General features: G+C 43.0%; 3 protein-coding genes across 3 annotated transcripts; 2 read left to right on the plus strand and 1 right to left on the minus strand.

The window, feature by feature from the left end:
• Nucleotides 1-5,216: 5,216 nt before the first annotated feature.
• On the plus strand, nucleotides 5,217-6,208 carry LOC145389583 (zinc finger MYM-type protein 1-like; the record flags this gene model as incomplete). The annotated part of the gene is made up of 1 exon (XM_080264838.1): nucleotides 5,217-6,208. A coding segment is annotated over one exon (992 nt), but the record flags the coding sequence as incomplete, so codon positions are not given.
• A 309-nt stretch (nucleotides 6,209-6,517) lies between these two features.
• LOC145389580 (zinc finger MYM-type protein 1-like) lies at nucleotides 6,518-7,510 on the plus strand. Its single transcript, XM_080264836.1, has one exon. The coding sequence runs from the start codon at nucleotides 6,518-6,520 to the stop codon at nucleotides 7,508-7,510; it is 993 nt and encodes a 330-aa protein (XP_080120962.1).
• A 10,652-nt stretch (nucleotides 7,511-18,162) lies between these two features.
• LOC145389582 (small ribosomal subunit protein uS10m-like) lies at nucleotides 18,163-36,367 on the minus strand. The gene is made up of 4 exons (XM_080264837.1): nucleotides 36,206-36,367; nucleotides 25,933-26,072; nucleotides 23,674-23,872; nucleotides 18,163-18,292 (listed from the first exon to the last, which is right to left on the minus strand). The coding sequence occupies exons 1-4, from the start codon at nucleotides 36,365-36,367 to the stop codon at nucleotides 18,236-18,238; spliced, it is 558 nt and encodes a 185-aa protein (XP_080120963.1). The 3' UTR covers nucleotides 18,163-18,235.
• Between the last annotated feature and the right edge of the window lie 35,722 nt (nucleotides 36,368-72,089).

A 72,089-nucleotide genomic window follows, 5' to 3' on the forward strand; every position in this document is an offset into this window, starting at 1 on the left:
ACAGAAGAAAAAAAATAAGAGAGGAAATGGAGGATAGACAACTTATTATTATTATTATTATTTTTTTCATGGCACCTTCAGAGTTCCACCACAGAGCAACGTTGTTTCAATATGTTTATACAGGCTCCAACATGCTTAATGTGTTGGCCTTTGTCACTTTATGGTTCTCCGTATAGCTTGATTTCTAACAGCCTCTGTTCTGTCGCATATCCCTGGGGTCACAATGTGTAACTACATCCCCACGTTTCTTTTCTCTCTCTCTCTCTCTCTCTTTTTTTTTTTTTTAATTCATCTCTCACCTCTTTACTGTGTGGTAATGTATGTGTTCAATATCTCTCTATCATTTTATGTATTTATCTAAATGTACCAATATGTGCATGTAAATATGGTTGTATATGAATACATATGAATAAATGTCGCTCTGTGTATGTGAATTTCAATGTGACTATACATATCAAAACATGACTATATGTATGTGTACATAAATGTGCCTGTATCTGTATGTATAGGTAAATGTGCCTATATGTGTATAAGTGTAGTGCGTGAATTTTGGCTGTACGTGCACGTGCATGCAAATGTGCACGTATATGGACCTGTATGTGCATGTGTACATGCATATGCCTGCATGTGTATGTAACAATAATGACCTAACAGAAATGTGCATGCATATACGAGGTCTATTCAGAGGGGTATCATAACCTTAGACATGACAAGCTTAGAGCAAATCCCCTGTATAATACAGTTAGGTAAATTAGATAGAGTACAATACACACACACACATACAATCATCAGGTGGCTACTTACTTTGATAGTGGAAGCAGTTGACTGAGAAGTGGATGACCGTCAAAACAGGTATTTTCAACAACAGGAGATTCCATGACCATGCAGCTTCCATCAAAAGGCAGATTCAATGTCAGAACCTGAAGAATATATTATAAATTAACACTCTTTTCATCCAAGACCCTTGCAGTTAATTCACTGACTTCCTCAGAGTGATAACTTTATCTTTAGTTAGTATCATGTGATTTTATTCAACCCAAGCAAGGCCTCAAGTATGTTGGGAGTTGGGACTTATCAATCACACTTACTCCAGTTTGAAATGCCTATTCTAAGCTGAGAATAAAATGGTTAGAAGATGTTAAGAATAAAATTAAAAAGACACTGGCAGGAATAAACTAAGCGAGATAAAGTGAACAGAAACATGTGATGGTAACACGATTAAAATCACCTTTGGGTAATCAGTCCGATCACCTGGCACTATCGTGCATAAATTAAGTCTATCATGCTGATAGGGGAAAAAAAAAATTCCTGTAAGCTGAATATAACTGCTCTTTTTACAAGGAATAATGCTGCAGAGGGATGCCTTCATATGGTGTGGAACATGTATAGTTGAACAGCTCCCCTCCTGGGTCTACAAACACCCCTAATCCCCTCCCTATCCACCAAAGTGATGGTAAAATACACAAGCAATTTCAATCTTCAGTCCACCAGGTTCACACACATACACACGTTTTCGTTTTTAAAGGGTCCAACATGCTTGCATGTGTCGGCCTTGGTCACCTAATGGCGGCTCTCCACGCTGTACGATCCATTGCAGCCTCCCTGTTCAGTCCCTTAACCCTAAGGTCACACTTAATGACCTCGTCCCATGTCTTTCTCGGTCTACCCCTCCTAACCCCACCCCCAATATTAACACTTCTCACCTTCCTCACCCAATTATCGTCCCCCATCCTCTTCACATGTCCAAACCATCTCAGTCTACCTCTCCTCATCACAACACCTTAATACCTCCAGTCCCATCCTACCTCTCAACTCTTCCATTGTAAACCAAGCCCCTCCAGGCCTTGGAGGCAGGGACGCATTGCACATCCACCTAATCATTGTCATTTCTGTACGTCTGAGCCTGCGAATATCTTCCTCCTTCACTGCCATACAGCATTACACTCCTAACACATGCTGCATACAAAGACCCCTTAGCACATAGGGAGAGCCCTCTCAATGTCAGGAGAGGCAAGAGCTCCCTGAACTTCTTCCAACCACTTCTCACCCTAGCCACCAGAGCTACCTCCATCACACAACATGTCTCCCAAATAACAAAACTCTTCCACACACTCAAGAGATTCACCAGCAAGTTCAATCCTTTCACGTCTGACAATCTCCACCTGCTCACCCCGGCACGCCGTACAAATAAAATCAGCATTATCTCGTAGTCTACCTCTGATACCACTACATCTCTTATGCACCCATTTATCACACACACTGCACAAGATGGAATTGCTTCCCACGCCCTTGTGGCAAACTGCACATGGCCACTCTCCCTCGTCTTTGACAGTACCGCCACCAACCCTAGATATCATCACTTTTGTTTTATCTGCATTTACCCTTAAACCCTTTTGCCCCATACCATCTCTCCACTTCCTAAACCTTTCCTCCGCCTCCTTTCATTCTCTGCAATCAAAACCAAATCATCAGCATACAACAACTCCCACGGAGTCCGTTTCTAAAGTCACGTGAAATGGCTTCAAGTACCATGATAAACAACATGGGACTCAAGACTGACCCCTGATGCACACCAACATTCACAGAAAACTCATCACTCAAATCTCCATTCACTCTCACCTGGGTGTGAGCACCCACATACATGGCCATAACCACCCTAACCAGCCACTCCTCCAAGCCAAGCTTTCTCATTGCCCACTTCACCACCTCTGTAGGGACTCTGTCAAAGGCCTTTTCCAAATCAATAAAAACAAAAATAAAAGATCCCTTCTCCTACCAATACATTTTTCCTGAAGCTGTCAAACAATGAATATGGCATCAGTGGTCCCCCTACCTGGCATAAACCCAAACTGCATCTCATCAATATTCACTCTTTCTCTAATCATACCTTCTAAAACTCTCTCCATTACCTTCATTATCTGATCTAAAAGCTTTATACCTCTGTAATTTCCTCATTCCAGGGCATCACCCTTCCCTTTATACACATTTACAATTACACTCTTCAGCCAATCATCTGGGACAACACACTCATAAATAATCCTATTTATCAGGTCAGTGACTAAACTCACCCCTGTATCGCCTGAGGCCCTTCAACATTTCGGCAGTCAACCCAGACACACCTGCTGCCTTCCCCACCTTCATCCTGCCTATTGCCTCACTCACAGTAGCAGCATCAATCAAAGGCCAAGGGCCAGACACTGGATCTGCTGGCTCCAAACCTTCTCTGTCCCAGTCAAACTCCTTCATTCAACAACCGGTTATAATGCTCTCTCCATGCATCTTTAATATCCTCACTGTTCAGCAGTACCCTTACTTCATCATTCTTCACACACTGCTCACCTATAATATCCCGATTATCCCTCTTCACCTGACCTGCCACCCTAAATATCATATTTTTCCTTTCCCCATGATTTAGGTTATCAATTAAAAGTCTCTGTGACTCAGACTTTGCCCTGTACCTGGTATACCTCTCTTCTAGCCCTATGCTTGGCAGCCAAAAATTCCTCTTTGCTACCAACCTTCTTCCATTCCCGGAAAAGCCTTCTTTTCTCCTTAACTGAAGCTTCTACACCCTCGTCCCACCACCAAGTTACTTTATGTCTTGGTGGTCCTCTTGCCCAACCGCATGTTACATCAGTAACTCTCAAGAGATTGTTCTTGAGGGCTCTGTACTGTTCATTAACGCCTCTGTCTATAGCTCCCTGTTCAGCCACCACTCTCCTCAACTTGCTATAGAAGGCATCCCTTACTACTTGGTTTTTCAGCTTCCATATTTTCCTCCTAGGTACATAAGTCCCCTTTTTCATCAATCGTTCCTTAAGCACCATATCACAAATCAGTAGTTTGTGCTGCTGCACACACTCCTCACTTCCTCTAACTTTAACATCCCTCACTAACCTCCTATCGGCCCTCCTAACCAGAAAATAATCTATCTGACTGCTATTTCCCCCAGACTCATATGTAATTAACCTACTGTCTCTTTTCCTGAAATACGTGTCGCACACAATCATGTCCGTTGCCTCCCCAAACTCGAGCATCCTTTCCCCTTCTGCATTCCTTATACCATATGCACATCCCTCTTGCACTCCTTCATAACCTTGTGCTCAGTGGCGGCGCCAAGGGGGGGCTTGCAATAATGAGCCAAGCCCCCCCAATATTGCCAGATTCCAAAGGCGAATTTAGGCAGGACGTCCCTTATTTGAACTTTCAATTTTGTATTACTATTTACAAATAATACACAAAAGTTGACGAAACGAAGTGTTATAAGTTTAGGAAAAGATTCAAGACAATAGATTAAATCGTGATTATTATTTTTAGCTGTTAGCATTTAGCAGATTCTGAATTATAGTAATTTCACGGAAATTACGGAAAATTTATCAGTTGACTCAACTTCTAAGGAAAACTTCCAGCCTAGTTCTAATACTAAGGGTAACTTATGTTATAATATATTCTGTGAAATTCTTGTAATTCAGATGGTTAGTTTACATATCCTATAATGAAAATGATAAGTGAAAGTAAAATACAGCATTATTTTATTAAACTACATTAGCCATTCTTTTAGTGTATTACGACTGTACGATTATTATCTCGTCTTCAGAAATATAATTGAATGTCGATTATGTCATAATTCGAGGCAGGAAGTTAATAAATTTGAATATATTTGATTAAAATGAAGTAAAGGATTCACACTGCTATAGGGCCTACATGGTCCTAGGCTCCTAGCCTAGCCCAGCATTCACGAATCGAGTGCACGATGAGCCATTCCTGTTCGATTCCCGTCAGCTACCAGACCAGTCTACCACGCGACATGGTCGTGTGTAGATCTCCGAGTCTGTTGGCTGTTAATTGCTTAGTGCAGTAGACACTGAATTACTGAGCAGCTGAGCTTATTAGTTGTGGTTTTCGTCTTGCACTGATTTACAGGTATGGTGTAAGTTGATTTTTTTCTACTTACAAATGTATATAGGCTACTATAAGATTATAAGAAGCTGTGGAAGGAAGAATAAAATAGTGTGAAAATATCTGGTCTGTTGTAATGCTAATATGCAGTTTTATGCTTCTGTGATCTGTGTGCTTGTTTATGCTGTTTTCCCTGTTTATGAAAGTAACTGATGGTGGTTTATCATATTTGATCACATAGGCCGAGTTGATCATGGAACGCTACCTGTTACCCAAGATTCCCAAGAAGAGGCCGTGAGATGATGATCCTCCTACAGACACACCTGCTGTTAATGAGGACCTGGACAGTGGTGATCGTGATTGTGAGTCTGCAGCCTTACTAGGTGAGGCTAGTGCAGAACCCCAGCCACAAGAGGGCACTTCTCACACCCATGGTGAGAAACTACTACCTGGACCCAAGGACCTGAGCCAGCTTCCAGATAGTGGTCCCACCTGTCCAGACTTGAAGAGATACCCAGCCACAGAATACAGTGGCCAGTCAAGGTCATTCAACAAGAACTGGCGTGATCATCATTCGTGGCTGGAGTACTCCACGACCCTAGATGCTGCATTCTGCTTTGCATGTCGTCATTTCGGTCATGTACACTTAAGCAAATGTGAGAAGTCCTTCACCCATGACGGCTTTCGGAACTGGAAGAAGGCAACCTCATCTCTGAAGTCTCATGTTAATTCAGCAGGACACAAGTTTTCTATGCAAGCTTGGACAGAGTTTAAGATGCAGAAAGCAACAGGTTCTAGGATCCTACATGCTTTTACTACCAACCATGAAAAAACTGTAAAGGAAAACAGACATTACATTAGAGCAGTAATAGACGTACTGCTCTACACAGCCTGCCAAAATGTTGCCCAAAGAGGTCACAAGGAAGACACTGATTCTGGCAACAAAGGTAACTTCCTGGAACTGCTGGACCTGATTTCCAGGTATGATGACATTGTCAAAAAGAAACTGAGTGGTGGTCCTGGCAATGCTAAATATACGCACCACGATATCCAAAATGAACTGCTCGCCATCATAGCTTCAATAATCAGAGAGGACATCAGCAACGAGGTCCTAAGAGCAGAGCATTTTGCCCTAATGGTGGATGAGACCAAGGATGTCAGCAAACAAGAACAGCTGTCCATTGTGGTGAGGTATCTCCACAAACAGAGCCTTCATGAGGTGTTCCTTGACTTCCACAGCAGCCGAGGGTCTGGATGCAGACTCATTGCTCAACAAGATCTTGGAGACCCTGGCCAAATGTGGTACTGACCACAACGCCTGCATTGGCCAGTGCTACGATGGAGCTGCAGTCATGTCAGGGCACATCAGTGGTATACAGGAGAGGTTTAGGAGAAAGGTACCACAGGCTGTGTATGTCCACTGTTATGCTCACAGGCTCAACCTTGTGCTCGTTGATTGTGTACACAATATCCAGGCTGCAGCAGAGTTTTTTGTGGCTATACAGAGCTTGTACAAGTTCTTCTCTACGTCAGTAGTACATGAAGAATTTATAAAGGTGCAAAAAGAATTAAATCCCACAAGGCAGCACATAGAGTTGAAGCAACTGTCTGACACAAGATGGACCTCCCAACATGCTGCTTGTCTGGCAGTGAAAAGAACCCTACCTGCCATAGTGACAACCTTGAAACGTCTCATGGAGGAGACAATGCACACAGAGCCACTGAGGCAAAGGGCCTGTGCATCCTGCTAGATCAGCAATTTGTGACAATTCTGATGGCCATGGAAAAAGTGTTACTGATGACCAAACAACTGTCAAACCACCTCCAGTCACATGACCTTCAGCTGGCCTCTGCAGAGGACTTGATGCAGTCTGTCATGTCTGGACTGACAGAAATGAGGACTGAAGCTGCCTGGAAGGAGTTAGAGGAGGCTGCTGAGGATTTGTGCAAGGTAGTTGGGATACGCACTGAGACTGAGCGTCCAGGTAGACAACGATCTGCTCCCAGACACCTGGATGAATTCATCATAACATCCAGTACAGGTCAGAGGGATGGAGCTATACCAGATGCCAGGAGAAGGACCTTCTATGCCATCATAGATAGAATGCTCAATGAGCTGAGCAGGCGATTTTCATCTGATGCCTGTAATGTTCTGATGGGTGCTGCTGCCTTGAATCCTAAGCACATTACATTTCTGGACAAAAAAGCGCTGTCAGGAATGGCAGCCAGTTATGGAGTGGCAGAGGGTGATCTTGCAGTGGAGGTCCACCAATTGACAAGACTAATAGCTAGGAAGAGAGACAATGGCCTGGAAGTGTCCACACCACTTGAGCTCGCAGCCATGCTGGAGTCAAACAAGGACACCTTTATAGATCTGTATAAACTTGTATGCATTGCAGTGACCCTCCCTGTCACCTCAGCTGCCTGTGAGAGGAGCTTCTCATGTCTGAAACTCCTCAAGACATACTTGAGGAACAGCAGTGGCAACAACCGCACCAGCAACCTTGCTGTAATATCAATTAATTCTAGGAGGGCCAAACAGCTGAACATTGATGCCATTATAGACACATTTGCTGCCAATCACCAGAACAGGCGCATAGTTTTAAAGTAACGTGACAGTCGTTACACCTTGATTTAAAAATTCTTCTGATTCTTCAGATTGTATTAACTTCATAACATAGAATTTTTTCTGTCATGTTAACTGCTTGCTTACACATGATGTCTAAATTAATTGAGTTAAACTTCAATCTTATGGAATAAACTGGAAATAATAAATGTTATTATGTTGCGTATACATTAATCTGAATTTCCTTGCTAGTTTTATGTATTTCATTTGGCAGAATTTTTGATGAGATAAGAAATGTTATACATTAACACCGCAGTTTCAAAGAGTACAGGTGTCTAAAATGAACCTCAGTACATTCGGATATTATGAATATGTACATATCAATTTTCCATCAACACTTCAGTTTGATGACATTTTGTGAAGCCCCCACATTTTACCCCAGCCCCTCCTCAGCCCCCCAATGAAAATTTCCTGGCGCCGCCACTGCTTGTGCTGCTTCACCTACATGACCATTAAGGTCCCCTCCCACAACCACTATCTCATCATCCTGCATACCACCCACTACATGCATTAAATCATCCCAAAATCTATCTTTCTCTGCTTCATCCAATCCTGGCTGTGAAGCATATGCCGATATAATCACAGCTATCCTTCTACCGAACAGAATTTTCACTACCAATATCCTATCGCTTGCTCTCATAACATTCATAACATATTCCACCCATTTCTCCGCAACCATCACACCAACACCTCCATATCCGTCTGTCCCCCCTTGCCAAAACAACTTATAGCAACAGTCCTTCCCAACAATCTTTCTGGCTAATTAAAAAAAAAAAAGAAAGAAACTGGACCACCAAATTCATGTCCAGATGGGCCTAGAGCCAAAACATAACAATGCAGACACATTCAGACACTTACTAGAGAATGAAGGCAGAAGGTGCAGTTTTGTTCCACTTTTTATTCTCACTTCCTCTTCTCCTCTATGACAAAGTCCATGAATGACAGTCCAAACAGCTCCTGAAAAAATCATTTCAGTTATAGAACCTTAAGCTGAATAAAAATATCTGATGGCAGCAAGAACATCATCATCTAGAGATAATGAGTTGAAGTCCAGATGACTCACACCATAGGAAAAGCTTCCTTAATTGCTTTTTTTTTTTCTCTCTGGAAGACAGCAGGAGGTGAAAGGAGAGGGACTGGGTGGAGTTAAACTGGGGAGGATATGAGGTGAGAGGAGGTGTAATGGGAGTGGAGGGAAAAGGTGCAGTCAGACTGGGGAGGGAGATGTCACAATATAAAGAGATTTCACAAAATAAAAAGATGCCACAATGAAGTGAGATGTTACAAAAATGAGAAGGGTCACACAAAGGTTTAGAAGACTCCCTATCATCTTCTTACCATTATATTTCTCTGTCATGTGATTTGATGCATGTGATTTGATAACCACATTAACTGAGTTATCAGGTAAAAATACAATTCATTATCTGATAACTTATTCTGGACTTATAAATACACAGTACAGCAATGCTGTCTTTATAAATGTCACACATATCCTGTCTTTTCAGTGTCAGAGTTTATAATGTTCAGTAACTCTGACTTCATCATCCAAGGATACTTTCCATCATAATACTGTATTGTAAGCAATATGCAGAAACCATAACATAGCTGGTTCTCAAATACATCAATTATAAGTTACTATGTACAGAAGTAGAGAAGCAAGCCTTACATTCAGTATTAACACATTCCTGCACCCGGCCTGAGGTGATTCTAATCCTCCATCTCGCACCAGTGTTTTACTAATGAGCGTACCTCACTTTTTTTTTTTTTTTTAACAGATAATGGATGTAAAAATTACTGGTGGAATAAGTCACGACGCTGGGAATTTTAACCTTACTGCCCCACCCTGCATACATTTTTTTCTTTTTTAACACCTTTCTAAAGCTCTGATTTTAAGCTGAATGCAAAGCAAGGAAAACTCACTTCTCTGGGAAGAAAGTATGGATGAGGAAAAAGAAACCTAAAGTAAATGAAGATAAACATAACTGTAAAGACACAGAATGCAGAGAAAAAAATTACCATGCCATCCTGATCTTCTTTTGAAAGGAATCCAGACATGGAGGTGATATGTGAAAGGGGAAGGAGTGGAAACGGATTGTTCCAGTCAATCAAATGTGCTGGTCATGGAAGTGTGGGAATTTGTACGGAAAGGGGAAGGGGCTTGGAAATATCTTATTCAGCACAGTATTATTCTTTGTAATAAAACAAAAGTACTGACTGCCTAATAACCTTTGTACAGTTCTCCTAGGCAGTGGAGGGGTGGCAAGCTTTGCAAATTTGTGGAGGATAAATCTTACTGAGGGGCTGGGTTGATGGGCAGTAAACACAGCAGGGAACAATGCCAGACAAAATCTTGGCTGCTGGCTTTATACTACCATTCTAAAACTGCTTTTGAGCCATTTTTCAAACTAATGTTTTTTGGGTGTGATATCACTGTTGCAAAAGTGGGGGTGAAAAAGTAAGATGCAGAGATGACATCATAGGTACAGGGAAGTGTATAACAATGCTTTTATCATTGTGAAAGTCTTGACCCTTCATCTGCTCATCCATAATAATTTCTTGAACATTCTGAAATTTATGACTGATAAATATATTGTTCTCTAAAGAAATATATATATATATATATATATATATATATATATACCCCAAAGTTAGTTAACTCTATTACTACTAGGGGTTTCCAAGCAACAAAAATCTGGCATTAACCAGAATCAAATAACTACTGTAGATGTGGAAGGACTTGGGTTATTCGGTATGGTATCCTTAGTGATATACAGTAATGTCAGGATACTCTTGTGCCAGAGAAAACTTAAGCAATGAATCACCTTCCCTCCCTCTTGACAGGTTACAGTGCCTATAACCCTAATGCACTGCAGTTTGTATATTTCAATATTCCTTGTACTAGATCAGGTTTGGTTCACATTTAATTCAATAGTCAATATCTTATCAAAATCTACTGACATACAAAAAATTCATACAATTGGCAACATTTTGATTTACTCACCCACTGGACATAGCCGTTTTATTAACTTCCTAACATCTTTTCTGTATACAATTCATGAACTTATGTACAGATTCTCAAGCAGTACATTACAGTACTGTATACGGTTGGCAAATGCACCTCAGAGCTGCAGTGTTTAAAGGTCTATCTATCTATCTATCTATAGCCCAACGCCCTAATCCCGCAAAGGGTGGCCGCAGACAAAACGCCTCCAAGTCACTCTGTCACCCACCATTTGACTCCCCTCCCCCCAACTCACCCCCCCCTCCCTCATATACCTCTCAACTCCATCCCTCCACCTTATCCTCGGTCTACCCCTCCCTCTCCCTCCCTCCACCTCACCTACATACACCCTCTTAGTCAGTCTTTCATTTAAAGGTAAAATTGCTAATTTTTTGCCAACCTTTATGGTAAGAACATTATTTTTTTGGTGTAGAGTCTCAAGACTGCTAGGAAATATTTATATTTTTGAGTGATGTAGATGGATTAGTCTGTGCTGACTTGCACTGTTATACAGTGTCTGTGCAGCAGAGATTGTACCAGTAAAGAAAATTATAGTACTGTAGAAGGGACATTCTTAGTTTCTAGATAATGTCAAGAGACTGTATTGTGTATGGAAGTGTGTATGAGTACTCACACAAAAAAGCAAAGCAACATTCCAGTGGTAAACACTAGAGCAATTTATGTTCCAAATGTAAATCATATTCTGTTCAATATTTTCCTTTCATATATTGTTCTAAACATTGTAACACAGACTTGTTTGGCTGTGAGTGTGTGTAGCCTATGCAGTGGCCATCCCTTGACAGTATACCACTATTAATTTTTAGTCTCCCTGAGCACAGGAATTAACACTCCTCAGATACCTTACACAGATTAACAGTAATGAAGGAAGAGGTGTTTGGTTCCAAGTGATAAGTTTGCCATGCTGAAGGAGACGAGACATTTAAAGACTGTAAGTGGTAGGGAGAACCCGTACTAATGGAAGCTTGTCTGTTAATATCGTTACCACAAGACAAAATGTAATGTTTCAACACCACAGCTGTGAAAAACCTTGGTAATATCTCATTTACAATAATTAGTGTTCAGTGGGTGAGGGGAAGTTTGGCGTACAAAGTAACCTGTACAGTATACCTGATACTGTAACAAAGCTGTTACAGTTATTAGGCAACTTATATACCATAAACTCTCCATTCACAAGGTCAGTAGTCAGATTCAACATTTTGATGTCTACCTGATCAATCAAACTCAGTGTGTGTGTGCGTGCATGCATGCATGTCTCTGTCTTTCGCTCTCTGTCTGTCTCACTTTAAATGTCTGAAGTGAGTCGTCTAGGCCTGGGTCCCTACACTCTGACTGGGGCAATAAAGGATTAGATGATGGATGGATGAGTATACAATCTCTCTTTCAACCAAGATGAATGATTTAAGTAGGTACCACTGAGTTACATACCTCAGTTATTACTGCATGTTAGTCCCAGATCTTTCTAATCAAACACAGCAGCCAAAATCAGAGTTTATGGTCTGTTACCAATGTGCAGTTACACCACTTTGTACTAGGCATATAAGAGGCAAACTTCCCCTTTTAGAGCTGTGAGCAAGAAGATAATTATAAGCCTGTATATAAGACAGATATTTGTGCAGAAACTTCAAGTAGATTTTACCATCAAGTATCAAGAAAATTGTCTGACTTAATGATTGTGATGGAAATGTACAAAATTGTCCAGTATGTCTGTAGGTTATAGGAAAGCTTTTAGTGTCTGCCGTGCTTTTACAAACATGTGACAGTGCTCTAATCACGACAGAATTTTAATGTACAGTGTGTGGTTACTTGTAGTAGTTTATATTTCCTCTCTGTTTTAAGTCCCTACAATCACCAAACCAATGTTAACAGTAACCTTCCTAGTAATCTCAATTCCGTGCTGTATTTCTGTCATTTTGGAGATTTCATAATGCCTCTTTCTCAGCAAAATATTTTGCCTATTACATCTTATTTTCCTCTTGTAAGATGCTGTTATTGTGAATGCCTAATGCCAATCTGTCTGGCTGAGCAGACCCACTGACCACAGGTAAGCAACTGGTTCTATGGATCCGTCCTACAGGTACGGTATAGTACATACACTGTACAGAGAACTGGTACCCCTTATTGGTAAAAAGTGTTTCACCGGGATAGGACCAGGGTTGTTCTCAGGGCAAGGTGCAGGAAGCATGAGGAGGTTTGGCTCCTGAGTGGACAACTCAGCTGCTCCACCCAGGGTCACAATGCCACCACATGCAGGCTCCTCTTCAGCACCTGCTTTTGTAAATTACTGATGCAAACTAAGGCCATACTTGAAATAAAGAAATATTAAGGAGAAAGATAAGGTGTAATATGCATACCTTAATTGCAGAGAAAAATGTACTGTATTATGAAATCTCCAGAGCCATTCAAAATATGGCCCTTAGTGTAATGGTTATGTGTAATGATTTGTACAATATCCTGACCATTACCCCTGTACTGCACCAATACACCCACAACATTTGGGTTATGGAGGCACTTGTATCACACCTATCAACAGCCTTACCCTTCTCTACATACACACTTTTATACATCTTGGCAGTTCACATCACTACACATGCACACACACAAATGCTCATCACAACCATACACAATAGACCTGGCTCACTTACTTGTACATCCCCCTACCTTTACATAATACATCCCTCACTTCCTGGTACCTTTGTCGTAAATTGTTTCTGAAGCCCTATCCACTCGGTTATTGTCGGGTGTCAGTAACTGAACATAATGAGCCCATAATTAGCTAGTGAGCAATCATAACGAGTCCACACTAGAACATCTCGCTCATCCGCACATAACTTAGTGACAACAAAATTACTCTCTTGTGGCTCTATAAACAACAGGATGCTGTTGTGGGGTTCAAATAAATATGTCAATAAAAAATAAATCAATAAAAATCCCAATATCAAGAATGACACTGAGGTTGAAGTACGTCACCAATATGGAATGGAAGAAAAAGCAATTGGACCGGAGATGTGGAATTAGTGAGCTGATTATGCACTGTATGTAGGTGAGGTGGAGGGAGGGAGAGGGAGAGGTAGACCGAGGATGAGGTGGAGGGATGGAGTTGAGAGGTATATGAGGGAGGGGGGGGTGAGTTGGGAGCAGGGCAGTGAAATGGCAGGGGACAGGGCGACTTGGAGGCGATTTGTTTGTGGCCACCCCAAACGGGATTGAGGCGTCTGGCAATAGATAGATAGATAGATAGATTAAAAAATAATAATAATAATATAATAAATCAATCAAGTGAGGTGGTAGGGCTACAGAGGTACATAGTATCTGGTACAAACACATAAATACACAAACCTATACAAGCCATATCTACATCACAACTTTTAACTCCCTCACTCCAATAATATTCATATTTTATTGTTGCTACCGTACTTTCAGAGGTTTGAATTAAGTTTGGCTGAGACTTTTCACACTGGATGGGTTAAGTGGGGCTTGCAATAACCTTTTCAATATGAGAGGCCTTTCTTAATATGAATTTGGAAGTAGCAAGACTAATTTTAACTAACTGATCATCACTGAGTTGTCTTTATCTGTGGCAGTGCGTATGCACCTCTAGATCCTACTAGATATTTTGAACTTTTCTACAAGTTAGCTAGTCAGATCACCAAATATTTTCATGACTCAGAGGCAAATATCTCTTGCCTCTTTCAGGTTTAGAATTTTGTAGAATCAACTGCATTTTTTTTTCTTTAATAGGTAAATTTTGCACTGTTCAACCAAAGTGAAAATTCAAACTGTCACTTTACCTAGTTCCAGACTGTGTTATTAGGGTAAAATATTTAAATTTTCTGTTGTGTGTTTTGTCTGATGTGAATGTACTCAGTGCAAAGAAGACTACAGGTGTTGCTAAAAATAAGGCTTGTGGAATTTAAAGAATGGCATGCCAGTGTTTATAAGATTTAGAGCATACTGTGAGTTAACTGTACTCAACCATATTAATTTTAGGTCAAACAAAATGAATAACAGGACATGCTGCAGGTTGTACACGAGTGACTACATCATTACTGTAAAGAAATTCAAAAGAGTTACCAGTACTGCACCGTGACTAATCCCTTCAGCCTAACAACTGCTCTGATATTTGACTTTTACTAACCTCCAGACCATTATATTTAATACAGAAGATGTGATAGGAAGCGTTATGAGGAAAACACTGAGGTGGTTTGGCCATGTGGAGAGGATGGAGGGTGAAAGACTGACGAAGAGAGTGTATGTGAGTGAGGTGGAGGGGGGAAGAGGGAGGGGGAGGCCGAGGATGACATGGAGGGATGGGGTGGAGAGGTATATGAGAGAGGGGGGTGTGAGTTGGGAGCAGGGGAGTGAAATGGCGGGGGACAGGGCGACTTGGAGGCGATTTGTTTGTGGCCACCCCAAATGGGATTGAGGCGTCTGGCAATAGATAGATAGATAGATAGATAGATATTTTTAAAACTTGGGGGGGTTCAATATCAGACAAATTACCTTCTTCTCAGCTAAAGATCCGCCCTATACTGAATAAAATTATCTGGTGGTGGTGTGCTTAGAATACCAAATGCTATCACGTTGAAGGGGTTAACTGATGAGAACCCACTTTACTGACTGGCAAAAGTATGCAGACCCAAGAGCCATTCTTTCTGCACACCCTCTACACACACTTTAGCTGGAGGGTAATAAAGGACAAGACCCTATACCTAATGCATACTTATCTAAAGTTAACACCACCAATGCAGATGGCTGTTATTTTACTCTTACTATCTCCAAGTGATTTTATTTAGCTCAGGAATGATGTTTCAACCTGGGGACACAGATATAGCCTACAATAACCCTATATGACTAAGGTTCTTAAGCTAAATGAAACTGTTCAGCAGCCACAATAATAAAACGTACATTGTTCCGCCCTACCTCACCACATCCTAGGGTTGGAAAAGAGGTTTAGATGATGATGAGGATGAATTATTTAACCGAGTCCAACTGTGAAGTGTTTGGCAGCTCCTGGATATGTAAACAATCTCACACACTACTTAAGCAACAGAAAATTAATGAATATACCCCAAGCCATTTGTAACTCAGTGTACACCTTGCTCATACGTTACTCCTGAGAGGCGTAGTGTTGGTGCTGATACTGTCAATACCTGCAATGTATGGTGAGCAACTGTGCTGGTGTGTGTACGGTAGTGTATGGAAGGAGCGTACTTGGAATACCCTGATATAGTATTAATGATACTCCTGTAATATAAAAAAAATACTGGTGAAGCACTTAGAAATAACTGAGTATAAAACCAAACACAACATACTTAGTTTCTACTCAACTAGGTCAAATTTTTATAACTTATATTGTACTTATTTCTGCTTCCACATGTTTTTTCCTGACTGTAAGTCTGTGTGTGCCAAAGACAAAATGCATAATAAAGGTCATTGTGACTACATGACTCTTTCTTATCCTATTTTTTTACAGGTAATGAGAGCACTATTTTACAGCATAACACTGGTTTATATTTCATACCTACATACATTACTGTACACCATTAATATCAATATTCATCATGATATTTTATGTACTAACTCCAAAATACAGCAGCCATACAACCTCCAGCATGGCTCACACAAATACCTGTCCTCTACCTGGGTGTCAACATCTACTTGGTTTTTCATTCATCCATCCTACAAAACTTCTACTGGTGTCATTCATCACGCATCTGGAATACTGTTCAATAGATCAGCATAAAATAATGGCTATACATTCAGTCATGCCCTTTCTTATAATATCTCACTCTTCAAATTCTTCCATCTCCACAGAGTATATATATTGTGTGTCTGAATTTTCATATTTTTCAGTGTTATGCACTATATACTGTCTTCAGTATTAATATTAAGAAATGGGGACAGACACAGCAGTGCGTCCCTGCGTCCAAGGCCTGGAGGGGCTGGGTTTACAATGGAAGAGTTGAGAGGTAGGATGGGACTGGAGTGTATTAGTGTTGTGATGAGGAGAGGTAGATTGAGGTGGTTTGGACATGTGGAGAGGATGGGAGATGATAATTGGGTGAGGAAGGTGAGAAGTGTTAATATTGGGGGTGGGGTTATGAGGGGTAGACCGAGAATGACATGGGACGAGGTCATTAAGTGTGACCTTAGGGTTAAGGGACTGAACAGGGAGGCTGCAATGGATCGTGCAGCGTGGAGAGCCGCCATTAGGTGACCAAGGCCGACACATGCAAGCATGTTGGAGCCTTTAAAAACGAAACGAAACGAAACGATACTGTAAGTGCTTGAAAATAACATACAACACGTTCCAGAAAACTCATGTTACTGGCATAAATGTTAATGACATGATGCTGAAATACATGTAAAAAACATTAACTGGTTCTGCCACTCCTGATTTTGACCTTATATATTTTTCTCTTTTAACTTCCAATGCTTTTATTTTTCTGGATGAAACGGAGATTTGCTAGCAAATCACCTAAATAAGGGCTTTGAATAATACGACACTTCTTACACCAATCAGCTGATGGTGAATTTCACCCTTAGGAAGTCTGACTCATTGAATTCAGACCAGTATTTTTGTAAGTTCAACTCACCTCAATATGGGTTTGTAATTATACCTGGTATCTAACAGATCTAACCCCATTATGCTGTAAGTGCAAGTTTGGCGCTTCAAAGTGTCAAGTTTTAGCTCTGTTCTGCATTATGTATCCTTCAATTCCAATGATGCACTGGCACTTCCCATGAAATCTCCATTATTCAAGTGATACCTAATACTATCTGAGAAAATGGGAAGAGATTTTAAGTTGCTGACATCCGCAGAAAAATTACTGTTGAAGTTGTTATTTGCAGAAGCCTACTGGATATTAAAATAATGTTTGCCACAGAGAGGTATGCAAACACAGAATCCATCCATCCATCATCCAATCCTACATTGCTCCATGAGGAGCGCAGGAGCCAGGGGCTAGGCAGAAAAGTTCTGGTAATCTGAAAATTTGTACTTATCAAGAAGTCATGATGGAAATGGCAAAGATGAAAAACATCACTGTTTAAAACAGCATTATTTTTCACGTCATTTGCTTAGTTCATATGATGCACGTTTTTATACTGGCATAGAGTACTTTATGTGTGTTCAACTTTTGTGATTCTCTTTTTCAGTGACAAATAAAAGGTACCATATCCAGTCTTTCCTTTACATGCAAATCCCCACATCCACTGCGAGGCTGGACTGCACTGAATTAGGTCTGGCTTACGGAAAACAAGTCTACAGTATTCATTACATGCCAATTCTCCCACCAGTTCTGAGGTTGGGCTATGTGGAATTTGTTTTGACTAGTGGGAAACAAATCTGTAGTGTCCTTCATTGACTTTCATGCTGCCTGATGTAAGCCAAGTCGAATGGGGCCCAGTAAATCTCACAACCACCTACACACACCTCTGCTCATAAATGCTCAAAAGCCTTTACTGCTTTTGCTGAGTACCTGTACTTCAGCACAAATTACATTATGTAATCTTGTACAATACAATCTACTAAATCCACAAAACTGTCTGAACATAGTGGTTACCAGTTAGGCAAAAGGGCAATGGCCAAAGTTGAAAACATGACAGGATGAAGGACTAAAACAACAACAACTATATATACATTAGTAACTTACTGATGAAGCAGTGATGATGCAGGCGTCTGATGATCAAACCGACACTTCTGATGATGGTTTGACATGTTGGGGAAGCTTCTGGAGTTCATGCTGTGGATGATACACTCATTAGCAAAGCAAAAACTATTCAATATTAGGCAATGTCAGCAATAAAAATAAATTACTTGACTGCAATCCAATACACTGATGTTAGTAACAAACCATACAAAGTATGGCTGTATGCACAAGTTAGAGTAAGCACTTCACTCATGCATTAGAAATCTATCTATTTCTATTTTTCTATTGCCAGACACCATAATCCCGTAAAGGGTGGCCATTTGACACTGAGTTAGTTGTTTTACAGGGAGGGGCACCAACCCTCCACCAACCCACTTGTTGACACGTAGGGAGCACGTATGGTTTGGTTATATGGTTACCACCCAGCGTTGTAAATGGTTTCTTGGCTTACAGGAAACCATTTGGCTTGTCACTCAATGTAAAGCCACCTGTAAAGGAAAGAAAAGGCATAAGAAGTGACAGGAAAGATAGGAGAAATAGGAAGAGAGGAGGGCAGGCACAGAAAAAGAATGATAAAAGCTAAGGAAGTAGGCAGCACTACATCAAGTGAGTGGATGATGGTCGCAGAGAATATTCATCACCATTACCATCATCATAATCTGTGACACTTGCTCCCTACTGCAAACCCTCCACTGACAAGGATAACCAGGAGAAATGTCTCCAGTCTACACTGTTGTCTCACATACCCCTCTCCTCTCTCTCTCTCTTACACCCCTCTTCCTTTTCCTTCTTCCCTCACCAATGGACTGCTTCATTCTCTTCTTCCCTAGCAGATATGGTTGGCCTTTTCCTATATTAGCCATCTCTTAATCAGGACAACTTTGGTACTTTATTCCAGCAAATGCCAAACATTATTCAGCCGAGAGAGAGTACATAACCATAAAATTAATACTGGTACCCTCTCACAGTTGACAACTCTTGTATTCTATTCTAGCTAATGTTATATGCTTTTATTCACCTGAATGGGAGTCACAGGAGGGTGATGGAGTTAATGTCTATCTATCTATCTATTGCCAGACGCCTCAATCCCGTTTGGGGTGGCCACAAACAAATCGCCTCCAAGTCGCCCTGTCCCCCGCCATTTCACTCCCCTGCTCCCCACTCACACCCCCCTCTCTCATATACCTCTCCACCCCATCTCTCCATCTCATCCTCAGCCTCCCCCTCCCTCTTTCCCCCTCCACCTCACTCACATACACTCTCTTCGTCAGTCTAAAAACAAACCATCAAGGAAGTAACAAAGAAGTTCACTTAAACATATAGATGCAGCTCTTCTTCTACACATAACTATACTACCTACTACACACCATGTCCCAGAAGCTATTCAAAATCCTAGAAAAGGGACCTGTGTACTGTAAAGAGTACCTAGTCACTCTACAAGGTAAAAATGTGAAAAATCTAAAAAAGAGTTCACAGAAGGCCAAGAAAGCATTCATTACAATTAAAGGGTTAAGGCCAGGGCATCCATCAAGCAGCCTAAGGGCAAAATGTGGCCTACCTCAGATTATCAAATCAATTGGTAACAAGTAAATCATTAAGATACCTTACTGACTCCCCACAACCTCTTTCTCTTCACATTGTTGCAGCTCTATCCTCCTACTACTGCTTTTCACTGATCGCTGCTTTTCTGAAATGTCTACTATAACCTTCCCCAAGTACAATGGGTGTGAAGTATTCATCTATCAATGCACTGTCACCTTTTTCTGTCCAGTTCTTCAACAAAGGAAGTAATCTATATTCTCAAGCTTTCATGTAAGCAATGGGCCAACTCTGGAACACTCTTCCACAATATGAATTTCTCTCTGCCTACAACCTTAATTCTTGTGCATCCAATTTGTCCAATTACCTCAAAATGAACACACCTTGATTTTGGTTCTCTTGTTTATTTTTTCCACGAGAAGAGAAATTTCTTTGCAGGCTTCAACCATTTGGCTCGTTCCTTTTTTAAATACTGTATTATTATTATTATTATTAATAAAACACAAAGAAAACTAGCAAGTATGTCTGGCCTAACCACATACCTGCTGTTACCATTTTTTAAAAATAATCAATAGAAAATCATACAACACTACATTTACTATGCCCCATAATGAAAGACAGTACAAATAAATATACAGAATATATTCTTCTCCATAATTAAAGATGGCAGACATAAACATACTCTGCCTCAAGAGGAAAGATGGCCCATATAAACACACCTGTACTTTGCCCCATAAGCTATGAGGGTGGACATAAACATATCTGTACTGTCCCATATAGAAAGATGGCAACTACACATAAATGTACTCTGCACTGTGAGGAAGGAGGGTGGTGGGGGACAGGCAGTGAGATCCCTGATAAAGGTGAGTGCTGCCTTGTACTTCCAGCTGGGAATGCAGCACCACCAGATAAGAAAATGTTTTGGCTACTTGGAGAACTCTGCTTAGGGCTAGAAACTCTAGGGGTATATCATCAGTGGCAGAGGCTCTTCACAGCACCTCTTCCTTAGTGATTTAACTGGCACTTTACACAAACACACATCCCTCTTTTTATTTTATTTATATTGCTTTCCTATCAGCATAATTTGCATCAATAATATACAAGAGGACATTAAGGTGTTCTGTGCATAACAAATTTCTATGGAAGAGGTGCTAAAAATCTGAAAAACCACAGAGAACAGAACCCTAAGATGCTAAAAAGTATAAATAACAACATGTGGAGGTTTTCCTTTACCAGCACAACATGAAGAACTCTGCTTATGGATTGTAAACTCTGAGAGGCTATAATGTGCAGATATTTAAAAAGAAAAAAACAGGCATTATTCTATACCAATGATACTCAAAGGATTCTGCTGATCGGTATGGAACTCTTGAACATTAAAAAGAATTCTACAGTACCCAGAATAATAAAATAAAAAATAATTTGATTTTACACCAGGTATCCCCGAAGGGCTAAGGCGTTGCCCCTGGGTAGAGGACTTTGGATTGGAGCGTGTAGCATTTTATGACTGGATGCCCTTCCTGATGTCTACCAATGACCCTTGGGTGGATTCGATCCTCCGACCCTTCGGCCAGAGAGGAGCGCTCTAACCCACTGAGCCACAGCTGTACCCAGAAATCTACATATTTAAAAAAATCTCAAGGTTTTATGCACAGTCAAGGGCAAAAGTCTATCTCCTTTTCCACTGCATCTCCTTCACGCTTAGGCATGTCCATCACTTTCCTCCCTGATGCATTACTAAAAGAGCAACATGTGCAGACAGAAAAATATACCACAACTCTCACAGTTTAGGATATCAGCCAGCAGAGGAAAGCGAGAAGTAGGAGAAGTGAAATATTAAGGCAGAGAAACATACAAGCCTCTCTCAGCTTAAGAATACTAACCTGCTGAGGAAAGTGACAAGATGAAGAGGTGAAATATTAGGGCAAAGAAACATAACAAGCCACTCTCAGTTAAGGAATATTAGCGAAAAAGAGAAAGTGACAAGCAGAGGAGGTGTAATATTAAGGCTGAAAAACACCCCAAGCATCTCACATCTTAGGAATTTTAACCAGCAAGAATAATGGAAAGCAGAAGAGGTGAACTATTTGAGCACAGAAACAGACAAAGGCTCTCACAGTTAAAGAATACTAGCCAGCTGAGGACAGTGTAAAGGAGTATGAGTGAAACATGATGCAAATCTTTATCACCAACTGCACCGCAGCTATCTGAAGGGTTTTGTTTAGGGTGAGACACTCTATAATGCTAAAAAGAAAATGCTTAATGCATAAAAATTTATCCTCATCATTATCCTGACCCTATTTCCCATCACAAAAATGGAGGGTAGGATTCTAGAGTATAGAAATGTAAAAAAACAACAGCCAATTATACATCAATGCCTTCAAGGTGTAGGGAGCCTGGGGCTAGGCTATTGGAGTCAAGTATACTTGAGGGCAGATGACCAGCATACTTCCCATACCTCTGGGGTGTAGGACTTGAGGTTAGACTACTAAGCACAGTATATTTAAGAGCAGATGACCTGCCTGCATCTCTTGATGGTATTACATGACTGAAAAGTCTCCAGTCACCTCTCAAGGATCAAACCTATGCAGGGCTGCCACTCCAACTGGAATGCTCTAACCACCAGACACCTTGCCACTCACCACAGCTACTCAAAGGCTTATGTTGTGGGTGGAAAATTGCAAGATGTTAAAAAGACTTCCTTATGCCTAGAAATGTATCCTCATCCTAACTGTATTTCCCACCACCAAAATGGTAGGCAGGATCCTAGAAATGTAAAAAATAACAAAACATGACACCTTATAATTAACAACGCTACTCAGGAAGTACTGCATTAAGTTTCAGCCGACAATCAAATACAATTTTCAAAATATGTTTTACATTGTCTGGCTGAACTGTGGAGGGGGGGGGGGTTCTCTACAATTTTTCTGTCATAAACAACTCACTTACTACATTAGGAGGCAGGATAGTTACTAAGTACAGTAACAGACAGCTCAGGAATTTGCAACAAACATTTCAAAAAAAAAAAACCCTCAATAGAAATCAAACAATGTCATAAAACACATTTCAATTTTTGAAATGATTCTGCTAATTTAGTGCACTCTGGTATGTATTGTTTACTGGCTTCACTTCATAACTCTAAAGTTCATGACATGGCACCTGACACTCCATAGCTATGCACTCCAATGCCCAGCAATTTCATTACCAAATAATATTTTCTTACACGACAGATGGGAGCACCCATCATCCACTCACTCAGTGAAGTACTGCCTTCGGGTCTCTCTACACTACGTGACAGGCCAAATGGTTTCTTGTGAACCAAGAAACCATTTACAATGTTGGGTTGGGTAGTGCCTCGCTATGCAGTCCCTTATCCCTGGGGTCACACTCAATTACCTCATCCCCGGTCTTTTTCGGTCTGCCTCTTACAACCCTACATCAGATGTTCACTCTTCTCACCTTCCCCACCCAACTGTCATTCTCCATCCACTCCCCATGCCCAAACCATCTCAATCCATCCCTCCTCATCACAACACCAATGCACTCCAGTCCCATCCTTCCTCTCAACTCTTCAATCATAATCCCCCCACGACTAGAAGAAAATGACAAATCCCATTTTGCCTTCATCCAAGTGTAGGGACCTGAGATTAGGCTACCATTAATTCAGACCAGAGCCCCTGGTGCCTCAACATGACAGAAAAACCCCTGGCCATCTCCTGGACTTCAACCACAGCATATGCCACAATATGCTCTGACCAGGGCACTCTACTAATTGCACCACCAGATGTAATTTACTTGGACTTGGTAGGTGGGAAAATGGGGACTTATTGCATAATGATTCCTGACCTTCAGCTCAGATGCACAATGTTCACAACCACCCTGGCTTTCATTCATCAAACATTCAAATTTCAACAATACGCTTAAATGGTTCTCACCCTGGTAACTTTCATAGCGACACCCTCTGGAAGATTACGCTGGATATACTCAAGGTAGGTGTCAGCAGTAGACTGTGTGAGGCGCGGGAGTGATAAAGTGAGGAAATGGGTTCTGGCTTCATACTGCACTCGGTGTTTCTTGTGGATGTGCACCGACTTCAGTAATGTCCACCGTTTTATGTGCTTTGTGGGCCAAGCTCTGTGAAAGATATAAGCTTTTATACTGATTTATATTTTTCTCTATTGGGCTATAGAGTTACTTGTGGAAAGGCATACAGATATTTCTTAAACTATATTTCAGTTAAACAGGGAGGCTTGATCCTGCAGCTGGATACCTTCACATGGTGGAACTGACATAGCAAAAACTGCCTGGTTATTCAAACATTCTCAACTCCATCCCAATCCCCCTAAAAGAGGATGGTGAACTGTAAGAGAAATCCAGTTTCAATCTACAGTCCACCCAGATCACATTCAGATAAACCTGGGGTCACAAGTTCACAACAACAACAACAACAACACAGAGGATTCAACTTTTGTCTTATGGCTTACAGCCTTGGTGGGGAGAAGCTGAGTTTTCAAGTCTGTAATTACTGAAACTTTTTTTTTAACCTAGGGATAAAGGAGACTAAATGCCACCAATGAATTCCACATGTTTCACAAGAAGCTACCAAAAGAGGTGAGAGTAGGAGTTTGGAGGTACTGTGTCCCCTCCCCCTTTGTCACGGTGTAGAGATACGACACGCTCACCACCCAACACCTGTGTTTTGAACAACCTCATTCCTCTTATACCATGTAAGGGGAGAATGTACAACTGCAGATGAAATTACCACTTCACTCTTTCGTCAAACGGTTAGGTGACCCCACCATAACATTCTGAAACTTTGCTGGGCACCACAGATTGCACCACTGGGTTTTAAAACTCACTGTTCACTAACCTCATTATTTATCCTACTGATTTATAGTACTGAAATGTATCAATATTTATGCCTATAATTCTACCTCAAGATTTCTTTCTCCTTGGCACAAAACAGATGCAACAGCCTTCTTAAACATTTTCCCACCCTATGTGAATGCAAAAAAACTGCTCTAAAATGATGGTGATACTGCCACAATTACAATGCTACTGAATAAGGTAGGTATAAGACTAATCTACTGCCTATCTTTAGCTAACAACCTTTATCCACTACCCAGAAAATGTTACAAAGACAATGAAGGTGTGTAAAAATTAGTCACCAAGTCTCTACGATTACATATTTTTTGTATTACAGTATTTCTTCTGCCTAAAGACATTTACATTCAGCTAGGGCAAGATTTAGGATGGGGGTTGGTAGAGATATGTTTACCATGTTGAATAAAACCATCTGAAGGTAACAAGAACAAACTATAAAAGGACGAAGCCATATGGAAAGGTTACGTATAAATGAGGCTTGGGGTGGAAGACAATGAAGTGGACTTATGATTAACAGGAAGGAATGAGCCTAAGTAAAAGAGGGTCACAGTGTCAAGACAATGGGGACATAAAGAGAGAGAGAGAGAGAGAGAGAGAGAGAATGTGTGTGTTTAGGGGCTCTGAGTTTTGCTTCCTCATTCTCCAGTGTTTCTTTGGATGTTATTCATGGAAGTTGGTATTTATCAACTTTTTATGTTCACCAAAGGATTGCTTAAAAAAACTGCACTGATATTTTTGCAACTTAAGCACATATGACGTAGTTCATTTACATAATGTTTTTGACATATCAGATAGAGCCAGGATATCGGGGGCTTGAATGGTGAGCGAATCGAAGCGTGGCCCATTGGATCGGGCAAATTTGGCCTGTCTGGACGTTGTTACTGTGCACTCTGCCCTAGGGTGGGAAAGGAGGTCCGGATGATGATGATGACTGACCTTTTTTCCCACATGGCTAGGGTAAGGTATGATCCTTAACATAATGGATGGATGGAGAAGCTGCAATGAATTATAAATGATATGAAATTGGAGATGCTATGGAACACTTGGAATGAGGAGATGCCAAGAGAGGGGTGGAAAAGTAGTAAGACCAACCCTCCACCCACCTATGTCTCTGTTATGCAATCTTCTCCTCCCCCATCAGGAGCACAGGGGCCTGGGATGGGCTAATTAATTTAGATAATTAAAGCAAGAGTCATTATATCACTCACACTTGAATGGTATTCTGTATGCAATAAACCCCAACTACATCTCATATTTAAAGCCTGATGTGTCACATATGGTTAATAAGACAAAAAGTAGGTTGAACTAACATGTCCTGAACTGTACTTCCGAGGTGAGATGCAGCGGTGGAGAGGAAGGTGAGGTATGATGGTAGCACCGCTGGGTCATGTCCTCGGCACTCCACATCAATTACGCTATACAGACGGTCAGGCTCACCATCATCCACAACCTGCAATAATATCATTACCTATTAACACTTTCACTCCAGTGATGTACTTTATGTTTCTGCTAGCCCTAGATGATGTTATTTAGCCAAGGCAACACTTTTTCACAGTGGAAGGCAAACAACGTATACCTTCAGCCCTTTGCCAAAGGTTAAAATATGCTGCATTAATAAATTTGTCTAGTTTTAGCAAGAATACAATAAAAATGTCACCTGACCAAAGGTGTTAAGAGGAAAAGCTGGTACCGTAACTACTGATCAACATCTTTTTCTTGTCACACACCAGTACAGGGTAGTTACATAAGTCTTGTCATACACAGTCATTCATAATTAAACATGCCTGATATACTGTACAGCATATATACAAAATATTGTATCCAACTGGAAAAATTAAGCAAAAAAAACATAGTACAGTACTATACCATACTGTACACTTACAACACAATGACATACATCTGCAAACTCTGGTTATATGCAGGATTGTCATTACTTACTTGATTAACTCTGTGATTTACAGAAATCTATCTATCTATCTATTGCCAGACGCCTCAATCCCGTTTAGGGTGGCCAAAAACAAATCGCCTCCAAGTCGCCTTGTCCCCCGCCATTTCACTGCCCCGCTCCCAACTCACACCCCCCTCTCTCATAATTTCCCTGTTCTTTCTCTAACTCTGTCTATAAGTATCCTACCATACACTTTTCCTATTATACTAAGAAGACAAATGCCCCTATGATTACCACACACTTCTTTTTCCCCTTTCCCTTTGTACAAGGGAATAATTTTATGGTATAACTAACAGCTAAACAGAGCATCTTCACACTGTCTTGTATGCAAACAATATCCATATTGAAATTATAAAACATAAAAGAGAACATTAGGCTGAAAGAGACGCCAAAAAGTCTCTTAAGCCCACAAGACTCTGGCCACAAGGGAACAGATGCCTTTTAGCACCTCTTCCTCACTAGTTCACTTTTGAAAAAAAGACATCAATATTCTTTATGTTATGTAAGCAGTATACATCAATAATAAAGACATGAATGACATACTGTAACGGGGTGTATAAAAGCCCGCACTGCCTAGATGCAAAGAGGGGACCTTCTCTTTGGCTCAGTGGTAACGTGTGTGTGTATCAAGCACGAGGGTCTGAGATCGAATCTTGGTCAGACCAGTGATTAATTTGTTAAGTTTCAGTTCAGTTATTACAATACCACTGTATATTTGAGTGTAATGTACTGTGCAAATTAAATAAATGAGTATGAGTACCAGGAAGTCTCCTAAGCTGACGAGACCATAATCAAATGGCAATATTCATATGCTGTCTATCATACAGTACTGGAAGATGCTAAAGATATTGGAAGATGCTAAAGGTGATCAGAAAGAAATTATTATTCTCATATATTATTCTCTTTAGGGAGAAACATCAGCATCATCATCACCATTAAAATCACAATCATCATTACCATCTTCTTGGCCCTTTTTTCCACTTAAAGACAGGGTTATGTAGGATCCAGAAACAAGGAAATAATAAGTACAAAGGGGGTAGAATTATGAACTTTTGTTATTCTTACTCAGTTGGTGTAGCAGAATCCAGACCAGGCCAACCTGTGATTGTCAGAGGCAGAGTAAGTACCACACCTCATTCTGTACATTCCACTCCAGTATCGATGATAGTTCTCTTTTACCTCTCTCTCTCTCTCTCTCTCTGTTACTGGTAGTAACATAAACATCTGGTGTTCATATTCTTGGAAGCCAGGATATGCTGGCTTTCCTTAAATGATGCAACCAGTAGAATAGTGCTTCAGTCATGAGGGCCCTACCTGTCCTTTATAAACACAGTATATGATAGGAGAGTGTCATCATAGTGAGAATGGTTAATGCCCACAACATAATTACTTCTTTTTTAATACATGATGATTATTTCAGGTTCTACATTCACAATCTGTTGGTGCTACAGCAATGCATTCATGGATTGTTGCTACACATGATGGTGTGGTAGTAACAGCACACTGTGACTGCAAAGTTGGTCAAGGTGAAGATTATTTTTGTTTGGATATTATTCATATCAAAACACAAACAATATTACAGTAAAAGTCCAATTCTTCGGCATCCAATTCCCCGGCAAATCTGACATTTCGGCAGTTTTGAGAAATAGTCCCATTTACGAAAATCTCTGATCGTTCGGCAGATTTTCCGATTTTTTTCGTCAGTCTTGAAATTCTCCATGAGGACCCTCTACTGCTGGGGACTTCTTCCAGCAGTAGCAGAGTCCAATCAACCCCTTCTATTGTACATATGTAATTAAGGAACCTACTATAAGTTTAGGTAAGTGCATGTGAACTTGTAGGCCTACTGTACCATTACATTTATATACAGTATGTTCACTAATTTCTTTATTTTTCATATTCATGTATAGTACTGTATTCATTACAGTATTGTACAGTATCAAACAGTATACAGTACTCTCTCCAAGCACATTTGTAATGATATGAGTAGTGATGATAGTGTTCACCAAAACATATAAGGTATTGAGTGGGTAGGGTTTTTGATAATTCGGCAATTTTGATTTTTCGGCACTAGCCTGGTCCCATAGATGCCGAAAAATAGGACTTCTACTGTATTATGTGGTTTCTATAGTTATTAGATAGTAGTTCAGTATTTGTTTTTATATTCATGATTCTTATCTTACAGTAGTTGGCATTTCTGAACACAAAATCCAATTCTCCATAACAGTTACACATCCTTCCCCTCAACTATCACCTTTTTGGGTGCACCACCACCTGTCCCACCCCTCCATTCATTCAACAATATTTACAAATGCTTCTGTCCCCCACCACAACAACTTTAGTTTCCTGCCAATAACCCGAACCCATGAATCGACAGTACCCATTCTACCCCATTTCAGCCAAATACTCATCCTACTGCACTCTTCCACCTTTTCTAATCTTTTTTACCTTTATTACTACCCATTCTACCTATTCTCCCACCACTACAAGCAGCCAACACCCTGCCACAGGTCTAAAAAATAAAAAATGCTTTTTCAAGCTCACCATTCCCACAACACACACACAATCGTAACCCCAACATAACCTTCTCTTCATCTACCATTCTTTTCCTTTCCTGGTACACTTTTTTCTGCACTACACTCCTATTTATTAATCTTACAGCACCTTCCACCCACCATAAATCCAGATCTTGAAAAACCCGAACCCAAAATCACCACAACTAACACCAAGCCAGCCACCTCACTTTTCCAATTACCTTATCCACCCATTCATTTCTCCCTTTTATTCCCATTCATCATCTTTTAGCACATTTCCCTACCTCTACATGCACCCATTTCTCCAGCTCACAGCCAGCCAAAAAATGCATTTCCAACTCACCACCATAATTTTCTCCTTTCTGCAGTTAATTTCTTTCGTGCTTCTCCCTGACTTGGGATCTTCAGTACCATAAAAGGAGAGACTGGGGTGTTTATTGGTCTTATTTCCACAGCCGACAATGCAGCAAAAGTGTGGCATTGTTATTCGTTACGAGACAAGTACACACACCACGTATAAGTCTCCAGAATCTGAAAATATTCACCCACGTACCAAACCAAAACACTCACAGTTCCGCGCGCTAACCCACAATGCACCAGGATGATGACATCACAAATGTTTATGAATCCGCGTTGTTGTACCTCCTACTTTGTGTGGGTTCCATATTTTCTTCATTTCCTTCCTCCCTCCTATCTAGCCCTGTGTCTCTTCTTCCTCGATTACTCATTATCTTCTTGCATGCAGCTTGAGTCGGCTACACAACACACAAAATACCATTGTAGCCACGAGCACATGATTGCAACCTCATCCTCGCCAGTAGTACTAACCACCACCCGTCTGAGGGCCCGGGCACGAACGGGACCCCGTGGCAGTAAACCGCGGTCAGTTCAAATCGTTTCCTGATGTCCGTCGACTACACTCGTATTCTGAAGTGAAAGGGAATAATTCATAGGACTATAGTCATAAAGCGCAGCGAAAGGGTTATGTCAGATTAGTGTAGGTTCAGTTACGTTAGATTAGTGTGGGTTGTTAATGGTAGATTAGCGTAGATTGTTACATTAGATAAGAAAAATGCAAGAATTATCATCCTGAGAATTACGTTAGATTAAAGAAAAGAAAAAAATGTAAGAATGATCATCTATTACCAATTTGGAAGTCCCTGGTCCTCCCTAAACTGGAGTACCCGTCTCAGCTGTGGTCTCCACACAAAATTGGTGAAATTCAGCAAGTGGACAGAGGGTCTTCACCAGAAAACTGAGACTCATCGGTCTAGATATACAGATGGCAGTTTTGGGCTGTTTAAAGTGAAATGAGTAAAGCAAACTTTGAGCTTTTGAAATCGGCGGGTTGGCGCCAAAATTCAGCAGGTGCGCGTGGATAAGAATGTTTTATCTTTTTATATTTTTTCTTTCACTGCAACCAAGGTTGGGAAATATTAAACTGGAAAAAATTGGACCAAACAAGTCTTTTTCGGTTAATAGTAAGTTGCTAATGGACATTTTATGAATGCCAAGCAGATCCCGACGCCATTTTGAGAGAGCAGGACAGCGTGGTAAGCATCCGACTTTAATTCACCTTCTTTTATTAGTCACAGTTAATTTGCAAGCATTACTTTATTTACTGATTTTAGGTAGGCTATTGGTGATCACTTGGAGGTGAGTATGGTAGGGAAATAGTTTAATGGTGACGCTTTTCAGATAATTGATGAGATTGGGGGCTGGGGACGCCGAAGAATTGGCTTCGTAAGTAGCCGTCCTAATTCAAGTTTTTGACTACTTACACATGTTTTGCCCGCTTTATTCTTGTTACTAGTTTTAGTAAAGGTAATAGAGATAACTTTGAATGAGGTATCATAAGGGTTATTGGTGTTTTGAGATGGTAAATGGTGATGGATGAACAGACGCCTAAGAGGCCGGCGTCTCACGTGAACAGATGCCAAAGAGGCCGGCGTCCCACGTACTTGGCTTTGATTTCAACCATTTTCAACCAAGTTAGCTACATTATTGCACTTGTTAAATTTAGACAAGTTAATATTGTTTAGAGGTTAGAATGGTCAGGAAGTTTTATTGTTTTATGGTGTAAAATTGTTGACTGCTTTTCAGGTTACGTCCCCATCTGAAGGGAGAAACCTGTATTTCGTCCCGGCAAGGATGCTACACCGCACCAGTTCCCTTCCTTCCCATATACAGGATACAGGTAATTGACTTACGTTTATCTACTTAGTATAATTAGATAACAGCCGTTTGCACTGATGGTGCAAAAGCAATGACAGGCCCAGTAAAAGGTGTTTTGGCTCTTATTAGAAACGTTGCTCCATCAGGCAGACACTTGCCTTAATAGACGTGCACTTGCAGTAATGAGGATGCCATGCGAACTAAAGTTATGCTGGATGAGGTATTCAAGGTGGTAAATTTCATCAGAGCTAGACCACGAAATTCGCAGCTGCGTACGGCTCTGCTAGGAGATGGGGCCCAGTCATAGTGCTTAGTTACTGCACACGGAGGTGCGCTGGTTATCCCGCGGCAAAATTCTTTCACGTGTGTGTGATACGAAAGATGAGTGATCTTTCTTACAGGAAACAGCTTTTCTCTGTTAAATAGTGACGAAGTCTGGTCAGTGAAACGGCTATCTTACTGTACAGATGTTTTTAAAACTAAATGAACTGCACTTGTCATTGCAAGGCTCAGATGTGACATACTGAAGGTTCAGGACAAAATTGAATCTTCTCAAAGTAAACTTTTAGGTTGATTGTGCAAAGGCAAAACAAAGTGAATGTTTTCCAACTCTTCATCTGTTCCTGACTAATAATTCCTTGCAGTTGGATGGAAGTTCAGGAGAATGCATTGTTCACCATTTAAGGCAATTAAGTAATACTTTGAGGGAATAATTTCTCAGGCAGGCAGACCCTCTGTCCATTTATGGATTCTGGTTCTGTAATAGGACAAACCCTGTCTGTGAAGGAAAATTAGCAGCTGATTGAAATTTTAATAGATCAAACGCTCAGAACAACATTTGATAAAGACTCGCTGCATACCTTTTGGGCAAAGCTCTTGCACGAGTATCCTGATATTACAAAACGAGCAATGAAACATCTGATGCCATTTGCAACACCGTATAGGTGTGAAGCTGGTTTCTCACGCTATATTGCCACTAAAAACAAATACACAAGTTGGAAGCAGAACCTGATAAAGCGCCTGCAACTAAGAAGCATCCTTTCAGATAGTCTTTGTCACCAAAAGCAAGCCCATACATCACACTGAAGACTGTAAGAATGACGAAGCTATGCAATGATTTTCAGTTGATTCACATCATTGTGTGTGTGTGTGTGTGTGTGTGTGTTTTCCCGCGCGCGCCAAGAAGCGACAAATTGTGTGTTTTCCCGCGCGCGCCAAGAAGCGACAGCGATTGCGTGTGTTTTCGCGCGCGCCAAGAAGCAACAGCGATTGAGAAGCGTTCCGGCAGATGTTAAAGTTTGGGAAACACTCTTAGATTTCAGTTAAGGAAATCTTCGTGTTTTTACGAGAATAAATGTAAGAAAGTGTAGATAATTATCCACCTATAAGTCTGTATATATTGACTTCTTGCGGGTAATTTATGTACAATAATATGCCTGCTAGTGTTAGATAAGCAAATGGAGATAACTAGGATATAAATGTTAAGGGAATTTTTATGTTTTAAGATGAAATTGTGTTACTGTGAGGTGATGAAAGTTATCTTGATATCCTGATCCATTTTTCTACCTTGTTACAGCCTCTTTATTCACCTTTTTCTGTTATTTATGTTAAATGTTATATAATAGGGATAAGGAGGATGAGGGTATGGTAAAGAAATTGGTGTTTTGTGATAAATTATTGACAGGAATAGATAGATTTTAAGTTATTTCTAGTTGCAGCTATTTTATGAACACGTTCCTGTTTACTGGTAATTATAAGTAAGTGGAAATTAGGATTGATTGAGGATATAATTGGTGCTATTGTGAGGTGAAGTCTAAGAAAGTTGTTAAGTCCCCATCTCTAATTCCACCTTGTACCTACTTACTGGAGCTTGAGTATTCAGCTATTGTGAAATCAGTTAATGGAGGTAAGAAAGAGGTGAGTATGGTTAGGGTATTCAAGTGATTATACCTTTTTTACCATAACTTGTCCTAAAAGTGTCACATCTCCGCCTTGAATACTGGGTTTTAACGAGAGATTAACCCAAGAATACGGTGCCAGTCACGAAGAAGTGCTATGGAATGGATGTAGAGCCGTAGAATTGTCTTTTTCTATCATTAAGCTGTGTGAAATATGCTGCAAAGGACACATATCTCAGCCAAGTTAGTGTAAAAACAGTATAGTTATTTATTGATCGTTTTTAAGTCGTTTCAAATTTCGTCCAGTAAGTTACTCTTTATCCCGTTCTCTTCTAGGAGATGTGGAAGGTAAGAAAAGAGTAAGATGCTAAGACAGGAAGAAGGAAGGAGCAAGAGACAAAGAAGATGGATGAAGAAAAGGAAGACAGTACGGAGGAAGGGTGGAGACCAGGGAGACGAAAAGGATAAGGGCAGAGGAACCGAGAAGCAAATGAGAGAGAGACTCAAGGAGGAAGGGTAGGAAAACAGGAGCAAAGAAGACTGGCAGGAGGAGTGTATCAAGGCACGGAGGTAAGGATGTAGTGAATGGAAAGTATACAAGGACTGGAAGGAGAAGGGAGTGTAGAAAAAAGGGAAGACAGCAGGATAATAACTGGGGTTTTAGGGGAGGAGGAGGGTGAAGGAGGCTAGAAGGTCAAGAAAACAGGAGGAAAGGAGGATGGCAGGAAAACAGGACAGGACGTAGGATATAAGGAAAACATGTAGGACTGTACGAGACAAGGAAAAAAGAATGGAAGAGAAGAACACACAAAAAGACAGTAGGAGGATGAGGGATGATAATCGGGTGAGGAAGGTGAGAAGTGTTAATATTGGGGGTGGGGTTATGAGGGGTAGACCGAGAAAGACATGGGACGAGGTCTTTAAGTGTGACCTTAGAGTTAAGGGACTGAACAGGGAGGCTGAAATGGGTCGTGCAGCGTGGAGAGCCGCCATTAGGTGACCAAGGCCGACACATGCAAGCATGTTGGGGCCTTTAAAAACGAAACGAAACGAGGATGCTTGGAAGACAGGAGAGAGGCTGTACAAGACAAGGAACTTAGAGGTATTTTGCGCACACTGTTATGCTTACTAATGTTTGAGAAGTGAATGGAGATTAGTAGGATATATGTGAAGATAATCTTGGTGTATTATGTGATGATTTATTGTGAGAGGTACACAGAAGATGGTTATTATTATTATTATTTATTATTATTATTGTTGTTGTTTTGTGATGTGCGATTATTCTGATTACTCATGTAGATTTTTTCCTGTTGTAATTTCCATTGATATATTTGCATTATTATTGCTGTTGTCTTGTATATGTATATGGAGTACAGAGAGTGGATAGGATACGAAATAATGTGATTCATGAAAGACTGACGAAGAGAGTGTATGTGAGTGAGGTGGAGGGGGAAAGAGGGAGGGGGAGGCCGAGGATGAGATGGAGGGATGGGGTGGAGAGGTATATGAGAGAGGGGGGTGTGAGCTGGGAGCAGGGGAGTGAAATGGCGGGGGACAGGGCGACTTGGAGGCGATTTGTTTGTGGCCACCCCAAACGGGATTGAGGCGTCTGGCAATAGATAGATAGATAGATGAAAGTCGCAGAGTGAGGAAGTTTGTGGACACCAGAATCGAAGAGAGTGTACTGAGATGGTATGGTCATGTGGAGAGAATGGATAACAATAGAGTGGTGAAAAAGGTTAACCTGAGTGAATTTAAAGGACGGAGGAGGAGAGGTAGGCCAAGGAGAAGGTGGAGGGATATGGTGGATAAGTGTGTGAGGAAGAGAGGTATGGAAGTTGGTGAGGCTAGGGACCTGACAAGAGATCGAGCTGGCTGGATGAATTTGAAGGAGGGAGGAGGCGAGGTAGGCCAAGCAGAAGGTGAATATTGTGAGAAGTGCATGATCAGGGAATTGGCAACCCTTTTTTTAATGTGACAGTGTCCAGATTGACTATTGGATATGTTTAGGCTATGTGAAGCCACAGAACATGTTGAATGTTTTTGCATAATTATCCGATACAGCCAGGATTCCGTGGGCTTGAATGATGAGTGAATGGAAGCGTGGCCCATTGGATTGGACAAATTTGGGCTGTCTGGACATTTCTACTCCTCACCCTGCCCTGGGTGGGCAAGGAGGTCCCAATGATGATGATTATAAAATAACAGAACAGAGGGAGGAAAAATATAAAAAATAATCCGTACACCAGATGACAGGTGCTTGTTAACCTTGCAGGGAATCATGGGTAGATGGCAGTTTTAGGCCAAGTTAAATTAGAAGGAGTATGTAACCTTTTAACCCAGCCATTGAGTTGCGTTTGATCCCAGGAGGATGCCGGCTCAACTCAATGCCGGTCCCAAGCCCGGATGAATTGGGGAGGGTTGGTGTCAGGAGTGGGTGTCCGGCCGTAAAAATTTGCCAAGCCCAGACATGGTATGGTTTACCGTACCGTTTAGCTGACTGAATATCAGGTGTTTTCCCTGGCTGAGTCATGTCCCCCCCTCCCTCCCCTTTACCTCTCTCTCACTGTCTCTCTTCGTGTGAGGCCTGGATGGTTGGGTACTTAGAATAGTCCACACATACATAGCCTCCCAGTTTCTGTCAAATTGATGTCGTCTCGCCATGCTTGCTAGTTGTGTGGGGATGGTCTTCTTACGAGGGGGTCGCTAAGAAGGGGTCTTAAATGTGATGCCCTGGCCCTAGGTTGTACTGCGCGAACCCACAACTGGCACGTAAGGTGAACGGCGAGATGTCACAAAGGGAGGACGTTCCGGCAATCACATGCACTCGGCCCTTGCGTGTGACAATCACGTGGTTGTTTTTTTTTATATTTTTTCCATTGAATAATGTATTTTCAATTTTGATTTTAGTAATTTTTATCACAAATGTTTATTATGTGCCGTGTGGGTGTTGGATGTACCTGAGAGGACGCTTTTGAGGCCATAACCCCTGGGTACAACAAACAATCGGACTATATGCCATTTTCACCCTGCCTGGCACCATATCTGTGGGGTCATCAACACCTAAGGCACTGATGTCATTCCTGATGGTGTCGGACTTGTTGAATTGAGTATAGTCTGGGCCGATGTGTTGCTCGTTAATCAGGGCACCAGCACTTATCTGAATGTCATACGTGGGACGCTGATACATATTTCACATCCACCCAGTCTTCACACACCATTGCTCTGATGGCTATGGTTCACACTCCATTGCTCTGATGGCTCTGGTTCACTCCATTGCTCTGATGGCAATGATTTATGCGCCATTGCTCTGATGGGCATGGCACCCCAAACACCCCTTGAGTTAGATCGCTTTTGATCACAGCCACATGTACCACCTGAATATTCTGTAGTAACTGGCAAGCCTTTAGAAAGGCATTTGTGTGTGTGTGTGTGTGTGTGTGTGTCTTCCAGGGTGCCTCCATTAGCTTCCTAAATGGATGAGATTTTTAATTGTTAAAAATGTCACCAAGCTGCTAGGTTTCCAGATTAGATGTACTTTTATATATTATAAAAGTACGATGTCACCGAAACGTCACCAAGGTATTCTAAAGTACGATGTCACCAAAATGTCACCAAGCTACACTGTATAAAAAATATATCCGGATAAAGCCTGTGGTATGGGCCAGCTTGATTCGCTAGCTAGAACTTTTTCGATGCACATTGGTTTGGAAGGTGCTAAGCGTGCACCAGCGGGGATTGCTTTTCGGCCAGCATTCGATTCCGTTCCCAGCGTGAGCTTACAATTCCACACACCCACCAGTTCCTGTTCCTGGTGTGGTTTCTTTGCGTCACACCCACCAGTTCCTGTTCCTGGTGTGGTTTCTTTGCGTCACACCCACCAGTTCCTGTTCCTGGTGTGGTTTCTTTGCATCACACACACCAGTTCCTGTTCCTGGTGTGGTTTCTTTGCGTCACACCCACCAGTTCCTGTTCCTGGTGTGGTTTCTTTGCGTCACACCCACCAGTTCCTGTTCCTGGTGTGGTTTCTTTGCGTCACACCCACCAGTTCCTGTTCCTGGTGTGGTTTCTTTGCATCACACACCAGTTCCTGTTCCTGGTGTGGTTTCTTTGCGTCACACACATCAGTTCCTGTTCCTGGTGTGGTTTCTTTGCGTCACACACACCAGTTCCTGTTCCTGGTGTGGTTTCTTTGCGTCACACACATCAGTTCCTGTTCCTGGTGTGGTTTCTTTGCATCACACATCAGTTCCTGTTCCTGGTGTGGTTTCTGTGTCTCACACCAGTTCCTGCTCTTGGTGTGGTTTCTTTGTCACACACACCACTTCCTGTTCTCGGAGTGTTCCAAAGACAAAGATCAAGAAGAAATTGAAGACTAAATGCTTCCAGTTTGAAACGTTTCTCCAAATGTCAAACGTCTATTGCCATCGTTCAACACAGATTTCAGCATATCAAACTGCAGGGCCTATGCAATGATGATGATGATGATGGCAGCATGTCCAATGGAAGGGTGGTTGGGACGGGCATGGTGTGGGTCCGAGCAGCTTACCTCCTCGTGGTGGACCTGGGTAGAGTGATCTTCATGTATATTGTTGCTGTGGCTCCAGGTTCATTAGAAATATAAACCCTATGGATTGCAGCCTGAAATTGCGTTCCTGCAGCCCACAACCGTTGTTTGAAAGATGAGGCGAGGGGTGTTGAAATTGTTCTCCTGCAGGGTACGACTAATGTTTGGGAGATAGTTGAGGGATGTTTGTGTGGGTGGGCAGTAGAAGCACCCAGTTACATCAGCGCCACCACATGAAGGCGTCCCTCACTATGACCATATTTTAGAGCTGCTAGAAGCATATGAATGAAGATCACTCTAGCTGAAAGCTGCAATTTTTGACAAAGTTTGTTTAGTAACACAATTACTTAGTGGCATTATAAAATGGTTGTTGGCATTAAAATCTATGCTTGGTGACTAAGTACCAGTATATGCTTGGTGACATAATACTTGGTGACGAAGTACAGTATATGCTTGGTGACAATACTTGGTGACGAAGTACAGTATATGCTTGGTGACAATACTTGGTGACAGTATATGCTTGGTGAAATTACATTATATGCTTGGTGAAAATACTTGGTGACATTACAGTATATGCTTGGTGACATTACAGTATATGCTTGGTGACAATACTTGGTGACGAAGTACCAGTATGTGCTTGGTGACATTACAGTATATGCTTGGTGACATAATACTTGGTGATGTTACTTAAAGGTTTAGTCATAAGAGGTACTTGGATTATCTTGTCGTTTGATGATATCTTATAATAAGGGTGACATCCTAAAATGATTGTTTCATTAAAAAGAAAAAAAATCACTACAGCAAAGCATGGTGTGATAATTTTGTATTTTCTGTGCATACTGTGTGTGTGTGTGTGTATATATATATATATATATATATATATATATATATATATATATATATATATATACACTATGTCCATTTTACACTGACTTGGCCCATAATTTCACAGCCTTGCATTGCTTTTCATGACTGGCCCAAATGCTGGGAAGAACCGCCTCCAGCATCAGTGTGTTCTACGTCCCATGTCATTGGTAGTGTATGTTAAATGATAAACAAGTGTCCGGTGGGCCCAGAGTCGTTCAGTTGGTCCACTTGGTTTGTCCCATTTAACAGGATATCTGGTATGTACAATGGTTTGTCCAGGGATCTCAAAGGGTCCATTAAATCCCATGTCTGGTGTAGCGAGGGTTTAGTGTAGTAAAAACAGCTTCAGTACATGTATGTGGGAGTTTAAACCTGGTATCTGGTCTAGTTAGTGGTAGGTGGTGGCGACCATCATCCACTCACTTGATGTAGTGCTGCCTATTTCTTCCTTAGCCTTTATCATTCTTTTTCTGTGCCTGCCCTCCTCTCTTCCTATTTCTCCCATCTTTCCTGTCACTACTTAATGCTTTTCTTTCCGTTACAGGTGGCTTTACATTGAGTGACAAGCCAAATGGTTTCCTGTTAGCCAAGAAACCATTTACAACGCTGGGTGGTAACCATATAACCAAACCATACGTGCTCCCTACCTGTCAAGTGGGTTGGTGGAGGGTTAGTGCCCCTCCCTGTAAAACAAATAACTCAGAGTCAAATGGCCACCCCGTACGGGATTATGGCGTCTGGCAATAGATAGATAGATAGATCTGGTCTAGTGGGGTTTGGGAAAGCGGGGGTTTACTCTTCTGAAAACAGCGTCAGTATATACTTGCCCCTACCCGACTAATTGTTGCCATCACTTACAGGTACATGATTACGTGTTGGAGTGTGTTATGCAGATGGGGGCAGAAGAACAGTGTGTTACGACAGTGCTACTCAGGAGATCGGCGTGTGTTATTAGTGTTATTCAGAGATCAGAATGTGTTACTAGCATGTTACTTGTACTGTACCTTACTGTGTTACTCAAAAGATCAATGTGTTAATATATACTGTTACTGAAAGGATCAGAACGTTTTACAGGTGTGTTACTGAAAAGACTGGGATGTGTCACTATGTTACTGAAAAGACTGGAATGTGTTGATGTGTTACTCAGTGATCGGAATGTGTTAATAATGTCACTCAAAGTAATATGTTAATAATTTGTTACTGAAAAGATCGGAAAATGTTAATAATGTGTTACTCAAAGATCAGAATGTGTTTTTATCGTATTCAAAAGATCAGAATGTGTTACTATATATACTCCATTTCACCAAGTTTGGCACCATGAGTGATGTCCTCAACACCTGTAGTACACACATACATTCAAACGTAGCCAGAGTTAATAAATCATGTGCACATGGTTATGTATGTACGTATGTATGCAGTGTCATGTGCACCAAATCCATTACTTTTGGTTACTTATGGAGACTCATTACCTTTGGTTACGTATGTATGTAAATATGTATGTAGTCATGTCTACATAATGATCCATTTCCTTTGATTATGTGTATATGTATGTATATATGTAGTCATGTGTACATAATGATCCATTACCTTTGGTCACGTACCGGTATGTATGATGTATACATGTATATACGCACATACGTATGTAGTGTCATGTGTACATATTTATCTACTGACTTTGGTGGTTATGTATGTATGTAGGTAGGGTCATGTGTACATAACGATCCATTACCTTTGGTTACGTATGTATGTACAAATGTATAGTGTCATGTGCACATAATGAGCCATTAACTTGGGTTACGTATGCATGTATGTATATGTATGTATGTAATGTGGTTACGTATGCATGTATGTATATGTATGTATGTAGTGTGGTTACGTATGCATGTATGTATATGTATGTATGTAGTGTGGTTACGTATGTATGTATGTATATGTATGTATGTAGTGTAGTTACGTATGCATGTATGTATATGTATGTATGTAGTGTAGTTACGTATGCATGTATGTATATGTATGTATGTATGTATATGTATGTATGTAGTGTAGTTACGTATGCATGTATGTATATGTATGTATGTAGTGTAGTTACGTATGCATGTATGTATATGTATGTATGTAGTGTAGTTACGTATGCATGTATGTATATGTATGTATGTAGTGTAGTTACGTATGCATGTATGTATATGTATGTATGTAGTGTAGTTACGTATGCATGTATGTATATGTATGTATGTAGTGTAGTTACGTATGCATGTATGTATATGTATGTATGTAGTGTAGTTACGTATGCATGTATGTATATGTATGTATGTAGTGTAGTTACGTATGCATGTATGTATATGTATGTATGTAGTGTAGTTACGTATGCATGTATGTATATGTATGTATGTAGTGTAGTTACGTATGCATGTATGTATATGTATGTATGTAGTGTAGTTACGTATGCATGTATGTATATGTATGTATGTAGTGTGGTTACGTATGCATGTATGTATATGTATGTATGTAGTGTAGTTACGTATGCATGTATGTATATGTATGTATGTAGTGTAGTTACGTATGCATGTATGTATATGTATGTATGTAGTGTAGTTACGTATGCATGTATGTATATGTATGTATGTAGTGTAGTTACGTATGCATGTATGTATATGTATGTATGTAGTGTAGTTACGTATGCATGTATGTATATGTATGTATGTAGTGTGGTTACGTATGCATGTATGTATATGTATGTATGTAGTGTGGTTACGTATGCATGTATGTATATGTATGTATGTAGTGTCATGTGCACATAATGAGCCATTAACTTTGGTTACGTATGTATGTATATGTATGTATGTAGTGTCACGTGTGCATAATGGTCAATTAACTGGTTATGTATGTATGTTTGTCACCAAGGCCGACACATGCAAGCATGTTGGAGCCTTTAAACAACGACAACGTACAACTGCGGACAGATGACACGAGGCCACCCGCTCCATCACCTCGTCGTGCTGTGGTGCACATCTCACTGACAACTGAGTAGCGTCGTGGCTCTGCACTCAGGGGTCCAGCGTGCTACCGTTTCGGAACATAGCTCATTACGTGTCTGACTCAGGCTGGCTTACTCTCGTCTGAATGTAGTAATTCTTAAAAACTATACAAACTGTGTTATGAAATAATATGAAATATTTGTTGTCATGCTTCATTTAAATAACTTTTTACGGTTAATTATGTGTGTAATGGGCGTCAAGAACTGGCCAATGGAGTGGCTTGTTATCGTCGTGCCACAGTGAGCTATTACTGAGTTCATTAGTCATTCCTGATGTCTAATTTGCGCATATTGCTTGTACTTATCTAAAGTGACAAATATAAGGTTATAAGGTTATCGCCCTTATCAGCTTAATGGCTTATGTGCACATGACACTACATACATATACAGTATACATTCATTCGTAACCAAAGGTAATGGATCGTTATGTACAATGACTACCTACCTACCTACATACATACATACATATACATACGTGGCCAAAGGTAATGGATCACTAAGTGTACATGACTACATACATACATATTTACGTACATATATACGTAACCAAAGGTCATATGCACATGACATAAGTAACCCAAAGTAATGGATTATGTGCACATGACACTGCATACGTACATACATACCTAACCAGGGGTAATGGATCGTTATACACTACTTAGATACATACAGACGTAACCAGTCAGTGGATCATTATGTGCGGTTCGTACATACATACATAAAGTTATTGGATCATATGCACATGACTACATATAAATACGTACATGCATATATAGAGACAACCGAAGTCAAGGGATCATTATGTGCACATGACACATAGATAGATACATACATAATGGTAATGGATTATGTGCACATGACACTACGTACATGCATACATAGGTATACACGTAACCATAGGTAATGGATCATGTGCACATGACATACATACATACATAGGCTAACCAGAGTTAACCCTAGGGAAGAAAATTATACCAAAAATACAAGACTACATTTTATCAGTACAAATTAAACCATATGGAAATGTAAATATAAGACATCCTTGATATATCTACCCAAAACTAGTAAAGAAATGGTGCCATTAGTACTAGTTTGGACTAAATTCTAAACAGGAACTATAACAAATTAGTGGAATGTGAGTCATTTGTATTGCATTGTGAATTAGGGGCAACAAGGCCCCAATTAACCCTTGTTGAACAATCATGGAATGTCAGCATGGCTGTCCAGCGAACGCAGCCATCTACCCTAAGTGAATGATAGTTGGTATTTATTGTACGTGCGTTTTCAGGTTTATGCTAATGATACATATATATGTTATGTACTGTAATGCATTTTGTATGTGAATTTATTGATACATGTGTATTGTGTCATTACAACATGTACACTCGCTCCTGAGAGTATCGGTGCAGAATATGGGTTAAATATTACGACACACTGAACAAAGGAAACTGGAAATTACGGTTCTGTCCTCTCACACGCAGGGATCTCTGACGATAGATGACTGCTATATCAGATACCTCTTATGTCCTTCATAATGAGTAGGCAATGGCCGTAAATGTTATAATATATACAGGTCTTAACGGGCTATCACTGCCACATGGTCGAATCATTCCCGATGACATCGGACCCACAGTGCACCGATACTCTCTGCAGCGAGTACACATATTACATATATGTATATTTTTCTATTTTCTTATCGGTAAAACTACATACACATTCATAGATACATGATTACATACATGCATACATTCTTGCATACATACATATATACGTAACCACAACAAAGAGACACCATACCCTCAAACAACAAGCACTGTCATCAATCACTTTTCACAAGTCAGCCATCTAAACCACCATCCCAAAGACCGGCGTATCATCCGACGTAAGCGACAGTTCCCCACAAACTCAGACTACGCACCTTTCACTTATAACCAGACGAAGCACGTCATTAACAACCTCAAGCACTCATCTGCCGGTGGACCAGACAACATAAGCAACATTCACCTTAAACACCTATGACCACAAGGCATACAAGCACTCGCCAACATATCAAACAACAGCTACTCACACAACATAATACCCAACATCTTGAAGCATGGCAATATCATCACTAACCCTAAACCCAGCAAAGACTCCACGTTACCCTCGTCACATCGCCCCATCACACTCCTCTGCACCCCTTCTTAAGTCACTGAACGACTGATAGTACAACAAGTCACACCTTACATTCCCCTAGCCCAGTCACATCATGGCTTTAGGCCACTACACTCCACAAACACCCTTCTTACAGACCTTACACAGAGAGTTTTCGATGGCATGAATTCAGCTAGGCCACCACACAGAACAATCCTAATCACACTAGACATTAGCAGAGCTTTTGATGCCATCCCCCGCCACAACCTCACAAACAAAATACTCAAACATGCACAATAAGAAAACGATGGCTGGCAAACTACTTAGCAGGCAGATGTGCACACGTAACATTTGCCGGTCAGTCTTCTGACCCGTACACTCTTTAACCTATACATACACGACGTACCCGCACCCTACACACCACAGATACACATAGCTTGCTATGCAGATGATATAACACGTACGCACCAAAACGCAAACACAGCTGCACACATCATTCAACCTTACCTCAACACTGCACGAATGGTTCACCACAAACAGGCTCAAACTAGCCCCAGCCAAATCTACAGTGACTCTTCTCACAAACTGGACAGCAGAACATTCACATCCCACACCTCACCACAAACAACACTCCCCTACCACACACACACAAAATCCTTGGTGTAAAGCCGGGTACACACGCGAACAGAACATCGTAACTTAACCCCGTCGTGTAACAAAAACGCCTATGTGGACGGGACCTCGTAACGTCACTGGTAACAACCGAGCGAACATATATGTTATGCGTTGAGCTTCGCTACCGATCCACCAATTGTCGGTTTTTGCGCGTCGCATCAAACGATGTTACAGGGTGAGGTTACGCAATGTGTGGACGGGACGTGTGTCCGACACCTATCAACTGGGTACAGCCGCTACGCCGAGTCTGCTCAGTAATCAGTATGAGGCTGGTCCCTAAACAAAAATATATAACACAGGTTTTTAGAGTAATGTACCACTGTGACTGCCCCCATTTTCTTTCCTTTCTCCTCTTCACTGTATGATAATGTATATAAATATACGCGGCAGCTGCGACAGGTAAACTTGCCATTGTGAGAACAACCTCCAACACGGACTGACTCCCACTGTTAGAGGTGGGACGCATGACAGCTAATGACGCGACGAGGTTCGGTTACGAACTCATCATTTCCACACCTTGTTACCCCTATCTTCGTTGCCCAACACGGCCTTGTTACGATACGGTGTTCTGTTCGCGTGTGTGTACCCGGCTTAACATACAGTACATCAGTGTCATTTAAACAACACATCACAAACATTAAAGTAACACCAAGACTCAGTGCCTGGAGGTCACTTGCCCATACAACATTCGGACACAACAAAGAAACCATCACCACAGTATACAAACAATACATACGTACAGTGATGAATTATGCAAGCCCTGCCTGGGCTTCTAACCTCACCAAAACACACTACAACACTCTACAGACCATACAGAACAAGGCCCTAAAAATACTCACACGCTGCACAGCTACCACACCCACAGCCTGGCACTGCTGAGCCACTCACGGACATTGAGGGGACTGGCACCGCCTCTTGTGGTATCACACTAACATTAGGAGGTGCCTTTTGCGGCGTCACTATAACACGAGTCAGATATACCTGTATCTCCCACATTTTCAGTACATTGTATCACAGTCTCCGGTTCTTCACCATCCGTGTCAATATCGTGGCTATCTAGGGGTTCCATTATAATTTCCTAAGGGAAAATGGTACTATTGACCATATCCTCCAACTGCTGGTCAGTCAACGGCCGTGGTCTTGAGCGTGACATAATGACTTATCGTGACTGGTGTAAAAATAGAAAACAAAACACACGCAAATTAGCCACACACACTGTTAGATGTTACGACTAGTAATATCAAACCATATTTCAGCTCTAGACACTCACTGATGTTCAGTAGATTAGCACACAAGCGTAGGTAATGACTGTCAAAATATTTGTGACAGACAAGGTCTCCTTCACTATCGGTAAGGGTACCACTGCTACTTGCCACGACGTAAATTTACGGAGGATGTGGGGATCACGTGTACTCCCTCGCATCTGATCCAGGACTGCTGGTCCTGCATGCCATTGTTGCTATGAATGCTTCAATTGTCGTGTTATTGGCGGAAGTTCAAAGCCCCGAATCACTGTGGTATCAATTGGATCCAGAGTACTTGTCATTCGATCGTTATGTGCATATGACAACACACATACATTCATAGATACATGATTACGTACATGCATACATTCTTGCATACATACATATATACGTAACCCAAGGTAAGGGATGATGTGCACATGACACATACATACAGACATAACCAAAGGTAAGGGATCATTGTGTACGCATGACATACATACATTACTAAAATTAATGGATCGTATGCACATGACACATACATACATGTGTAACCAATGTTGATGGATTGGTATGTGCACATGGCATACAATTATACATACGGTACATAAATAACCAGAGTTATTGGATCATGTGCACGTAACACTATATACATACATACAGACGTAGAGTTAATGGATCATTATGTGCACATGCCATGGATACATGTGTACTTCACACCAGAAATTCAAGGCCTCATCAAACAACGGGACACACTACGACACTCCCCAACACTCCATACACAAGACACCGTACAACAAATACAAATGCAAGACCTCAACACTCAAATAAACAATAAAATATCAGAACAGCAAGCACAAAACTGGAAAAATTACCTCCAAACACTTGACCGCAAAACATCAGCAAAGTCTACGAAACACTAAACAGCATCACACTTTCCAACAGCAACACCACACAATCACACGCTGTCATCACAACAAAGAGACACCATACCCTCAAAGAACAAGCACTGTCATCAATCACTTTTCACAAGTCAGCCATCTAAACCACCATTCCAAAGACCGGCGTATCATCCGACGTTAGCGACAGTTCCCCACAAACTCAGACTACGCACCTTTCACTTATAACCAGACGAAGCACGTCATTAACAACCTCAAGCACTCATCTGCCGGTGGACCAGACAACATAAGCAACATTCACCTTAAACACCTATGACCACAAGGCATACAAGCACTCACCAACATATCAAACAACAGCTACTCATACAACATAATACCCAACATCTTGAAGCATGGCAATATCATCACTAACCCTAAACCCAACAAAGACCCTACGTTACCCTCGTCACATCGCCCCATCACACTCCTCTGCACCCCTTCTTAAGTCACTGAACGACTGACACTACAACTAGTCACACCTCACATTCCCCTAGCCCAGTCACATCATGGCTTTAGGCCACTACACTCCACAAACACCCTTCTTACAGACCTTACACAGAGAGTTTTCGATGGCATGAATTCAGCTAGGCCACCACACAGAACAATCCTAATCACACTAGACATTAGCAAAGCTTTTGATGCCATCCCCCGCCACAGCCTCACAAACAAAATACTCAAACATGCACAATAAGAAAACGATGGCTGGCAAACTACTTAGCAGGCAGATGTGCACACGTAACATTTGCCGGTCAGTCTTCTGACCCGTACACTCTTTAAGCTATACATACACGACGTACCCACACCCCACGCACCACAGATACACATAGCTTGCTATGCAGATGATATAACAATACGCACCAAAACGCAAACACAGCTGCACACATCATTCAACCTTACCTCAACACACTACACGAATGGTTCACCACAAACAGGCTCAAACTAGCCCCAGCCAAATCTACAGTGACGCTTCTCTCAAACTGGACAGCATAACATTCACATGCCACACCTCACCATAAACAACACTCCCCTACCACACACACACACACAAAATCCTTGGTGTAAAGCGGGTACACACACGCGAACAGAACATCGTAACGTAACCCCGTCGTGTAACAAAAACGCCTGTGTGAACGGGACCTCGTAACGTCACTGGTGACACCCGAGCGAACATATATGTTATGCGTTGAGCTTCGCTGCCGATCCACCAATTGTCGGTTTTTGCGCGTCGCATCAAACGATGTTACAGGGTGAGGTTACGCAATGTGTGGACGGGACGTGTGTCCGACACCTATCAACTGGGTACAGCCGCTACGCCGAGTCTGCTCAGTAATCAGTATGAGGCTGGTCCCTAAACAAAAATATATATAACAGGTTTTTAGAGTAATGTACCACTGTGACTGCCCCCATTTTCTTTCCTTTCTCCTCTTCACTGTATGATAATGTATATAAATATACGCGGCAGCTGCGACAGGTAAACTTGCCATTGTGTGAACAACCTCCAAACACGGACTGACTCCGACTGTTAGAGGTGGGACGCATGACAGCTAATGACGCGACGAGGTTCGGTTACGAACTCATCATTTCCACACCTTGTTACCCCTATCTTCGTTGCCCAACACGGCCTTGTTACGATACGGTGTTCTGTTCGCGTGTGTGTACCCGGCTTAACATACAGTACATCAGTGTCATTTAAACAACACATCACAAACATTAAAGTAACACCAAGACTCAGTGCCTGGAGGTCACTTGCCCATACAACATTCGGACACAACAAAGAAACCATCACCACAGTATACAAACAATACATACGTACAGTGATGAATTATGCAAGCCCTGCCTGGGCTTCTAACCTCACCAAAACACACTACAACACTCTACAGACCATACAGAACAAGGCCCTAAAAATACTCACACGCTGCACAGCTACCACACCCACAGCCTGGCACTGCTGAGCCACTCACGGACATTGAGGGGACTGGCACCGCCTCTTGTGGTATCACACTAACATTAGGAGGTGCCTTTTGCGGCGTCACTATAACACGAGTCAGATATACCTGTATCTCCCACATTTTCAGTACATTGTATCACAGTCTCCGGTTCTTCACCATCCGTGTCAATATCGTGGCTATCGAGGGGTTCCATTATAATTTCCTAAGGGAAAATGGTACTATTGACCATATCCTCCAACTGCTGGTCAGTCAACGCCCGTGGTCTTGAGCGTGACATAATGACTTATCGTGACTGGTGTAAAAATAGAAAACAAAACACACGCAAATTAGCCACACACACTGTTAGATGTTACGACTAGTAATATCAAACCATATTTCAGCTCTAGACACTCACTGATGTTCAGTAGATTAGCACACAAGCGTAGGTAATGACTGTCAAAATATTTGTGACAGACAAGGTCTCCTTCACTATCGGTAAGGGTACCACTGCTACTTGCCACGACGTAAATTTACGGAGGATGTGGGGATCACGTGTACTCCCTCGCATCTGATCAACGACTGCTGGTCCTGCATGCCAGTGTCGCTATGAATGCTTCAATTAACGTGTTATTGGCGGAAGTTCAAAGCCCCGAATCACTGTGGTATCAATTGGATGCAGAGTTACTTGTCATTCGATCGTTATGTGCATATGACAACACACATACATTCATAGATACATGATTACATACATGCATACATTTTTGCATACATACATATATACGTAACCCAAGGTAAGGGATGATGTGCACATGACACATACATACAGACATAACCAAGGGTAAGGGATCATTGTGTACACATGACATACATTCATTACTAAAATTAATGGATCGTATGCACATGACACATACATACATGTGTAACCAATGTTGATGGATTGGTATGTGCACATAACACTATATACCTATACATACATATAGATGTAGAGTTAATGGATCATTATGTGCACATGCCATGGATACATGTGTACGCAAGAACTCAACACTCAAATAAACAATAAAATATCAGAACAGCAAGCACTAAACTGGAAAAATTACCTCCAAACACTTGACCGCAAAACATCAGCAAAGTCTACGAAACACTAAACAGCATCACACTTTCCAACAGCAACACCACACAATCACACGCTGTCATCACAACAAAGAGACACCATACCCTCAAACAACAAGCACTGTCATCAATCACTTTTCACAAGTCAGCCATCTAAACCACCGTCCCAAAGACCGACGTATCATCCGACGTAAGCGACAGTTCCCCACAAACTCAGACTACGCACCTTTCACTTATAACCAGACGAAGCACGTCACTAACAACCTCAAGCACTCATCTGCCGGTGGACCAGACAACATAAGCAACATTCACCTTAAACACCTATGACCACAAGGCATACAAGCACTCGCCAACATATCAAACAACAGCTACTCACAACATAATACCCAACATCTTGAACCATGGCAATATCATCACTAACCCTAAACCCAACAAAGACCCTACGTTACCCTCGTCACATCGCCCCATCACACTCCTCTGCACCCCTTCTTTAGTCACTGAACGACTGATAGTACAACAAGTCACACCTCACATTCCATTAGCCCAGTCACATCATGGCTTTAGGCCACTACACTCCACAAACACCCTTCTTACAGACCTGAAATTCAACCTTACCTCAGCACACTACACGAATGGTTCACCACAAACAGGCTCAAACTAGCCCCAGGCAAATCTACAGTGACTCTTCTCACAAACTGCACAGCAGAACTGTCACATCCCACACCTCACCATAAACAACACTCCCCTACCACACACACACACACACACACAAAATCCTTGGTGTAAAGCGGGTACTCACACGCGAACAGAACATCGTAACTTAACCCCGTCGTGTAACAAAAACGCCTATGTGGACGGGACCTCGTAACGTCACTGGTAACACCCGAGCGAACATATATGTTATGCGTTGAGCTTCGCTGCCGATCCACCAATTGTCGGTTTTTGCGCGTCGCATCAAAGGATGTTACAGGGTGAGGTTACGCAATGTGGGGACGGGACGTGTGTCCGCCACCTATCAACTGGGTACAGCCGCTACACCGAGTCTGCTCAGTAATCAGTATGAGGCTGGTCCCTAAACATAAAAATATATAACACAGGTTTTTAGAGTAATGTACCACTGTGACTGCCCCCATTTTCTTTCCTTTCTCCTCTTCACTGTATGATACTGTATATAAATATACGCGGCAGCTGCGACAGGTAAACTTGCCATTGTGAGAACAACCTCCAAACACGGACTGACTCCGACTGTTTGAGGTGGGACGCATGACAGTTCGCGACGCGACGAGGTTCGGTTACAGACTCATCATTTCCACTCCTTGTTACCCGTATATTCGTCGCCCAACACGGCATTGTTACGATACGGTGTTCTGTTCGCGTGTGTGTACCCGGCTTAACATACAGTACATCAGTGTCATTTAAACAACACATCACAAACATTAAAATAACACTAAGACTCAATGCCTCGAGGTCACTTGCCCATACAACATTCGGACACAACAAAGAAACCATCACCACAGTATACAAACAATACATACGTACAGTGATGAATTATGCAAGCCCTGCCTGGGCTTCTAACCTCACCAAAACACACTACAACACTCTACAGACCATACAGAACAAGGCCCTAAAAATACTCACACGCTGCACGGCTACCACACCCACAGCCTGGCACTGCTGAGCCACTCACGGACATTGAGGGGACTGGCACTGCCTCTTGTGGTATCACACTAACATTAGGAGGTGCCTTTTGTGGCGTCACTATAACACGAGTCAGACGTACTTGTATCTCCCACATCTTCAGTACATTGTATCACAGTCTCCGGTTCTTCACCATCCGTGTCAATATCGTGGCTATCTAGGGGTTCCATTATAATTTCCTAAGGGAAAATGGTACTATTGACCATATCCTCCAACTGCTGGTCAGTCAACGCCCGTGGTCTTGAGCGTGACATAATGACTTATCATGACTGGTGTAAAAATAGAAAACAAAACACACACAAATTAGCCACACACACTGTTAGATGTTACGACTAGTAATATCAAACCATATTTCAGCTCTAGACACTCACTGATGTTCACTAGATTAGCGCACAAGCGTAGGTAATGACTGTCAAAATATTTGTGACAGACAAGGTCTCCTTCACTATCGGTAACCATGTTTCCAAATGGTACCACTGCTACTTGCCACGACGTAAATTTACGGAGGATGTGGGGATCACGTGTACTCCCTCGCATCTGATCCACGACTGCTGGTCCTGCATGCCAGTGTTGCTATGATTGCTTCAATTAACGTGTAATTGGCGGAAGTTCAAAGCCCCGAATCACTGTGGTATCAATTGGATGCAGAGTTACTTGTCATTCGATCGTTATGTGCATATGACAACACACATACATTCATAGATACATGATTACATACATGCATACATTCTTGCATACATACATATATACGTAACCAAAGGTAAGGGTCATGTGCACATGACACATACATACAGACATAACCAAAGGTAAGGGATCATTGTGTACACATGACATACATACATTACTAAAATTAATGGATCGTATGCACATGACACATACATGTGTAACCAATGTTGATGGATTGGTATGTGCACATAACACTATATACTTATACATACATATAGATGTAGAGTTAATGGATCATTATGTGCACATGCCATGGATACATGTGTACGCAAGAACTCAACACTCAAATAAACAATAAAATATCAGAACAGCAAGCACTAAACTAAAAATTACCTCCAAACACTTGACCGCAAAACATCAGCAAAGTCTACGAAACACTAAACAGCATCACACTTTCCAACAGCAACACCACACAATCACACGCTGTCATCACAACAAAGAGACACCATACCCTCAAACAACAAGCACTGTCATCAATCACTTTTCACAAGGCAGCCATCTAAACCACCATCCCAAAGACCGGCGTATCATCCGACGTAAGCGACAGTTCCCCACAAACTCAAACTACGCACCTTTCACTTATAACCAGACGAAGCACGTCATTAACAACCTCAAGCACTCATCTGCCGGTGGACCAGACAACATAAGCAACATTCTCCTTAAACACCTATGACCACAAGGCATACAAGCACTCGCCAACATATCAAACAACAGCTACTCATACAACATAATACCCAACATCTTGAAGCATGGCAATATCATCACTAACCCTAAACCCAACAAAGACCCCACGTTACCCTCGTCACATCGCCCCATCACACTCCTCTGCACCCCTTCTTAAGTCACTGAACGACTGACACTACAACAAGTCACACCTCACATTCCCCTAGCCCAGTCACATCATGGCTTTAGGCCACTACACTCCACAAACACCCTTCTTACAGACCTTACACAGAGAGTTTTCGATGGCATGAATTCAGCTAGGCCACCACACAGAACAAGCCTAATCTCACTAGACATTAGCAAAGCTTTTGATGCCATCCCCTGCCACAACCTCACAAACAAAATACTCAAACATGCACAGTAAGAAAACGATGGCTGGCAAACTACTTAGCAGGCAGATGTGCACACGTAACATTTGCCGGTCAGTCTTCTGACCCGTACACTCTTTAACCTATACATGCACGGCGTACCCACACCCCACACACCACAGATACAAATAGCATGCTATGCAGATGATATAACAATACGCACCAAAACGCAAACACAGCTGCACACATCTTTCAACCTTACCTCAACACTACACGAATGGTTCACCACAAACAGGCTCAAACTAGCCCCAGCCAAATCTACAGTGACGCTTCTCACAAACTGGACAACAGAACAGTCACATGCCACACCTCACCATAAACAACACTCCCCTACCACACACACACACACAAAATCCTTGGTGTAAAGCGGGTACACACACGCGAACAGAACATCGTAACGTAACCCCGTCGTGTAACAAAAACGCCTATGTGGACGGGACCTCGTAACGTCACTGGTAACACCCGAGCGAACATATGTTATGCGTTGAGCTTCGTTGCCGATACACCAATTGTCGGTTTTTGCGCGTCGCATCAAAGGATGTTGCAGGGTGAGGTTATGCAATGTGTGGACAGGACGTGTGTCCGACACCTATCAACTGGGTACAGCCGCTACGCCGAGTCTGCTCAGTAATCAGTATGAGGCTGGTCCCTAAACAAAAATATATGACACAGGTTTTTAGAGTAATGTACCACTGTGACTGCCCCCATTTTTTCATATCCTCTTACACTGTATGATAATGGTATATGCATGATACTACCTTTTCATAATACTTCCAATTGTAACCTTACTAAAAATCGATAACCAAAATTGCCTAAAAAAAGATTTCCTTGTATTTTTGGGATGAAACGCTTTCATCACGGTCGCATCGGGATTTTACTTGTAGGTCCACCCGTTATGTGCAAGACCTACCTGCTAATGGCTCTAATCCCTGTTGGGTATTTCCATTTTGATGCCGATATCCTCTTCCCTCATAAATCGGTCCAAACCGCTGATTTTCACCATTCCTACCGTACATCCTCCTCTTTTTCCTTTTTTACTCCGTTCATTCCTTCGGTAGTCCCCATCCTACGCCTCCATTTCTCTTAAGAGACGAATCCTCCTCCAAGACCCCCCTACCTCATTTCCTTTCATTCCTTTTCCTCCTCCCTTCCTAGAACATGACCCCCTCAGTTCTCCCCTCATCCATTTTCATCCGCTCTTCTCTCCCTCTTCCACTACATCTCTCCTCCTCATTTACATCCTTTCTCTCTCTCACTTTCCATCGGGTCGCTGGATCCTTCCACTCTCTTCTCTTCCCCTCATCCTTTCATCCGTATATTCGTCGCCTTTCCTCCCCTCTTTCATTCCCCTCCCCCTCTTGTTCCTTTTCATTGTCCTCTTCCCTTGGGCTTCTTCCCCCTCTTCCTTCATTTTCCTCCCTCACATCTTCTACTTCCCTCCCCCTCCTCTTCCTCTCACTTCAATTCCTTCATCATCCCCCTTCTTTCACTTCTTTCCCATTTCCCCTTCCCCTTCCTGTTCCCTCGCTCTCCTTCTTCCATCTTCCCAATACGATTTCTCATTAAGTTAATGAATTTCTTCCCCTTCTCATTCTCTTCTGCTCCCTCCTTCCCCTTCTCCTCCCCCTTCAACACTCCTTCTTCCTTCAATAAGGCCCCCACCCTTCCCTACCTCCCTCCTTCACTTCTCTGAGCCACCTTTTCTTTTTCTCAATTTGAGGGACCCTCACTCTTCTCTTCTATTTTTTCCCCCTCTGCGGATTCCCCTTGCCTCATGCTCGTTATCCCCCTCCTACTATCGCACGAGTCCTTCTCCCCTTCTCTTCCCATATTTTTGTCACATTCAGATTTCTCCCTCCTTTCCTATTCTTCCCATTTATTGCTTAGATCACGCCTATTTATTAATTCCAAGGGAAATATATTGGACCTTGCCGCTGAGGTAGCATTGAATATGGGTCTTATGAGTCTCAGAAATAACATCAACTAAAATATATTATTATTTTCGGGGGAGACAGGCAGAGGCAGGAGGGGATCCCTAAGATTAGGGGGACACCCACTGGGAAGAGGGTCCAGGTTACGACTAGGGAGCCTTGTCTCATTCAGCCAATTCCCGATTTCAGCTTGCCTCGTAATCTGGGATTGAGTTCGGGCCCCCTGTAGATGCCGCGCTCCCTTCCTTTTCCTAGCGGTAATATAGTCCAAAGACAGGGTTCAAGGTCCTTCCCTTCACTCAATTTCGACCTCCCATCTTCTCTTCAGCATTCCCTTCTACTTGCCACTGATTTTCTGGCCTTCCTTCCCTCTCCCTTCCTCTGGATCCCGCATCGCTTCCTCCCTCTCTTGTTCCTTCATTTTATCTCTGGGCTAATTCATTCCCGTTCCTCCCCCTCACGCATTCCCTCAGCTGATTTTTGAATTCATTGCCTGAGTCTGAGTTCTTGTCCCCTGATCGTTGCAGCAGGTGCCAATCAACACTCTTCATTCCCCATACTGACTTTCCCTCCCCCTCCCCTCTTCATTCTCTGGGCACATGCTGATAGATCTAAAGGCAAGGGTCTTCCCTATCTCCGCCTTCTTCACTCCTTCTTGTACACTCTTCACATTCCACTCTCTTCCTTCTCATCCTCTGCCTCCGGCACTTGAGACATTTATTCTTTCTTCTTATCTCTCCTGATGTCCTCTTCCATTCATTGATGTTCTCTATCTCTTCTCTTCCTACCCCTCTTCTTCTCTCCCTTCTTCAAATAAACATTTCTCATGTGTACTGTGTACCCCCCTCTACTTTCTGGCAGTGGAAGGAACATCAGTGGAGGAAGAGAGTCTACGATACACTAAACAGTCACACTTATGACACAGAAAAAATTTTGAAGACAATCAATTTATTTGGAGAGAGAGAGAGATACTTTTAGAGAGCAAACACAAAGAGAGATCTTAGAGAGGGCGAGATGAGAGAAGGGGTAGCACTAGAAGATGCAGCTGTTTACATGAGGAGAGAGAGAACTCAATATATATTACCAGTCAGTTCAGACGGATGGGCAGACAGCAGAGGACAGTGGGGTGAGAGGGGGGGAAGAAAAGTGAGCCAGATGGGAGTGGGAAAGACAGGCAAGAGAGGGAAGGGAAGAAAAATGGTATCAGCCAACAGGTCCTTGACCATCCTTATCTCATCTCATCAACGGGTGCAGGCGTCCGCTGAGGACCCCTAGTAGAGATAGAAAGAGACTTGGGATTGCAAGTTCGAGCCGCACCGGGAGCTGTCAGCGCAATATGGGAGGGGTAAAGAGAAGTCACCTCAGTTCCCTAGCGGGGCCATATAGTCCAATACAGGGTGAACTCCTTTTCTTCCTATCGGACCAACATTTGGCTATTCAGCATGAGAAGACAATTATCTACCAGAGTTAGCAAGAGAGGTCTGATGGAACCTGATTTTCAGCCAGACAGCATACCTGAGAGGCTGGCAAACTACTCAGCTCAGACTCAAGTCCATTTCATGCCGGTCAGTCTTCTGAGTTGATCATTCATTGTTCCCTGGAAGCCACCTGCGAGGCACATCCTGTCTCAACAGGTCCTTCTGGCATGCATACTAATCTGGGAGTTCAGTTGAGAGGCAGTCCCGGCACCAGCTTGAGCTAATCAACAGTGGGGTTCTCGCATCTCAACACTAGGGAACTACGAGTGCTCAGCATCGCCAGCGGGCACTCCCACAAAGGTCGGATACATAAAGTGGCATGCTAGAACGCCGGTATGCCCATTGATCTTTGTCCTAACTCTCACTGCCAGACATCCCACTGGGTTTTCAGTGTCCTCGTATGTGTGTGTGCCCATGGACTCGGAGTATCATAGAAGGAGACGTAGGTGTGGAGGAATTAGAGGGAGAGCAAGATCATAGGAAGATGGGTGAGAACATCAGAGAAAGGGAGGAAGAGAGGCAGTTGCAGGAAGTGAGAGAGAGATGAGAGTGGTAGAGCGGACAGAAAGAGAGGCAAGAGCCGCTGGAGAGAGAGAGAGAGAGAGGAAGGGCGAGATGGAGAAGGGGAGTAGAAAGGATCATGGGCAGACATGATGAAGAGAGAGGGGGACAGGAGGGGGAGAAGGAGGCGAGTGGCTGAGGGAGAAGGATGGGCAGTGAGAGCATGGGGACATAAACGTGACCACTGTTGAGAGGTGGGGATCGAGTGAGCAAACCGGGAGGCTGAAGGAAAGATAGTATGCAGAGCAGAGAGGTCAAAGACTGGGGGAATCTCGAAGAGCCAAGAAGTGGGGGTTGCCCACGTAAGTCCCAGCGCAGTAGGGCAGAACTCGACCTGTCATTTAAATATATATATATGGGGGGGGACAGTGTTAAAGATAGAGCCTAGGTCCAAGAGAGGGGCAGTAGCTGAGAAAGAGACGGTGCCATATGAAGGAGCGGAAGTATGAGAGACAATAGTCACAAATAGAAGGATCGTTTAGTGAGAGGCAGTACGAGAAAGAGGGGATAAGTGAGGGAGTGAAAGGATAGTGAGAGGCAGCTATGAAAGAGAGGATAGTGAGAGTGCAGTACGAACTATCAGTGATAGAATAGCAGAGGAATGTTGGGAGAGGAGGAAACAGGAAAAGAGGAGAGGATATGGGAGAAGGAGTCGAGGAGTGGGGCAGTGCTCGATATAGAGGGTAATATAAGAGTGTGACTTTCAGAGAGATATGAAGGGAAGAGGGAGAGGGCAGAAACTACACCCAGAAAAAGACTGTTTCCACAGTATAAAGAGAGAGGGCTTAGGGGCAGTACAAGACACTAGAATACCAGTATAGCATGGAGAGAAGGAGGCTATGGAGAGGCAGAAGAGTGGGCTTAAAGTAAAGAGAAAGGGTAAGAATGACTTAGTGGCAGATAGGAAAAGAGGGAGTAGCAAAGGGGAAAGGGGGCGGCTGCTGCAGAGAGGCAGTGGCATAGGCCTATGTACAAAAAAAGGCTCCATGACTTTTAAAGCCGTATTTCGGCAATGATAAATTGTAACGCAGGATGCCGGATCAAATGGGAATGGAGAGCATCATATCACATATCAAGACTATTGAAATACACTGAAGACCAACTTAGAGGTAAGGGGAAATGGACCAATTGGTTTATGACAGGAGTGAAGGAAATATGCCTGTAGACTCGACGAGCTCTCTTACAGGATGGCCAAGATAACGTGGAGGCTTGAGATTGCGCAATGCCACCATGCCGTGGATGCTGTAGTGTGTAGGCAGTGACAAAATTCAAGGAGAATCCCATGGCGATACTGTGAAACGTGTACACATGCAGTCAAATACATGAGTGCGCACCTGTTGGAGTAATAGAAACATCAGTCAAGAAAGGGGTCGAGTATGACCACGTGTCGCAGGCTTTTCCAAATTGCCTCTCTACTGGCCGATTGCAATGGGTCATGGAGAAATAAACGAGTTAAACATCATTCCACGTAGTTTGCTGATTGCTATGACAGACAGCCACCAGTGCTGAAGATTTACGATGAGCAGGAAGATAGGTCAGAGGGTACTGAAGGAGGAAGGAGAGACATCCTGGTCACAGATCATATTGATTACCAGAATCGACAACACACACAGGACCCAGGCTTGTGGGAACAGAACTGGACTCTATAATTTTTCGACGAGATTTGTTAAGAAGATTACTCAAGCATACGACTGGAGGGTGAGACAAAAGGTCAGACTGGTTAAGTTAGAGCATTATATGAATGTGAATACAAATGAGGTGAGAGGAGGCACACCTTGGTGCTGTAACGCAAACAAGAGGGCATATAATCCTCATATGTAGCCAGTTGCTAAAATGCATAAAGTGTCAGATAGGTGTGAAGCACAGACAGTTTGCATAGCGAACGCTATACCATCAAAGCTGATATAGCACCACGACAGAGGAATGTTGGGAGAAGAAGGTCTGAAAAATGAGAACTCCATGGGAGAATGAATTGACTTCTACGAATATGTGGAATCCAATGACAGGAGGGGCTAGAGAAAGAGAATGATAAGAGGGGAGTAGCAAGTCCTATGGGAGGGGGAGAGAGAGAGAGAGAGAAAGCCGCCAATAGAGTTCACTACTTCCGCTACTACAGTACCCTGTTTACTTCTACCTTCATAACAGAAAAAACAGTCACGGCTCTACACATCTTCCATTAGCTTCACATGTGTAAATATTGACTTGCCCTCAGTTTGCACAGAGTGGCTTTATACTTCCCCTCCGCAAAACTCCTCTTCTCATTCATATTAATGATACATATTGTCATCCTTGGTACATCCCAATGCAGCATATTGCAAGTTGCTGATGACTGATTTCCGTCAAATTCTTTCACATTTACCTTATCTACTGTAATTTGGATAGTAACCACTGCAAGATTTTCACAATAATGGCAAGGATCCACTCCTCTCCAATCCTTGGCTAATGGGGAAAGAAATTTCGGTTTCATTTAATGTGCTCAGAAAATTAAGTACCCCTTAATTATCCCCAGAATTCAGACTCATCCTGTTGCTTCTCATTAACCTTTCTAAATTATACCAATATTCATACCCCATATATCCAAACTACACAAACCTCACCTCATGTTCCTTGCCACAAAGGGTTATCTTAAACCCCTTTCAAACGCATCATGGGTGGGACGTACTTTTCATTCTTCAAGATGCTGTTCATAATATCCACCTCAAAACATGCCTATGTTTCCATTTCAGATCAAATACTGTTCACCACTGTGCAAGTGGATGTGGAGTGGCTCAAAAGATAAGCCCGGTGTTGGACAGGCATTCAAAAGATAATCCCATCCTTAGATCACTAATCCCCCTCTGCCATAACACACAAGGCAAATTCACATGATTTCATTTTTATGTACTAATCAGCTCAACGTTTCCCCTTCTCATCACTCCACATTTATACAAGAATCGGTAGGGACAGATGTAAAGGTCATTACTGTGTAGCTGGGATGATTGGATTCCCTCCCCCAGAGTAAGGCTCATCAATGGATCTATAAGACACAGGATGGTAGCACACACCACATTTCATTAGTATGGGACAGATAAAACCCTCACCAAATACTACTCCTCCCCTCTAAAAATAACAATACTGTTTGGTCCCCATCAACATCACATAGATAGCAACTAACATTTACTGAAGAGACGGAACATCAGTCACTTCTCGCAGGGTGAATCAACCACTGAACTTAAAGTGTGACGCATCATCCCCCCTTCATCCATGTTAGTCCCTCGGCCCCAATTCAGCCTACTGATACTTTGTGAAGGAAAGCACAGAAATAACAAATATTCATGGAATCATTGCAAGCAGCCCCTTCCAGATAAGCTTTGTTTTACTCAGGACCACCACAGTTTATTTCACTTATGGTCACATCAGCCTACTGTCATCTGTCCAGATATACATCATCAGTATCCTATCTCACTTACTTACTTTGGCAGAGCGTTCATATTGTCTCGTGAAGACAGCAACCCCCGTCTAACTCCTAGTATTTTCTGGAAGATAAATCTAAGATCAACCACTGCACCTCATCTTTAATTTCCTTCTGTCTGTGGGTGACTCTGCACTTGTCACTCTTGATTCTTGTAGTAGGAATTAAAGATGAATACAGTGAGTTGATCTTAATTTATTATCTTCAGAGAAAATCTAAGTTGAACAGGGTATGTCTTACAGAGACAATATAATAAGTAAGTGAGGCTGATGTATGAGATGGTGGTATATCTGGACAGACTATGTAAACTGATGTGTTATGAGTGAAATAAACTGTGAGTGTCCGATGCGTTGATGGTGTACAAGCTTATCTGGAGCAAAAGTGAAGTTGCAATGATTATGAATATTGTTATTTCTGATGATAGCCATTTCACAAGGGACTGTATCAGTAGGCTGAAACGTGAAAATGTACGCAGGACAAAGATGAACAGCATGTAAGGATGTGCGGCACTTTCGTTCAATCGTTGATTCACTTGCAAAAGTGACAGTGTTCCGTCTCTTGGAGACCATGATGAGTTCAATGTCTGTGTTGATGTTGATGATGACCAAAGTGTTGTTATTTTTAGAGGGGAAGGGGTGTATTTGGTAGTTTTTTATCTGTCCCATATATAATGAAATGTGGTGTGTCACCTATGAATTTATTTATAGATCCATTAATTGAGGCTTCTACTCTGGGAATCCAATCATCCCAGCTTGCATAATTTTCACTGAGAATGTGTCTTAGCACATCTAATACTTTTTTGTTTTGTCTCTCTACTAACCCATTAGATGCTGGGTGATAGGCTAAAATGTTAACCTTTTTGATGTTGTATTGTTTACATATTTCTTGTAAGATCTCAGAAATTCTCCTCCATTATCACTTATTAGTACCTTTGGGGTAGTAAAGCGACATATTACATTATCTGTTAATGCCTTTGCTACTGTCTCTGCTGTCTTATCTTTAATTGGAGCTAAAATGACATAACGGGAAAAATGATCCATTGCTACTAATAGGTATAGGTTATTATTGTATGATAATGGCATCTTGAGTAAATCAACAGTGACAACGTCCCATGGTTGATGTGGTACAGGGTAATTACCCATCGGTGCAGGTGTGATTGGGTATCCTTTGTGTTTTGCACATGATCCGCTTCTGTCTATATGATTGTTTATATCTTTTCGTAATGAAGGCCAGTAATATAACAGCTGGGCTTGTTTGTGTTTATGAACATCTCAGGCAGAATTGTACTAGTGTATTTTATGCTGTTTTAATCTGCATTTGAAATGCTGGGATAATGAATGAAGTATTTAAGAGAAGACTGTGAGGATTATAGGATAATATTGCCAATTACTGTAGTATAAATCTCTGTATGTTCTCCCTCTGCAGTATTCAAACTTCTAAATAGTAGATAGAATTAGCAGCATTTCAAATCATCCTGCATGATAGGTCTAGTTATCCTGCCAGCAACCACGGCTTGGCACTCAGTGCAGAGTTACCTGAATGCAGTACATCATCAAGGGAGTGGATGACGGTAATGGTATACTGTACAGGATAAAACTAACTGAAGTCTTGGACATTTTCGTTTATTTGCTGTCTCTTATCAACTGGATGGGTTACACATATAGCCTTAATAAATTGCTTTTAGCACGATGCATTTCCTAGACTGGGTGAAATAGTTTGGCAGCATCAAGAATAAACTAGAGTACAGAAGCACTACATTCAGAACCATGTGAGGCTTAGCAGGACCCAGACTCTTAGTGAAGCAACTTGCATAGAATCATAGGGCTCCTACGCTCCTCATGGGGCAGTATAGGACTGGATAATGGATGGATGGATTATTATCATTATATTTTTATAGTTAGACACCAGAATATTGGATGACGTCACTGTTCGTGGTAAAGCCTGGTGTGTGTGGGAGATTTATGCATTCTTTTATGCACATGATAATTTTAAGGCTTTGTTTTTCTTTAGCTTTCTTGATTATTATGAATGCGTTTATATTTATGTTAGTGAGATATACAGTATTTGTATGAACTTTTGTAATTGGTGTCATAGGTATGAGGCCATATTTTACAAACAGTGTACAGGGTTTTGCCGTCAGTGATCCACAAAATTGAGAGTTTACTGTATATCAGATGTGCCAGACAGACCAGCATACAGGTGCTTTGTCCTGAGTATATACACTTACCCTGCTGCTCTGCCACTTTACCTTGATAGTGTCATCCTTCATTGATGTAATTTATTAACAAAATTGTTCAAAATATATATAGGTAGGTCCTGTTACACAAGCCTGGGCAGTTTAGATCCATTCTCGGTCATCCAAGGTTCCAAGCTTTGCCAATCTGCTATCAGTGGAAGCTTGGAAGTGAGAGGAAAATTTGCCTTTTACAGTGTTTAGATACAAATACTGCTTGTTGACATGTTTATTATTTAGGGTTGCTACACTCTCATCTTAAATGTCAGGACCAACATGCCTAGCCCCAGGCTCCTACGCTGCTCATGGGGCAACGTAGGATTGGATGATGGATGCTATACTCATGTTTCCCTACAATTTGTGTGCAATCACTAATCAGAGTTACAAGTTTGTGGACATGGATGCAATATCAGTGACATTTCTGGGGGATATTTATGTTTCTATTACAACAAATGAGCATTAGTATATGTCATGTGAATTTGTATGTGTGTGTTATGGCAGGATTATTGATTAATCTAATGGGATTATTTTGAATTTTGTCCAACTGCCTCGAGGCAACCGCTCCACATCCACTGCACAGTGGTGAACAGTATTTGATCTGAGAACGCACATGACTTTAGTATATTGTGGCCATCTGCTCGTCAGTGAAGAACTCACGTACTCTGTACGTAGAAGCACCCTTTGCAAGGGATTTAACATAAGCTGTCCAGCTTAGATTGGGGTTTAGAGTAACACCTAGGATATCAATTGTAGTGGATATGGGAATATTGACATCATTTAAAATTATGAGAGAGTCTGAGGGATTCTTTCTGTTGGAGAAATTAATGTACTTAGTTTTCTGAGCATTAAATGAAACCAAATTTTTCTTTTTCCCCCATTAATTTTAAATAAGGTCATGGTTCTGAGAAATTGCTGTGTTTATTTGAGAGTTTATATCAAATTGTGTAAAGGAGGTAATAAATGTGAAAGAACTGTGACGGGTCGAGTCATCAGCATAAGAATGTATTGGGTTGTGCATGACAGATAGGTCATTAATATGAATGAGAAAGAGGGTTTGCGCCAAGCCTGATACATGAGGTAAGTCAATATTTATATGTGAAACTGAGAATACCATCTACCATGACCTGTATTTTTCTGTTATGAAGGTAAGTCGAAATTACTGTAGTGGAAGTAGTGAACTCTATTTTTTCTCTCTCTCTCCCTTCCCATCTTACTACTCTTTCCCCCCTCTTATTTCCTCTTTCTCTGCCCCCTCCTTCCATTTTCCCTTATTCCAAGTCCAATTCTCCTCCATTCATTCTCCGTTCTTGGTTTTCAGACCTTCTCTCCCAACATTCCTCTGCTGTCCCTATATACACTGATGGTTCAAAAACTCCTGCTGGCATTGGATTCGCGATACTCTTTCCTGACACTTTATCATTTTAGCCTTCCTACCTATGCAGGTGTTCTAACAGCAGAGTTATATGCCCTCTTGTTTGCGTTACGGTATATTTGTCGTGCCTCCTCCTCCTCATTTGTGATATTCTCTGATTCATATAGTGCTCTAACCCTTCTTCAGTCACCTTTTGCGTCTCAGCCTCTAGTTCTTCGTATCTTGGAATGGTTGTTCTGTATCTCCTCTCGTCGTAAAAGAGTCCAGTTCTGTTGGGTCCCGGGACATGTGGGTGTCGTGGGCAATGAACGTGCTGATCAGTTGGCTCGTATGGGAGTTACCAGGGATGTCTCTCCTTCCTTCCTCACTCCAGTCTCTGACCTTCTTCCTGCTCTGTCATCCTTCCTTCAGCACCGGTGGCTGTCTTGTCACTAATAACAAACTACGTGTTGTTTAACCGTTTATTTCTCCATGGTTGACCCTTTGCCACCGTAATAGGAGGTGGGAGACGGCTTTAGCTCGCCTTAGAATTGGTCATACTCGACTTACCCACTCTTATTTGATGTCTGGTGGTCGCCCTCCCTTTTGTACTCGTTGCAATACCATTCTTTCTGTACGCCATATTCTCCTTGATTGTCCACTCTACACACTACAGCGACGTGTTGCATTTCCATTGTTGTCTCGCCTCCAACGTCCCCGTTCTTGCAGACTTTCTCCGAGAGTCCTCGTATTTTTCCCTCCATAATATCCTGTCCTTCCTTACCTCTGTTGGTCTTCTTTCCGACATCTAATTCTGTTCCTTATTTCAATAGCCCCATCTGTGATATGATATACTCCTTCCATTGATCCATTTCTTCCGGCCCACCTAACGTACACAATTTGTAGCCGATGATCCGGCTTTGTGCTGGATTTTGGCACTAGGTTCCTATCGTTCTTCTGCCTCCTCCTCTTCTAGCAACCGCCCCTTTCCCTTTTGCAATCCCCCCTTTCCCTTTTGCTGCCCCCCTCTCTCTCTTACTTCCTTTCTCTCTTACTACCCCCACTCACTTTTATTGACACCCCCCCCCTTTCTCGTACTGCCTCTCACTAAACTCCCTTCTCTCCAACTAACCCTCTTTCTTGTACTGCCTCTCACTAAACTCCTCTCTTACTATCCTCTCTTTCTCGAACTGCCTCTCACCAAACTCCCTTCTCTCCAACTAACCCTCTTCCTTGTACTGCCTCTCACAAAACTCCCTTCTCTTACTATCCTCTCTTTCTCGAACTGCCTCTCACTAAACTCCCTTCTCACTCTCACTATCCTCTCTTTCTCGTACTGCCTCTCTTTCTCGTACTGCCTCTCACTATCCTCTCTTTCTCGTACTGCCTCTCACTATCCTTTCACTCCCTCACTATCCCCTCTTTCTCGTACTGCCTCTCACTAAACTCCCTTCACTGTTTTACTATTGTCTCTCATACTTCCGCTCACTAAACTCCCTTGTCTCTTACTGTCCTCTCTTTCTCATACTGCCTCTCACTAAACTCCTTTCGCTTACTGTCCCCCCCCCTCTCTCTCTCTCTCTTTTGCTGCCCCCTCCTCTACTTACTGAACCCCCACTTCTTTCTCTTATCACCTCCTCGCTGCTCCCCCCAGTCTTTTACTGCCTCTATCACTGCCTCCCCCCCTCTTGCCTATCTTTCATACTACCCTCCCATCTCACTCAGTCCCACCTCTCTCACTCACTGTCCCCTGCTCTCACTGCCCATCCTTCTCCCTCACTGCCCATCCTTCTCCCCCCCCCTCTCTCTCTCTCTCCTCATCTGCCTCCTTTTCTCCCCTTCTCCATCTCACCCCTTCCTCTCTCTCTCTCTCTCCACTCTTCCTGCCTCTCTTTCTGTTTTCCATCTCCCTCTCTCTCTCTCTCCACTTCCTCCCCCCCACCTCTTCCTCCCTTTCTCTTTCTCACCCTCTTCCTATGTCTCTCCCTCTTCCTCCCCTGCCCGTCTCCTTCCACTGCCGAGCACCAGAGGGCACACACATACACATGAGGTACTGAATAAGGGGTCTGGGAAGAGGGACAAGGGAATAGGACATCAATGGGCCTCTCGGCGTTGTCCAGATGACCACTCTGTATCCGACCTTTGTGTCTCAGGGTGCCGCTCGGCGGAATGCTGAAGCACTTACGCCAGTTCCCTCAATTATTGAGATGCTTTAGCTCGGAGGAGACCTTGTTGATTATCAACTGGTGCCCGAGATCTGATCAAGGAGCGGTGGCCCAGTTGACATGTTGCCCAAGATCAGATTGAAGACAGCCCAGGACACCTATTGGACAAGATCAGACTAGACTGCCCAGGTAACTTGTTGGCTTAGATCAGATCAAAGACAGCCCAGGGAACCAATGGATGATCAAAAACGGCTCAGGATGCGTAATGGACGAGATCAGACTGTCAGCCCAGGTAATATGCTGGCTGAAATCAGATCGAAAACGGCCTAGGTGACCTGTTGGCTGAGATGAGATCGAGGATTCAGGAGATGTTGGCCGAGATGAAATGGGAGAAAATGGAGTTCCCCCGAGCTAAGCCCTGTATTGGACTATATAGCCCCGCTAGGGTTACAGGCGGGAGCTACCCCTCCCGGCGCGGCAGCCCGGGCGAAGCTCGAACTTGCAATCCCCAGATTACAAGTCCAACGCGCTACCACTGCTACCGCGCCCCCCAGTTGTTGGCTGAGATGAGATAAAGGATGGTCCAGGGGACCTGTTGGCTGATACCATTTTCCTTCCACTGCCTCTCTCCTCTTTCCCACTCCATCTGGCTCCCTTTCTTTGTCCCCCCCCCCTCTCACCCACTTCCTCTGCCTGTCTCTATCCCCCCCCCCCCGTCTGAACTGGTAATATATATTGAGTTCGGTGTTTATGAGAATTTTTATAAGCAGCCATATTCAGTGCTACTTACCTTTTCGGCCAGGTTAAGATGAAGAGTATATTGTTAAATTGTAACTGACAAAAGTACAAAATAAATTGATGCATACAAAATGGTTTTTCTGTGTCATAAGTACTGGTGTATAGCCAACATGTTACTTCATGAGAAAGGGAGGGAAGGGGGGATGAGAAGGGGAAGGAAGAAGGGAGGGGGGAGAGAAGTGCGGAGGGGTAGGAAGAGGAGAAAAGAGGGGAGGGGGGAGAGAAGTGCGGAGAAGGAAGAGGGGGAATGAGGAGAGGAGGGGGAAGAAGGGGAAGGGGGAGAGAAGTGCGGAGGGGAGGGGGATGACAAGGGGAGGAAGGAGGGGGAGGGGGGAATGGAGGAGGGAGAGAAGAACGGAGGGGAAGGGGAGAGGAGCGGAGGTGGGAGAGGGAAGGAGGGGAGGGAGAGGAGAGGGGAGGGGGAGGGAAGGGGGATGAGAAGGGGAAGGAGAGGAGGGGGAGGGAAGGGGGATGAGAAGGGGAAGGAGGGGAGGGGGAGGGAAGGGGGAGGGAAGGGGAAGGAGAGGAGGGGGAGGGAAGGGGGGATGAGAAGGGGAAGGAGGGGAGGGGGAGGGAAGGGGGATGAGAAGGGGAAGGAGGGGAGGGGGAGGGAAGGGGAGATGAGAAGGGGAAGGAGAGGAGGGGGAGGGAAGGGGGGATGAGAAGGGGAAGGAGGGGAGGGGGAGGGAAGGGGGGATGAGAAGGGGAAGGAGAGGAGGGGAAGGGAAGGGGGGATGAGAAGGGGAAGGAGAGGAGGGGGAGGGAAGGGGGGATGAGAAGGGGAAGGAGGGGAGGGGGAGGGAAGGGGGGATGAGAAGGGGAAGGAGGGGAGGGGGAGGGAAGGGGGCATGAGGAGGGGGAGGGAAGGGGGGATGAGAAGGGGAAGGAGGGGAGGGGGAGGGAAGGGGGGATGAGAAGGGGAAGGAGGGGAGGGGGAGGGAAGGGGGGATGAGAAGGGGAAGGAGGGGAGGGGGGAGAGAAGTGCGGAGGGGGAGGAAAGGGGGGGATAAGAAGGGGAGGAGGAGAAGAGGAGGAAGGAGGGGGAGGGAAGGGGGGATGAGAAGGGGAAGGAGGGGAGGGGGAGGGAAGGGGGGATGAGAAGGGGAAGGAGGGGAGGGGGAGGGAAGGGGGGATGAGAAGGGGAAGGAGGGGAGGGGGGAGAGAAGTGCGGAGGGGAAAGGAGGGGAGGGGGAGGAAAGGGGGGGATAAGAAGGGGAGGAGGAGAAGAGGAGGAAGGAGGGGGAGGGGGGAATGGAGGAGGGGAGAAGGGGGAGGGGGTAGGAGGAGGGGAGGGAGAGGAGAGGGGAGGAGGAGGGAAGGGGGGATGAGAAGGGGAAGGAGAGGAGGGGGAGGGAAGGGGGGATGAGAAGGGGAAGGAGAGGAGGGGGAGGGAAGGGGGGATGAGAAGGGGAAGGAGAGGAGGGGGAGGGAAGGGGGGATGAGAAGGGGAAGGAGGGGAGGGGGAGGGAAGGGGGGATGAGAAGGGGAAGGAGGGGAGGAGGAGGGAAGGGGGGATGAGAAGGGGAAGGAGAGGAGGGGGAGGGAAGGGGGGATGAGAAGGGGAAGGAGAGGAGGGGAAGGGGGGATGAGAAGGGGAAGGAGAGGAGGGGGAGGGAAGGGGGGATGAGAAGGGGAAGGAGGGGAGGGGGAGGGAAGGGGGGATGAGGAGGGGGAGGGAAGGGGGGATGAGAAGGGGAAGGAGGGGAGGGGGGATGAAAAGGGGAAGGAGGGGAGGGGGAGGGAAGGGGGGATGAGAAGGGGAAGGAGGGGAGGGGGGAATGGAGGGGGGAGAGAAATGCGGAGGGGAAGGAAGAGGGGGAGGGGGAATGAGGAGCGGAGGGGGAGGAAAGGGGGGGATGAGAAGGGGAAGGAGGAGGGGAGGGGGGAATGGAGGGGGGAGAGAAGTGCGGAGGGGAAGGAAGAGGGGAAAGGAGGGGAGGGGGAGGGGGAATGAGGAGCGGAGGGGGAGGAAAGGGGGGGATGAGAAGAGGAGGAGGAGGGAGGGGAAGGGGGGAATGGAAGAGGGAGAGAAGAGCGGAGGGGAAGGGGAGAGGAGCGTAGGTGGGAGAGGGGAGAAGGGGGAGGGGGTAGGAGAAGGGGAGGGAGAGGAGAGGGGAGGAGGAGGAGGAGGGAAAGGGAAATGAAAGGAAAGGAGGGGGAGGGAAGGGGGATGAGAAGGGGTTGGAGGAGGAAAGGAAGGAGGTGGGGGGGAAGAAAAAGAGGAGCAGGAGACGTAGGATGGGGACTTGGGGAGAAGGAATGATACGGAGGACGAGGTGAGGGAAAAAGAGAGGAGGATGACGGTCACCTTGCACAAAATCGTGGTGAAAATCAGCGGTTTGGAGGCCGATTTTGAGGCAAAAAACAGAAAATCGGCCATATCTCGAAAACGGTGCATTTTAGAGCAAAATGGAGCGAATAGGTCGCCCCTTTTTATAACCTGGACCTACTTTTTCCTTCCCGATCGACTGAGCAAGGTTTCATCAACCTACCTCTCAAGGGGAAATAGGTAATAGGCAATTTTGGTTAAAAATGATTTTTTGACGTAAATATCTTACAGATTCGTCTCAAAATGAAACAGGTAGTAGATCTATGCATTACCTATCGAACCCAATTAATAAATATGCCAACACCAATTGGGTTCAATAGGCACAAATGGGAAAAATATTGGAACAAAAACATGAATTTGTGACGTAAATATATAATATATTCGTCTCAAAATGAAATACCCAACAGATTAAGGCATTACCTATCGAATCCAAGCAATAAATATGCTAAAAACAACGGCGTTCAATAGGAACAAATAGGTGAAAGCCTTCATACAAAAAAGTATACGGTTTTTCATACCCCCTTCCATACAATACTTGCGTAATATCGGTGTTTGTGTGAGTGGATGTGTGTGTGTCGTGCACATATTCATGTACACATAATGATCCATGTGCATATGCATGTGTATGTACGTCATGTGCACATAATGATCAATTAACTTGTTACGTATGTATGTCATGTGCACATCATCCATTAAGTACACAATTGTAGTAGTTGTTGTTCCCGAGGCAGTCTGGCCGAACAGCCCCCCCGAGTCCCTTAGGAAGGCCATGGCCGAGACCGGGCTTTCCCACAGAGCTCTCCAAGAGTGTATGTTGTGTTGTTGGCGTAGGTGATTGTATGCAATGCAGTCTTCCATAATGTGCTTAATAGTATGGGGTGCTGTGTTGCATCCTGGACAGGCATCAGCGACGGAGTCATCCAGCCCCTTATGGTAGTTTAAGAGGGCTGGATGGTGCCCACATCTCAGCCTGGCCAGGTGGACCATGTCCTCACGAGGAAGATAGGATTCAGAAGGGTGGATGTCAGGAGCCCGTGCATGCAGCTGTGTATTGTCTTTAAGAGACTGAATGGAGCGGCGAGTGATATGAGTGTGGATATGCTTCTGGAAGCTGGTTTGCGGTGGGCGAGAGGGGAGATGACAGTATTTGTGTATGGTATCGTGTGCTGGGTGTAGTTTTGATGTTCCTTGGTGTGGTTGGATGTGCTGCCATGTACTGTAGTGGATGTTGTAGGTTTGTGGAGACTGCAGCAAGAAACTGGGTGCCTCTGTCCAGGTGATCCTTGACTTTGAGGACTTTGGTTTCTTGATGTAGGTGGTCTGTGGGTGTGGTAGCTGTGCAGCATGTGATTATTTTTAGGGCCTTGTTCTGTATGGTCTGTAGAGTGTTGTAGTGTGTTTTGGTGAGGTTAGAAGCCCAGGCAGGGCTTGCATAATTCATCACTGTACGTATGTATTGTTTGTATACTGTGGTGGTGGTTTCTTTGTTGTGTCCGAATGTTGTATGGGCAAGTGACCTCGAGGCATCAAGAAACCAAAGTCCTTTAATGTTTGTGATGTGTTGTTTAAATGACATTGATGTATTGTATGTTAAGCCGGGTACACACACGCGAACAGAACACCGTATCGTAACAAGGCCGTGTTGAGCGACGAAGATTCGGGGAACAAGGTGTGGAAATGATGAGTCCGTAACCGAACCTCGTCGAGTCGCGAACTGTCATGCGTCCCACCTCTAACAGTCGGAGTCAGTCCGTGTTTGGAGGTTGTTCACACAATGGCAAGTTTACCTGTCGCAGCTGCCGCGTATATTTATATACATTATCATACAGTGAAGAGGAGAAAGGAAAGAAAATGGGGGCAGTCACAGTGGTACATTACTCTAAAAACCTGTGTCATATATTTTTGTTTAGGGACCAGCCTCATACTGATTACTGAGCAGACTCGGCGTAGCGGCTGTACCCAGTTGATAGGTGTCGGACACACGTCCTGTCCACACATTGCATAACCTCACCCTGCAACATCCTTTGATGCGACGCGCAAAAACCGACAATTGGTGTATCGGCAACGAAGCTCAACGCATAACATATGTTCGCTCGGGTGTTACCAGTGACGTTACGAGGTCCCGTCCACATAGGCGTTTTTGTTACACGACGGGGTTACGTTACGATGTTCTGTTCGCGTGTGTGTACCCGCTTTACACCAAGGATTTTGTGTGTGTGTGTGTGGTAGGGGAGTGTTGTTTATGGTGAGGTGTGGCATGTGACTGTTCTGTTGTCCAGTTTGTGAGAAGCGTCACTGTAGATTTGGCTGGGGCTAGTTTGAGCCTGTTTGTGGTGAACCATTCGTGTAGTGTTGAGGTAAGGTTGAAAGATGTGTGCAGCTGTGTTTGCGTTTTGGTGCGTATTGTTATATCATCTGCATAGCATGCTATTTGTATCTGTGGTGTGTGGGGTGTGGGTACGCCGTGCATGTATAGGTTAAAGAGTGTACGGGTCAGAAGACTGACCGGCAAATGTTACGTGTGCACATCTGCCTGCTAAGTAGTTTGCCAGCCATCGTTTTCTTACTGTGCATGTTTGAGTATTTTGTTTGTGAGGTTGTGGCGGGGGATGGCATCAAAAGCTT

Source organism: Coenobita brevimanus, unplaced genomic scaffold (assembly GCF_032717465.1).
Source record: "Coenobita brevimanus isolate Jiangsu-jjx unplaced genomic scaffold, ASM3271746v2 jjx.HiC_scaffold_143, whole genome shotgun sequence".
Taxonomy (NCBI): domain Eukaryota; kingdom Metazoa; phylum Arthropoda; class Malacostraca; order Decapoda; family Coenobitidae; genus Coenobita; species Coenobita brevimanus.

Excerpts from the sequence above, each read along its gene's own strand:
- LOC145389580 (XM_080264836.1), top strand. The coding sequence starts at position 6,518 with ATGGACCTCCCAACATGCTGCTTGTCTGGCAGTGAAAAGAACCCTACC.
- LOC145389582 (XM_080264837.1), bottom strand. The coding sequence starts at position 36,367 with ATGTATCAGCGTCCCACGTATGACATTCAGATAAGTGCTGGTGCCCTG. Across the intron at positions 26,073-36,205 it reads CAGATATGGTGCCAGGCAGG|GTTGTGGATGATGGTGAGCC; the intron begins GTGAAAATGGCA and ends ATATTATTGCAG. Across the intron at positions 23,873-25,932 it reads GGAAGTACAGTTCAGGACAT|AGCTTGGCCCACAAAGCACA; the intron begins GTTAGTTCAACC and ends TATCTTTCACAG.